General features: G+C 37.9%; 1 protein-coding gene across 1 annotated transcript; it reads left to right on the top strand.

The window, feature by feature from the left end:
- The first annotated feature begins 28,877 nt into the window (after nt 1-28,877).
- Nucleotides 28,878-59,826, top strand: ANKRD50 (ankyrin repeat domain containing 50). The gene is made up of 5 exons (XM_072755292.1): nt 28,878-29,114; nt 30,679-31,626; nt 48,727-48,956; nt 51,576-55,126; nt 56,732-59,826. The coding sequence occupies exons 2-4, from the start codon at nt 31,115-31,117 to the stop codon at nt 55,121-55,123; spliced, it is 4,290 nt and encodes a 1,429-aa protein (XP_072611393.1). The 5' UTR covers nt 28,878-29,114; nt 30,679-31,114; the 3' UTR covers nt 55,124-55,126; nt 56,732-59,826.
- The last annotated feature ends 12,263 nt before the right edge of the window (nt 59,827-72,089 follow it).

The following is a 72,089-nucleotide window of genomic DNA, read 5'->3' on the forward strand; positions in this document are numbered from 1 at the left end:
TGGCTTATGGGAATGGTGCCCTTGGAGTTACTCATTGGCTACCTTTCATAGCTGATGATGGCTCTTCAGGCTGAACTGAAAATAATTGACCATAGTACAAGGAGAGGTTGGAAAGACAGACAGGAGTTAACCTATGTTGAGTTTAGAAATCATTTTACATATTATTATTTGAGAACTTTAAATTGTGACAACACACGGATTTAGAAAGATCATTCTAAATGTGGTGTGGAGAACAGAATAGAGGTGGTACAGAGTGAAATCAGGGAGAGCAGGTAAGCAGTTAGGGCAGTTGTGCAGTTGAGAGGTTATGATGACAACGAAGGTAGAAATAGCCTTGTGAAATCATAAGGAGAGAATCACTCTTAAACTTTGTTCAGTTGCCCTTCCAATATAATGTTTAATCTCCTCCATAAATCACTACCGGTTGCTATGTACTTCTCCTCTTGAACACCTTCCAATGTTGATCTAAAATAAAGTTATATGTAGGTTATTATAATAGAGCAATAAAGTACACAGACTGGATTCAGACTATTTGGTTTCAAATCCACTGGCACCTTGCATAATTATGGGGAAGTTCCTTAACCCATCCATGCCTCCTTTTTCTCTTTGGTAAAAGAGTGAAAATAGTATCCACTTCAGAGAATTGTTGGGATGATTAACTAAAATTTTGTACTTTTAGGATCTAGTACAATTCCTAGCAATAAAAGCTCAGGAATTAAATTTTATATTCATAAGTGATGAAGTTTGATTTGTAAAAAACTAAAGCGAATAGCTGAATCATTTCAGCATCATATTATTTCATTATTTTTGGATAAAGTGAATATTTTACAGTGTACTCTATAAGATCCTTTAAGAGACTAAAACCAATATACTTTCTTTCATTAAAAACCATGTTGTGTGTGTATATATATATATATATATGTATATATAGTTTATATTTTTATTCTAGAGTCTCTGCCAAAAAAAGTTGACTCTAGGATATAATATATTTGGTTGCCAGAGAATCTGCCTTAACTTTGGATATTTAATAACCTTAATATATCCTTAAAAGTTAATTGTATTAATTGTATTTAAAATTCTGACTTATGACTCCAAAATAGAATGGGAAATAAATATAAATTTAACTATCATGGAAAAATAAAGTTTATCACTTGAGAATATTAAGATTTATAGAGGTATATGAATCATGTAAAATTACTTAAGACTATTTCTGGTATATAAGGTGGAATCCACAGATACAATGTTGTCTAATTTGACTTGTGGCATAAAATATATTTACCTTTAATTGAAGTATAATAATTTTTACTACTATGATGTCATTTTTGTTAAGTGCATTAAAATGTACTTATCATTCCAGGGGCACACACCCTTTCATCTTTCTCTTTAGTAGATATAAATTTTAAGGTTATTGGGATAATGAAAATTATGATAATCATCATTTAAAAAGCCAATTCAATTATCCTCATCATTGAAAATGGACAAAAACATCTTTTAAAGTGTCACATTTAGAAACTAGAGAGTGTGAAAAAAAGAAAGTACAAAATGTGTGGGTGTGTTTTTTTATTTTCACAAAACAATAAATTTAGGCTTAATCTAACATTCTGTATTTAGTGTTGATTACTAATTTGGTTTTTTCTTACTAAGGAAATAAAAAGTCTAGCTATATTATTATTAATTCATGTCATACTTTTTATTCATGACTATTCATTTGTAATGAACAAAGATACTATTTAGTGCTCTTTTTACACTTCAAGGGATGATTTAATAATTACCAACAATGGAGTATATGACTTAAAATTTAAGAAATCAGTGGTTTCCTGTCCTATGATGCAAATTAATTTATTCTTCATTTTTTTTCACAAGAATTTATCATGTGCCTATTGAATGACTTTGTGAAATATGTTCCACTAAGTTCTCTTTTTTTTTTTAAAGATTTTATTTATTTATTCATGAGCGACAAAGAGAGAGAGAGAGAGGCAGAGACACAAGCAGAGAGAGAAGCAGGCTCCATGCAGGGATCCCGAAGTGGGACTCGATCCTGGGACTCCAGGATCATGCCCTGGGCCGAAGGGGGCGCTAAACCACTGAGCCACCCAGGTATCCCTCCACTAGGTTCTAAAAGGACATATTTTTAAAAATCTATATCCCCAAAGAATCTAATGATAAAGTAGACAAACATAATGCACTGCTTTAAGGGAATATGCATAACACAGATAATGTGGAGACAGAAGAAGAAATAGCTAAAATAGTTGGAGGAAATCAAGAAAGGTTCCATGAAGAAAATTAAAGCTAAAGTTTATGTAGGAGTTTTTCTGGTGATCGGAAGTTGTGAGAAGGAAGTATTCTAAATAGAATGCTTCCAAAAGTATGGAAGTATAAAGAGCTCAAACAATTCAGTATGCACAAAGTGAATATGCAGGGAAAAATCAAGAGATAATTTAGATTGCTAGGTAGGTGCCATATCATCAAGGGCTATACAAAAGAGCTTAGCTCCTGCATAGATAGGTTCAGAGCAGCCGATGGGGGAAAATAAACAAAGGAGCATGATGATCAGGGGGGGTTTTGCATTCAAAATACCGCTTCTACAACAGTAAAGAAGATGAATTACAGCAGACAGCAGGCTGAGACTGGAGGTTGAAAAGGAGAAAGCAGATATAGGAAATATTTAGGAAAAAATAGAATGAAATATAGAGAGTGAAGCAAAGGAAGAAGTGTGAGGTGATTCCTAGGTTTTTGACTTGGGCAACCAACTGGATAATGTAGCCAAACAGTAAGAGGGAATCCAGGAGGAGGAACAGATTTGTGTGGGATTGGAAGATATGTTCATTCGAATTAAAATGAAAATATCATGTCGTGGGTATATTAACTGAAGTTGCTTTTTATAAAAGTGGCTCTGTGGCTCTGAATTAGTCATAGTACATTTATTTATTCAACATTCTTGTTGAAGAATAACAATGCCAAGGGAGGGTAATGGGTGAGGGTGGATGGTAATGACTAATAATGGATGTGCATCGTCCCTGACCTTCAGGAACTTATAATTGAGCAGCAGAGTGGCAGTAAATTACACAAATAGTTTGTATCAAAAAGTATTACCATGAGAACTCAGATAAGACAGCAATTCCATGTAGTAGCAAGTCTTAGTAAGTATACTTCTTTTTAAAAAACAAAATTTAAGTTATATATCTGAAAGAAAGAAAAGGATTTTGATGGAAAATGTGGGGAGGGCATTCCAAGAGGAGAGAAGAGTGGGCAGAGAGGGCAAACCATATAGAAACACCATGTGGTTACCTAGCTTGACCGGCTTGGCAATTTATTTAAAATAGTAAAGAGCAGTAATCTTGTAAAACTATCATCTGACCTCAAAAGCCAGAAAATCATGACTCGACTTAGTAGTAATGGGAATCTGCTGAGAGTTTCTGAGGAGGAAAACGAATGACCTACAACAGCTATTCTAAGATTAATTTTCAAGCTGGTCTAGTGGGGAAATCATTTAAAGGGTTAATCAGGGCTTACCTAGGAAAAGATCAGCTGGTATGGAGGGAAAGAAGACAATAGGAAAACCAATCCATGGGATTTATCGAATTTTTAGTATTGATAGAACTGAAATCAATAATGGCATTGAAGTTTTAAACCAATGTTAATGGATGTATCAGTGACATTAAAATTGGGAAGACAGATTCTTATTTTAGGAGAAAATAATGAAAGGCTGTGGATGAATGCCACGAGGCATTAAATGGTGTTGCCTGGCAGCCTTTTGCAAACAAAAAACTAAAAGTCAAAAAAGAGGTTAGGCCTGGATTTATAGATTTGCAGGCTGATAAAAATCAGTAATATAGGATCTTCATTGTAAAAATGAAGATTCAGCCGTTTTGATGTATTCTGAGTCATCTATTTATAATGCTTGTCCTACTTCTGGTGACTGAACTCTGTAGGTGCAGAGGTATCTCTGCATACCAAGCACCTAGAACATAATTTGGACTCATAGTTGAATGTTTGTTCAGGCTTTTTTGCAAGGAGCAAAGTCACTTAAATAAGCTCCAGTAATGGATGTTTAATATAAGACTCAGTAAGAGAGATGAGGCTTACATAGAAATATATGAAAAAGACCCAAAATAGAATCGGTACAGATAGGGGTTGGAACAAGGGTCAAGGCACCGATAGGGACCTCAGAAGTGAGAATTTATGGTTCTTCCCTTCAGAGACAGGCAAAGAATATAATCCCACTACTTTCCTATTCCTCCTATTTGTATCTGTTCTCTTGTTTTGACTACAAACTGATGTTATAATTCTTTTTTTCTCTACCTTATATTTCAAGATTATTGATAGTTTCTGGGTTTTTATATTTCTGCTTTAACATGACTCATCATGATTCTTATTGGAATTCATGGTCTCTCTGTCTCTCTGTATCCTTTCATGTATAGCTCCTGCTGTACCTGCCAATTTTCTCTGTAGATTTTTTTTTAAGATTTTATTTATTTATTCATGAGAGACACAGAGAAAGAGAGAGAGAGAGAGAGAGAGAGGCAGAGACATAGACAGAGGGAGAAGCAGGCTTCCCAGGGGGAGCCTAATGCGGGACTGGATCCCAGGACCCCAGGATCATGACAGAGCCAAAGGCAGATGCTCAACCACTGAGCTACCCAGGTGCCCTCTCCGTAGATTTTGATATCTGCTCCAGGATATACAGTACTCTTGGCCCAATTCACCCAGTTTTTGTGGAGCTTTTCAGTCTTGTATACCTTTAGGCTTTCTGGCCAATCTATAAATTTCCTTACTTGGGTTAGCTGCTCATTCCTGGTCCAGTCACCTGAAGTCTTATGGGTGGATGGTGGGGGGGGTACATGATAGAAGATACAGCCATCCAGTGCTACCTTTTTATAGTAAGCTCTGTGTGTCATTGAGGTGTTTAGTATAAACACAATTTTTCCCATTTGATGTGATTTGTTAATAGCACATAGGTTTAATTCAAAATGATTTATCTTATAAATATCATTACACTGAAAGCAATGTAGAAGGACTATAATTCTATTAAATGCCATGAAAAATAAGTGTATTTATTAAAGTAAAAAAGTCTTTCATTGTGTACATTTAAAATATTTCAGAGATTGATCTAATGTTTACTCTTAATAACCTGCTATGATCATATTAAATGTATAAGGTTAAATTGAATGCAACTGGTGGTAAGGCATTTTGTTTGATTTTAACCTGCAACTCATAGAACAGTCTTCAATACGAGGGTGACATTATTTCATGACATATTCTATCAATATTCTTTTATTATTTTATCAGTATGTGTTTTCTTTTTCCAGTTACAGGATAATCTGTTTTAAATTAAACAGTATGTTTTCAATTAATATTTTATTCTCCCACAAAATTTAATAGAATTAAGAGTAGACAAAGGAATGTTGTTGGATAACTGATTGATTTCAGGTTCTATAAATTCATAGTTTTGAATTTAAAGTTTAAGAAGTTTGAAATTTAAACTTTAAGAGATTTGTTATTTGTATATGTAGACAGGCATGTACATGTGCACATATTCGCTTCTACCCCTGTGCACGCCCACACACGCAAATACCCATTACTAAGTGCCTGTACATTATAACTTATGTCTTTTACTTCTCAGTCCACATAAAAGATAAGTAAAATGCTGTAGGGAAATTTCATAATTAAGTGCATATATGTAATCGCTCTTTCCTATCTCATACTATTTGGCATTTACTCTATTTTTGTACTCAAAAATGTTAAGATATATAAATAATGGAAATGAGAGCAAGGTGCTTTTCTGCTGACTCACTCATAATAGCATGAAAGGATCTAACTACACTTGTAATTATCTTTTTTCTTTTTCATTTATGGGGAGTCAATTTATGTTTCTGTTAATTAACTCTCAAAGGCTAATAGCCCACTTTAAAGATAGCCACTCATAAAGATAGCCAAAGTTTCACTGTCTACTCTCAATATGTATATGTGGATACTGAAGATTGTAATCCAATTTTTGTATTATTAAGATATAATTGCTTCCTTCTATTCTTTCACTTTCTCTTTCTTCATGGTAGCAGTACAATCAAAAAGGAAGAGAGAAATGAATAAATAAAGGAAATAAATATATTTTTATACTATTTTAATACTTTGATACTTGTATTTATGAAAGAATCAATGATTTTCTGATATTTCTACACACCTTGAAGAACCATTGTGGGCAGATAATGTGCAGGCACTGGTAATAGTAAAATGAACAAAAACGTTTTCCTTTCTTTCAAATGTTTACAATTCAGGTGAGAAGGACATATTTGCAAACAAATAAATGAACCAAAGTGTTATAAGTCCCATGTTAGTAGGGCATATATAGGGCATTTTCAGCATATAAAAAAATCTTACTCTTCAATACAATGTGCATGTGATTTTCCTTTTCCTATAATTGAACCTATTTCTACTGTGACCCCCATTCTGCTTGATAACAGAAATTTAATCTGAGAATCTGTCAATTTAGAATAGCCTCGCTAAAACTTTGGAATTCCCTTAGTCAATTCAGGGTTTCCTCAGTCTAGTCATAGTTCACTCTTCCTCTGATCCTTAGAATTATCTCAGTGTTCTAAGAGATCTCTCAGCACTCAGATACAGTGAAGGAAGAAGCAGGAGGGAGTAGAAAGTGGACAGTCTGATTAATGGTTATTCTCCTCCAGTCACACTGGTCTCTGCTACAATGCTCATATTCCCCTTGATCTCTAGTTATTAGTCCACACAAGCCTCTGCTTTTTCGTTTTTAATCATACTTAAACCATAATCTAGAAAACCAGTTCTCTAAGGTACTTATGAGCTCTTTGGAGGTATGTAAGAAACAATTGATTTTTGCTCACACCACACTGGGTACAAGAAAACTCTGGAGATCAAAACCACAATAAAATACCACTTTACACCAGTGAGAATGGCTAAAGTTAACAAGACGGGAAACAACAAGTGTTGGAGAGGATGTGGAGAAAGGGGAGCCCTCTTGCACTTTGATGGGGATGCAAGCTGATATAGGCACTCTGGAAAAGTGTGGAGGTTCCTCAAAGAGTTAAGAACAGAGCTACCCTACAACCCAGTAATTGCACTGCTGGGGATTCACCCAATGATACAGATGTAGTGAAATGACAGGACACCTGTCGCCCAATGTTCACAGCAGCCATGTCCGAATAGCAGGTCCAGTGAACGCTCAAATTATAGGTTTAATGAAGAAGGTGCAAAATGCCAAATCAAGATCCATTTAGGTCCCTGGATGTCTTCCTTCTCCCCTTTGAAAGCTACTCTCCACGAGTCACTAGACTTGTGCCCAGAGGCTAAACTGTGTGGATTCCACTCTGGCCCTCTGGTTTCACTTTGAGTTAGGCAGAAGGTGGGAGAAGGCAGGGGTGGGAGGTCAAGATGTTCTTCCCATTCTTCTCCTAAGGGTTCACCACAGGTTGGCCCTGCCCTCTAACTGAAGGCCAGCTTCAGGCAGCGCTCTTTCTGTGCCATTCCCCCCAGTTTCCAGTAATTCCTCTCCCCACTTGTCCCTTTAGGCCTTGGGTGCTAACACTTTCTGCTGTGGCTAACCTCAGGGCATGACACTGTCCTTTCTTTGTTTCTACAAACCTTGCTTACACATTTCTATTTAGCATATTTAAGATGATCTTCAGAACACTCAATGTGAGGATGCCATCCTTTTACCTGCCAGGACCTTCACTGAAAGAGGTGCCACTAAACAAGACAGAGAATATGGACAGAGAAGCCAGTTTAAAGAAAAACATAATAAATGTGATCTCTCTTCCTATTTTCTACTATAATCCGGTCTTTAGAGTGATGTAAATCAGCTCTTCTCAAATGTGATCTTTAGACCACTAAGGGTCCCTAAAGCCCTTTCAGGGGATCCTCGAGGTCAAAATTCCTTTCATAAAAATGCTAAAAATCTTTTACCTTTGGATACCAGGGTAGCTCAGCAGTTGAGGATTTGAGCCTTTGGCTCAGGGAGTGATCCTGGGAACCAGAATCAAGTCCCATATCGGGTTCCTTGCAGGGAGCCTGCCTCTCCCTCTGCCTATGTTTCTGACTCTGTCTGTGTCTCTCATGAATAAATAAAAATATATTTTTTTTAAATCTTTTACCTTTTTCACTGTGTTGACATTTGCATTGACAGGTACAAACGCAATAGTGAGTAAAACTGCTGGCACCTTGATATGATTCAAATGGGGAATGCTAGCAGTTGTTGCATTTTTGATGAAAAGCACTTGTGTGTGATGTGAATTCTGAGTTAAACTGGCCACGTTTTTTTCACAAAACATTATTTTTAATTGAAAGAACAACTGACATGGCAGCCCAGCTTTAGTGCAGGCTTCAGCCCAGGGCCTGATCCTGGAGACCCAGGATCGAGTCCTACATTGGGCTCCCTGCATGGAGCCTGCTTCTCCCTCTGCCTGTGTCTCTGCCTCTCCTTCTCTCTCTGTGTCTCTCATGACTAAATAAATAAAATCTTTACCAAGAAAATTAATAAAAAAATAAAATAAAATAAAATACCAGTGGTAGTTTTTATAGCCAACGACCAAATTTATGCTTTTGAACTGAAATTAAAATTGTGAAATATTAGCTTGCATCTCTGTGAACTTGATTAACTTTTTTCTGATTCAATTTGTGGTGATATGAACAAATGTGGAATTTTTTGACATTGTATAATGAAATGTATTTGCATTTGCATAACTCTGTGAACTAATATTTTTCAAATAACCAATGTATGGTGTTACAAATTCATGCATGGATAAAAGTAAATTGAAAGTTCAAGATAAAAAAGGAAAGTTCAAGATAGACTAGTTGTTATAAACTGAAAGTTTGTGTCCCTCTAAATTCATATGTTGGAACTTTAATGTGTTGGCAATTGGACTGGAGCCCTTGTAAGATGCTTAGGTCATCTCTATGGGACTTATATGCCACTTAGGCCATGTGAGGATACCGAAGAGATTGCTGTCTATGAACCAGAAACTGGGCTTTCACCAGACACCAAATCTGCCAGTATTTTGAAATTTGGACTTCCCAGACTTCAGAAATATAAGAAATAAATTTCTGTTGTTCTTCAAGGTATTTGCAGTGGGTTTTTTTTAAACCACTATTTAGATTTTATTTCATTTTATTAAAAATAAAAACCACAGAAACAAAAATTGAATGTACAATGAGAGGCTGGGGATGGCTAGCAGGAGAAAACAAAGGAACACAGCAATGGTGATGGCCAGTCCTGGCTAGGCACCATCATTACCAGGGGTAATCCTTGTTCCCCTACTTGCTACCACTGCAATTTCTGGCCCCGAGGGAAGCTGGGGTGCAGTAGGGGGGTTGGCATTCTGCCACACATTGTGCACTCTTCTCCCCACATTTTCTCTATTCAAATAGACCCAGAGAAACTTGTAGGACAGAGTTCAGAAACACTATAAATACCCTAAACTGCTGTTGAAGCAACTCAGACTATGGCATTCTATGCTATGGTTAAAGCAGCCCAGCAGACTAAGAGACCAATTAAATTTTTGTAATATAGTATGAAAAGTTCATTGGTATGGATTCAGATTCCATACTGAAGCTAAAGCTTTAAAGCTTTAAGACATCACCACTTGCCAAGTTTTGGTGTAATATAAAAGAGAATATTATACATTTTCTGAAAGGCTATTAAAATACTCTTTCCAATTATCTATTTGTGGGAGTCTAGATTTTTTTTTACATACTTCAATCAAAATTGCATATCAAAACAGAATACACACACAGGGAGACAGGAGATTCCAACTATCTTTTATGAAGCCAGACATTAAAGACATTTGCAAAATGTAGAACATTGATCTTTTCTCACATAATCCTTTTTGTTTTGGAGGATATAATTATTTTTTTATAAATTTATGTATATTAGCATGAAATAGGCTTATGGTTATTTAAATATATTTATAGTTTTGCTTTAATTTCAAATATAGTAAACATCAATAGATACAATCTACATAAACACAGTTCTGTAGCTTCTTCAAAAATTGTTAAAATGTGAAGGTATCTTGGGACAAAAAAAGTAAGAACTGACATAAATGTTTTAGAAGGAAAAAATATACAACTGATATAGCAACTGATATTAACAACTTATATTTTATTTACTTCAGAACATCTAAAGATGTTTCTGTGATCTGTCTGCATAATGCAGGTTTTTATAGTTTTAGTTCTGCCCTTGAAAACAAGAGCATACAAAAATCTAGAGGCCACCTTAACTGATAATCATTCAACCCTTCTGCTTTTCTTTCAGAAATACAGACTTGAAGCCTTGTTGTATTTTGCGTTAGCTTTCTTATCTCTAGCAAGTTTGCACTGGAAAAATATTTACTCCAACTCCAAGATTTACATTATCTCCCTTTTATTTTCTCAGTGCACAATTTCCTTTATTTTAAAATTATCATTGGCATTCAATTTTGAGCATAATGAGTTTAAAATCCCGTGTGAAATCCAAATGGAAATATGCAGTAGTGAGCACAGTACAGAGTAGCTGGACCAGGCAGGTCTATTTGGGAGATCCCCTCAAATACAGACAACAGCAGAAGTTGAAGTCCGGAATGAGAATTTGGAAAGAAAAAAGAGGACAGTGACTAGAACCATGTGGAATATCCTTATTTAAGGGAAACGGATGAAAAGAAATGCACAAAAGAAGACAGGAAGAGATAGTCAAAGGTTTATGAGAAAAACAACAGAACTGTGACTTGGAAACAATGGCATGCTCAACAGTGTGTTTTGACACAGTAAGATTGATTAAATGAGGAGGAGTGGCTCCCTAGAAGGTCATTGATGACATAACTGAAAACTATTTTGGCAGGGTTGTAAAGGTAAAAGTCAAATGATAAGAAGTTTCAGAGAAAACGGCAGTTAAGACACTGGAAATGTTAAACTTGGCCCAATGTTTCTGGAAGTTGGAAGTTAAGGATGGAAGCCAGCAATCAACCTTCATATTTCTAGTTATGCTTATAGGTGGATATTACTGTTAGTGTTCAGTTTGGGTTTTACTATTGGAAAAAAAGCAACAAAAACACCTTATGAGCTATGCATGAGGAACTACAAAGGCACTGCATCACCCCACCAGGGCAACTTTAACAGAACACCATAGCCTGGGAGGCTTAAACAACAGAATTTTATGTCCTCACAGTTCTGGAGACTGGAAATCCAAGGTCAGGGTGCTGGCAGGGTTGGTTTCAGGTGAGCTCACTTTCCTCGACTAGCAAATAACTACCTTTTCGTTGTTTCTTTACACAGCCTTTCTTCTGTTTGTATACATCCCTGGTGTCTCTTCCTCTCCTTGTAAGACACCGATTCTCTTGGATTAAGACCCCACCCTTCAGGCAGCCTGGGTGGCTTAGCGGTTTAGCACTGCCTTTAGTCCAGGGTGTGATCCTGGAGACCAGGGATCGAGTCCACGTCAGGCTCCCTGCATGGAGCCTGCTTCTCCCTCTGCCTGTGTCTCTGCCTTTCCCTCTCTCTGTGTCTCTCATGAATGAATAAATAAAATCTTAAAAAAAAAAAAAAAAAAAAACCTCACCCTTCTGACCTCATTTAATTTTAATTATTTCCTTGAAGGCCCTGCCTCCAGGTAGTGACATAGAGGATGAAGACTTCAATACATGAATTTTGGAGGGAACACCATTCTATCTGCAAAAGGCACATGGAAGAGGGGATCCCTGGGTGGCGCAGCGGTTTAGCGCCTGCCTTTGGCCCAGGGCGCGATCCTGGAGACCCGGGATCGAATCCCACATCGGGCTCCCGGTGCATGGAGCCTGCTTCTCCCTCTGCCTGTGTCTCTGCCTCTCTCTCTCTGTGTGTGACTATCATAAATAAATAAATAAAAAAAAAAAAAAAAAAGGCACATGGAAGAGCACCAAATATTAAGTGAAGTATTAAAGGTTTAGTGATCTGATTTCTAAAGGATGAAAAGTGCAGATGAAAAAAATGACAAAATTGCAAGTCAGTTTAGAGTATCAAGGTCAGGAGGCACAAAAGAACAAACAGTATGTCTGGGGAATTACACGTAGTGTATATTTGATATGTGTGGTAAAGGAATCATAAGACAGATGCAAGAGCCAGATCTCTCTTTCTGTAAAATAGGTGGAAACAACTATTTTATCAGAGACAACCACAGCAGTAGTAGCAGTGCCACAGAATGAATAATAATAATACATGGCTTTCCATTTGTTTAGTAATATTTTTAAAACTTTTATTATGAAAAAAAAATCCTATGGTGAAAAATGAACCCGATAACTTGATTTATGCACTGAAGAGTAGAATCAGAAACCTGATACCTGGGTTTCTAAGTTTACTGTTCGGATCGGCTTGCTTTCTCCGAGAATCCAATAGAGTTTTATCCCAATAAATGGCCCAGTTTTATCCCAAATAAATATGGCCAATGAAATAGAGTGCTACTTACTATTTGTCATTTTATTTCATCAATATTCTTCAGTTAACATTCAGTATTGGCAGCATGGAGAGGGTGTGGCTGTAGAAATGGACACTTAGAAAATCAAAGGGTGGTTCCCGCAGAGACACTGACCTGTGTTTCTGCCTTTAACCAAGGACACCCATTTTATGTGTGTTGCTGAGACACTGCGGGCTTCTTACTGCTTATAATTAAAATGGGTTCATACACTCAAATACCAGAACAAAGTTTGAAACTGAGAAGAGAAAGTCAGAGGTGTTCAAAGCAGAAGGAGGATTCAATGCACCTTTGCTGGCTTTGAAGAAAGTGGGGTGGGGGGGCGTACGCAAAGGTAGGTAGGTGGTCGTAGGAGATAAGCCTGGGCCCCAGCCAATAGCCAGCAAGGAAACTGGGGACTACAAGGAACCAACATAGTCAGCCAACAACCTGAATGAACTTAAAGACAGATTCTTCCTCTGAACCCCAACACAGGAGTCCAGCCTGGCTGACATATTGATCTTGTCCTTGTGAGATGCTGAGAAGCTGGATGAGCCATAGTAAACTCTGACCTGGAGAACTGGGGGACAGTCAATTTGTGTTGTTTTAAGTCACTCCGTTTGTGGGGATTTGTTACACCGCAATAGAAAATGAATACAGTTTTAAACAGTCTGGCTCCAAAGCAAGGAAAACGGAGTTAGTTCTAAATCCAGCTGGTAAGGCCCCATTAGGTTTCAAGGTTTAAGGATATTCTCTGCGGCTTTCACCTCTGCCTTCTGGGATCTCAGCTCTGAGTCATCCCTCCTTTCTCATGAAAGGGAGATCCTGTTTGTAGCTGACTAGGATTATCAGACCCTGCTATCTACCTGGAGAATTTGGGTATGCGGAGAGTCTCCTTTTATTTCATATTTTTTCTGCCCTTTCAGTCCCAGCTGGCAGGGCTCCTGCTAATAAAATATTCCCAAGTACCTTGTGGCTTTACGTGGGTTTCTGGGGGGTTCACTCCATCAGACAAAGGGCTCACTCATAGATTTTTTTCTGAGATAATTCCTTTTCTATTTTTGGCTTGAGCTGAGATGGCTAAGAGACATTGCCAATAAGCTTCTCAGAGAGGCCTTCAGGTCTGATTGAGATCTCTGGGGCACACCTTTAATCTCTGGTGATTGAACACTCTGACCTTTTGATCTTTCCAGAGTGACAGCAAAATGTTGTATAGACACACCCGCACCTTTTACTCTGTGCCACACCTTCAGGAGTAATCTCTTAATTTTAGCATCTTTTGCCATCTATATAGGCTGAGAATTTCCCAAGTCCGCATGTCCTTCTTCCTTTTTGGTTGACAGTCCTTCCTTCAGTTTCTTTCTTTCCTCTTCTGTTTTATTATAAGTGGAAAGAAGGAACGAGGCCTCACCTTAAACACTTTGCTTAGCGATCTCCTCAATTTAATATCCAAGTTTATTATTTACAAGTTCTGCTTTCTTTGTAACAGCAGGAAACCACTTTTCTGAATTTTCTGCTACTACACAGCAAGGATCTACCTTTCTCCAGGGTTCAGTAGCAAGTTCCTCACTTCCTGCTGAATCTGCAGCAGCATTTTATTTAAAGATTTCATTTATTTATTTTAGAGAGAGAGAGTGGGTGTGCACACACAAGCAGGGGGAAGGGCAGAGGGAGAGGGAGAAGCAGATCCTCCTCTGAGCAGGGAGCTCTACCCACCTCAGGGCTTGGGCTGGATCCCAGGACCCCAGGATCATGACCTGAGCAGAAGGCAGACGCTTAATCAACTGAGCCACCCAGGTGCCCCCAACAGCAGCATGGTTAGTGTCCATATTTCTACTAACGGTCTTCTCAAAGCAATCGAGGCTTTTCCTATCATGTTTCTCAATCTCAGCCGCCCCCCCGCCCCCAATTCCAAAACCACTTCTACATTTGTGGGCATTTGCTCTGGTAGCATCACGGACACCAAAATCAGCGTTAATTTTCTATTGCTAGAGAATAAATGATCACAAATTTGGGAACTTAAAACAACACACACTTAATATGTCACAGTTTCTGTACATCAGAAGTCCGGGCAGGCTTGCATGGGTTCCAAGTATTCAAGGCTTAACTAAAGGAGTCAACTAGCTGCATTTTCATCTGGAGTTCAACTTTTTCTTCCAGGCTTATTCTCACTATGGATAGAATTGTGTTCCTTGCAGCTGTAGACCTGAGATTGCCATTTCTTGGTTGGCAGTTAGTCAGGGTTACTCCGAGCTCCTTGCGGTACTATCCTGTCCTGCACACAGCCCCTCTTCCACCTTCAAAGTCACCAATGGTGTATCAAATCCTTCTCCAGCCTTGGATCTCTGTGTATATATAAAAAAAAAAAAAAAAAAAAATTCTAAAAATCATCACTTATAGTTGGGTTTAGTCCAATTGTGAGGTTTGAACTGTAGATTTTTCACTTAATGTATACTTTGTGGACTTTGGTTTTAATGTAAACTCCCCGCAATGAAGTCTTCAATAATTTTTTCTGCCTTGGTCTGAGAGCATATCTTTTTTTTTTTTTTATTTCTTTTTATTTTTTGGTCTGAGAGCATATCTTGATGAAGGTATTTTCCTCTTTCCAGCCTCTACCTCTTGTTATCAAATGGCAGTACCTTGTCCCCTCTCAAATTTCAGGAACCATGTAAGGGTTTCCTTTATGTAACCGGTGTACATATCTGAGAGTCTTGCTTTTATCTTATCAATTGAAGATTATAGACTGAAACGCCAGGCACTTACTTATGTGACATTTTTAAATTCTTCCGGGAGCAAATAATAAATGTATATAAATAAATAAAAGTACTAAAATAAAATAGTCTTTATTTTAATTGGGATTTAGTCAACTTAAACCATGTGTCGTAATATTTGTTTATATCACAAAGATTATGTTACATAAGAACTATGTCTTCAGAAGGCATTTCTAATGTCAGTTATTAAAAATGAAATTATTTTTGAAAAATGTTATGTTGATGTGTGTTCCAACATACACTTATATAATTTTTTCATTATTAATCAAAATTATGCAAAAACTCTACTTCACTTTCCTGTTTGAGAGATCTTTCAACCACCAGTAACTAAAGAAGATAAAAATAGGGTGCTTTTAACCTTCTTAAATTAAAAGAATTTAATCAGAGACAGAGTGACACGTTGATTAAAGTCAAAAGATTTTTAAAGAACTAGAAAGAAAAAATTTTCTTTTGTTATGTATTAATTTATATTAGTAATCATTTCATCCATAGTCAAGGAAATTATGAGTTTCTGTTCTGTGCCTTAACTCTTCAAAGTCCTGTTAAGTAAAAACATAAATTTTAATATAGAATATAGAACCTAACTCTGAGAAAAATGTCAGTGCAGATGGCCATATATTTTTTTAATCTTTTGCAAATCTTTTTAACTGTATTCCTGTTTATTCATGTTACGTTGCACATTGAAGTTAGGAAGAGCTGTTTAAATCGGGGATTCAACCTGGAGTCCCATGATGTGAAAGGCTATTTTTGCTTTAAAATTAACACAGGCTTTGTGCACATTTGCCTTTTTTTTTTTTTTTTCCTGGTGGAGGGTTTGAATTATTTGTCAAATTCTCAAACTTTCCTATTTGTAGTACCTAAAAATGCTAACACTAATATTCTGCATGTCTGTTTTTCCACCCCTTGAATCTGATCTGCCCTCCTAAATTGCTTTGACCTATAAAACATGGTGGAAGGGACATAGTGTGAGTTCCAGACCACAGCCTCAAGAGACTTCCCAGGTTCTGCCTTAGCTCACATGGAACTCTGAGACCACCTCACTGTGAAAAAGCCGTGGGAAGAAAGCCCAGCCACCTCATTCTTTGCAGCCGACCCAGCTGGTGACCCAAACATGGGAGTGAAACCAGCTGAACACAACTACATTAGAGATCCTGGGTAAGACCAGCAGAACCACCCAGGCAATCCACAAAGAATGTGAAATATTTAAAGCATTGTCCTAAGCCACCAAGCTTTAGGTTATAATATGTGATGTAGCAATAGATAACTGATCCACCAAAAATCTAATATGCCTCCAAAAGCTGGATTAGAGGCAAACAGCAAGTTTTCCTTCATATACTTTTTCCTTTACTACAGAGCCATCTTGACAAATGTGCCAAAAATGGAGAGTTTTTTTTTTTTTTTTTAAGATTTTATTTGTTTATTCATGAGAGACACAGAGAGAGACACAGAGGGAGAGCAGGCTCCTTGTGGGGAGCCCGATGTGGAACTCGATTCCAGGACCTCAGGATCACACCCTGAGCCAAAGGCAGACGTTCAACCACTGAGCCACCCAGGTGCCCCTGGAGCCTCTTTATCAGCATTTTGATGCTACTTTTCTTCCACTCTCTAAGTCAAAAGGAGACCATACTGATTTCAGAAAAATGTATTATTTTACAATGTTTTTGTAATTTTAGAAAATACTTTTGAAATAATTTTATTAAATATAAATGTTTAGGGCAGCCCCGGTGGCTCAGCAGTTTAGTGCCATCTTCAGTCCAGGGCGTGATCCTGGAGACAGGAGATCAAGTCCCACATTGGGCTCCCTGCATGGAGCCTGCTTCTCCCTCTGCCTGTGTATCTGCCTCTCTCTCCTCTCTCTCTCTCTCTCTCTCTCTCTCTCTCTGTGAGTGTGTGTGTCTCTCATGAGTGAATAAATAAAATCTTTTTAAAAAATAAAAAAAGAAGTAAAATAAATAAAAGTTTACTGTGAGGTAGTCAAAATTTCCAGATCTTTTTATCAGTAAAGAGCTCACAGGCCTAAATCCATATTCAGTTTCAACAGGCAGCCACTTTTGCAGGTTATATTTGCTCTGTTCTTTTACTGTCTGATTTTTCCTTTTTCTTGATTTTTCCTCCTTAGCTTAAAGAAGTGAGAAAGACTTTGGGGGAAAATTGACCTATGCCATTATAGGAAATAGAGCACAAGTCTGGGAAGTCTTGTGCTCTAGAAGGAGAAGTACAAGAATTGTGCGCCTCAGGAGATTGTCAACCAGGACACAGCTACTGCACATTGATCGTCAACTGCTTTCTTTAGCTGCCTCATAAGCTTATCGTCTTAGTTTCTTCATTCCCACTTCTTACAACAGTGTCAGTGGAATTTCTCGATCTCCTCTATGCAAATATATGGAATCTCCAATTGGAACTTTTAAAAGCTGTCATGGAGGAGGAGTCTGCCTCTAAGAAATTGATCGTTTTATGTTCACTGTGTCTTGCCTTAAAAGTAGTTACTTATCTCTATCACCTATTCTAAATCTTCTTTGCCCTATGTATTTCCCATCTGAATAAATGCATAGGATATGAATTTTAACGTGGTTAAATTTAAACAGAAAGTGATCTCAATTCAGTGGTTGTTTATGATTTAAAATAAATGGTGTTGCTTTTCTTTTTAAAAAAGATTTATTTATTTATTTATTTGAGAGAGAGAGAATGAGAGCACGAGCTGGGGAAGGGGTAGAAAGACCAGAAGAGAGAGTCTTTTTTTTTTTATTTAAATTCAATGAATTAACATATAGGGTATCATTAGTTTCAGATAGAGTTCAATGATTCATTGGTTGTATATTACACCCCTGTTCTTTATATCATGTGCCCTTCTTAATGTCCATCATCCAGTTACCCCTTCCCCAGTCTACCTCCCCTCCAGAGACCTTAATTTGTTACCTATAGTTAAAGAGTCTTCAGGCAACCCGGTGGCTTAGTGGTTTAGTGCCGCCTTCAGCCCAGGGCGTGATCCTGGAGATCCAGGATCGAGTCCCACTCAGGCTCCCTGCATAGAACCTGCCTCTCTCTCCCTCTCTCCATCTCTGTCTCTGTCTCTGTCTCTAATAAATAAATAAAATCTATTTTAAAAAGGGTCCTTTATGGTTTTTCTCACCTCTGACTTCTTCTTATTTTATTTTTTTCCTCCCTTCCCCTATGATCCTCTGTTTTTTTTTTATTAAATTCCACATATGAGGGAAATCATGATAATTATCTTTCTCTAGTTGACTTATTTTGCTTAGCATAATACACTCTAGTTCTACCCACGTCCTTGCAAATGGCAAGATTTCGTTTTTGATGACTGAGTAATATTCCATTGTGTGCAAGCACACACACGCATGTGTGTATGTATTTATATATATATATACACATATATTCACACATATATGTACATATATATCTTTTGGATAAATACCTTGTAGTGCAATCGCTGGGTCTATTTTTGACTTCTTGAGAAACCTCCATACTGTTTTCCAGAGTGGCTGCACCAGCTTGCATTCCTACCAACAGTGTAAGGGAGTTCCCCTTAGGGAACTTTTCCCTTAGGGAAAAGTTTTCCCTTAGGGAAAGAGAGTCTTAAGCAGACTGCACGGATCACAAAGGGAGCTCAGTCTACAACTCAGAGATCATGAGCCAAAATCAAGAGTTGGGTGCTCCACCAACTGCACCACCCAGACACCCCTGGTGTGCTCTTCAATCAATGATTTATTCAGTTGTTATGTGACATTAAAATACTTAACTTTGCACACACATTTTCATTAAAATATATATTTTTTAAATCCTTCGTTAACTCACTACCTATTTTTCTATTAGGTTTTCATTGTCAATGTGTTTATTGGTTTATTATCAATGTTAACAAAAATGTTAAAATTTTAAGACAAATCTAAATAAAATTTTCTCCCTAAAGTTTAGAGTGTTAAAATAAATAAAACAGAACTACTTGGTGAATATTAAGTTGAAGGTAAACAATCTAATACCAATAAAATGAAAGAAATAAATGACTTTCTCACACAAGGTATCTCCCCCAGGATTGAAAAGGAATCTTAATATTTAATTCTAAGTTTCTAATTCCTCTATCATTTTTCTCTGTGGGTGATACCCTTCCTAGTTTTATTGAACTTTTCCCTCAGTATGCATTGCATGATGAGCCATTTCAATAATGATATACGTACCCCCAAATAATGTGTTTTCTTATCCTTCTGAAATTCGTTCTTTGACAATCTCCAGCTCAGGTTTGCCCCCTTGTTTGCCTTCTCTATTCTTATCCTGAGATGCTATTTCTAGAGAAAGTGGCAAAATTATGCACATACTGCTAACTGTCTTCCTAGGTTTCTGTTTCTCCTTACAAATGGAAACCTGATTTTTTTCAGGGTAACAATGTGTCTAGCTAATATAATCCATTTCCCAGCTTATCTTGGTAGTTCTGGTAACTTAGATGTGTGCTGAGAATTATTAGAAAAGTTTTACTCTCCTGACATAGGTTCTATGCACCCCTCATTCTCTACTTATCCTCATCTTCTTGTCTCCAAGATATGAGAAGGATATGAGGAAAGAACATGAGAAACTAGAGGTAGAATGCCATGTTGGCACCATGTAAGGTGACTAGCTGTCCTGGTTTACTAGGACTAAGGAGGTTTCTTAGATATGTGACTTTCAGTTTTAAAGCTGGGATAAGTTGGTCATCCCAGCATGATGTGACAATGAAAATGAAAGATATATACTTAGGATGGTGGAGGAGAAAGAAGAGGCTAGAAGGGTGATTCCTGATGGCACTCTAGAGGTACTGTATGAGCCAAGCCATTCTGGCTTTTTATTACTAAAAGAATAAGTCCTATGTGTCAAACCATTGGATGTGGGTTTGTCATAGATGCTCAAATATGATCTCTAACTGCACTCACTATGTTCAAGCACTCTGATTTATGTGAAACATATGAGAGTCCATCTGAATGGTGTCATCTGCACTTGTACAGCACACGGCCTATGCAGACCAAAGCTATACTTTCTTAAAGCTACAAACCTCCTACGGTTCCAACAATGGTGATTTCCTGCAGGTAATGCTCATTGTTTCTTAGATATCTTCCCTCGTGAAATCTCCTCAAACTGTATCCCCTTTTTGTTCTTCATGTGGTTTTTTAGAAAAAAGAAATTAGTTCTCTTTTTCAAAGTGTATCTCTCCAAGTATGAAGTTGATTACTTCCTTTTCCATCTTACCTGGGGTCTTAATTTATCTGATTTGATTGAAAAATGTCTAGTTTTCTCTTTTTGAGATTGTAACAATAAATTTGATGGAATTTATATAATGATACGATCCTAGGGTAAACTAGTTTACCTCCATGTTAAATATTCTAGTAAAAAAATGAGATTTTGAATAAGTTATTAATGAGCTTGCTCACCTAAATCGTCCGAAATTTAGATTTATCTTTTATTTGTTAAGTTTCTTAATAGTATATTAAGAGCAAATATACAAAATCTTCTATGGAAAAAAATCAAAACCTCCTACTTAAGGTTAATGCTAAACTTTTTTTTTTTTTAATTTTGAAGTAGCTACAAACATTCAGAACTTAAATCAACATGGTTTAAATAATTTAATTCTGATTTATATATCCCCCTGCTTTCCCCAACATATCATCCTAGTTATATATAAAACTTCGGTAGTAAATTGAGTAAACCTACTTCAGGTTTTCATTTATTAGTAAGGAGTTTGCTAGAACCTGATGTTTTTGTATATCTGGAAATATCATGTGGGTATCCGGTAGGCTAAAGTCAGAAACATCTTTGTTGAATAACGGTTTCTAATGTAATAAGAAATATGCAGTGGCGAGAAAAAAACACTTGGAAATAAATATAAGTCCTCATTCAGTCTATATGATCTTAAAGAGTTCACTTCTGTCTCATTTTTCCTATTTATTTCCCAAATGGATTGTGCATATACTACAGAAAACTAGGATGGTATAAATAAAGGTATATTGTTTCAGATCCCCAGAGCTATTTAAATAGCCCAAGACACTGGGTGAAAAGAGGGACAGGAGAAATTATATGTAGTATTTGTGAAATACTAGATTTATTTCTATCATATAATGTTTTAGTTATTTATTACAGTATGACAAACCATTTTGCAACTTAGATGCTTAAATAGCAATCATGTTGACATCACTTATAGTTTGTAGTCCCACTGGGCTCAGCTAGACAAATCTTGCAATGGGCCTACTTGGGGTTCTTCATGAAGTTGTAGTAAATGGTGGCTGGGGGTGGAGTCATCAGAAGGCCCAACTGGGATGATGGGCTGAGTGGGTCTCTCCACTCCTCCAGGTTGTCTCAGGGCCTCTCCACGTGGCCTCCTGGTGTGGTCTCTCCACATCAGCAAAGTAGCCAGACTTCTTTAATGGTGGTTTCCAAAGGTGACCATTCCAAGACATGACACAGAAGCTGCCAGTTCTCTTCAAATCAAGGTTAGGAGACAGGATAGTGTCACTCTGCCTCATTCTATTGCTTAATGCAAGTAGAGGTCAGACTAGATACAATGTGAGGCAACGCTTAGGGGTGTAGACTCCAGTAAGCATGGTTCATTGAGGGTATCTTTGGAGTCTACCTAGGACAGGTATCCTTAATAGCTAAAAGAAAGGCATAAAAACAGTGCTTCCTTTTTCCAGTGTGGGAATCTATAGATGTGCCTTTTAAAAAATAACTTTTGGGTGGTATTTTCATTATGTTTCTAGTGTACCAATGATCTCTGATAGAATGCTGTGTTTCATAGTCAAGAGACTCAGCCTATGGTACTCCTCAACCAATTTGGTTCTAGACTTGGGATTTCAGTTACATTTTTCCATCAGAGGAATTTTCAAAAAAAAATAGAGGGGGCTTAATCAAAATGAAACGAAAATAAAAGGAATGCTCTAAACGAATGATCATGTATTAGGCTATCTGAAGAGCACAGGCACCTAGATAAAACTGATTAGGAAGGAGACTTCGAATTACTCCATGGAGGTCATTTAATATCTAGCCTAATGGAGAGAAAACAAAACAAACTTTCTGAGAAGTTAACCATTCTTCCATAGATCTCTTGGCACTGCTACATTATGACTGTTCCTGACTCCACCATCACCACAGTGAAATATAAATGAGTTCCCTGGCAAGATGTGTGGGATGGGAAGCGTGGGATTCACAGGAGCCTTTGTGACCTTAGGAAAATGTTTTCTAAGATGAACTACTCCCACACATTCTTTGGTCAGTTTATTTTTATGCTTTCTAGTATATTATATTAATCTTCCAAATTAACACAACCTACCTCTCAGAGGTTGCTGATGCCACAGTGTACCGGTGTAGCAAACAAGAGGCTTGGAGAAAAAAAAAAAAAAAAAAAAAGAATGGTGTCTAGAAAAGCAGAGAGACTGAGGACAATAAATAAATATCTGTCATTTACCTTGGGCCTATCAAGTTAACAAATTATGTGCTGCAAATCAAGAGGTTAATTCTGTCTCATATTTCACTGAAATTGTATCAAAGAATGCTTAGTACATAGACATAATAAAGTTAGAGAAATCCACCTTGACAAATGACATTTTGCATTATTTTAAATTACTATAATTATATATAATTATTGTTGTTTTTACATATGACCATATGACACAGGAATTAGGAATATAATTTATTACCAAGTCAGTTTCAGCTGTTCTAGATATTTAAAATGTGATTTAGAGAATACACAAATGACCTTTATCCAGATAAGAGATTTGATAAAAGGCTGTTAGTGACATCATAGTTGGAAACGGGCATTTAAAATATATATAAGTCTATATTAGAAAAGGTAGGGAAGGGCAGCCCGGGTGGTTCAGCGGTTTAGCACCGCCTTCAGCCCAGGGCCTGATCCTGGTGTCCTGGGATCGAGTCCCACATCGGTCTCCCTGCATGGAGCCTGCTTCTCCCTCTGCCTGTGTGTCTCTATCTGTGCGTCTCTCATAAATAAATAAAATCTTAAAAAAAAAAAAAAAAAGGTAGGGAAATGCAGTATGAGAATCCAATGGAAGGACATATGTTAGCAGATTCTAATTTGCTACTTTAAACGCCTTGCTGTCTTTGGTAGCTGGGCAAAGATATGAGTTTCAGATTCACCTGTACTATAGATGTAATTTTAGGGTCTACTGAGAGTTTTGCTCCATCTAGGAGCCTGTAGGATACAGAGAGCACTGTAGCAGCTACTCAGTAACCACAGCTAGGGAGTCTTTATTCCGGTTAGCTGGTAACTCTGCAAAATACATCTCATTTGGAGTTTGTTTAATCATTTGAAGGAAAGGGGACTACACCTTACAGATTTTATAAGCAAAAACTACTTTTAGGCTTGTTTTTAAGAACAGTAACAAATAAAGCTGGCAACAGTACTTTTAAAATGGAAAGCTTGGGATCCCTGGGTGGCGCAGCGGTTTAGCGCCTGTCTTTGGCCCAGGGCGCGATCCTGGAGACCAGGGATCGAATCCCACGTCAGGCTCCCGGTGCATGGAGCCTGCTTCTCCCTCTGCCTGTGTCTCTGCCTCTCTCTCTCTCTCTCTCTGTAACTATCATAAATAATAAATAAATAAAAATAAGTAAAACTTAAAAAAAAAATAAATAAAATGGAAAGCTTAAATAAGCTTTCTTTTAAAAGGAGCATATAAGCAGACAGCCACAGCCGGATGTTCCTATCATAATGCTTACTATGTCAAAGACTTCTGTAGTCTAGGGCCACATCAGGGCCAATTAACGAACATAACTTGTGTATGTTGGTGTAAACAAAGCATTGTTATGAGCAGTAGTCTTACAATAACCTGGAAGGGGTTTGGTAGACCTTCATAGTTATTTGCAGCTTCTGCTATGGTCTTGTTTAATATTAATAGCGTGTGAGATGCATTAGCAGTGAACAGAGTTCTTTAAATTTGTGGGGAAATTTGAAAGAGTGCCAGCAATAACTCTTTTCCGGACTCTTTCCAGATGCAAAGTAACTAACTCCTTCCTTTCAAGGGTAGTGTGAAGGATAGCAGCTGGGGAAAAAAATACAGTTTGACTATGGGAGGCTAGGTACAGCCAACTCCTGGTGTTTGTAATAGAGAAACTTTCAAGTTTGTTGATCCTACTGGGCATTTGGTATACCAGTCAGGTGTGCTGTGGCCTACTGCTGTTACTGTTGCTGCAGCCTTTGACATGCATGAACTCACCAGGCTGCCACTTCAGAGAATCAGGAGCAAATATGGAATGCTACAGGTAAGGTGTAGCTGAAATGGAGACTGAGGGACCCTGTAGGAGAACATAGAGCAAGTAGGCTGAATGCTTTGTGAAGTAAACAGAGTTCTTTAAACTTGTGGCATAATATGGAAGACTGCCTGCCATTGGTATTTATTTTAAAAATTACTGTGTAAACAAATCTGAGTGATGGACACTAGGTACACTAGAGGATTAAAAGGAATCTTTTGAATCTTCACTTAAAATCGTTAACCCTAAAATTAAAATAGTAGACTTTTGCAGTTTTTAGGTATTGTAATTATTGAAAGCAAAAGTTGCAAACAGGAAGATATTAAAGTATACCTCTCCCAATCAAGAAAGGAACTGAATGGGGGATGCCTGGGTGGCTCAGTGGTTTAGCGCCTGCCTTTGGCCCAGGGCACGATCCTGGAGTCCAGGGATCAAGTCCCATATTGGGCTCCCAGCATGGAGCCTGCTTCTTCCTCTGCCTGTGTCTCTGCCTCTCTCTCTCTCTCTCTCTCTCTCTGTCTATCATAACTAAATAAATAAATCTTAAAAAAAAAAAAAAGAAAGGAACTGAATGTACTTCACGATAGGGCACAGACATTATAAAAGACTTAGTTTTCAAATTTGTAACTGTAAAAAAAAAATTTGTAATTGTGCTTTGGTGCTTTGGAGCACTTAAACTTGTGAGGAGAATCTTTTCATAGAGCTTCTGTTTTTCAGTGAATAAAATTATATTTTGCATCTAACTGGATTAAAAATGAGAAGACCCATAATTTTGCAGAATCTAAATTTGGTTGCAACTATCAAAATAAACATAAAGAAAATATATATGATGAGCTTTGTCTTGTAAAAGTATTTGCTGAGGGCAGCCCGGGTGGCTCGGCGGTTTAGCACCTGCCTTCAGCCCAGGGCGTGATCCTGGAGACCCAGGATCGAGTCCCACGTTGGGCTCCCTGCATGGAGCCTGCTTCTCCCTCTGCCTGTGTCTCTGCCTCTCTCTCTCTCTCTCATGAATAAATAAATAAAATCTTAAAAAAAAAAAAAAAGTATTTGCTGAATGATGTTACTCTGAGTGAGGTTGAAAAAAGAACACTCCTATGGAAAGATTTGGGCTGAAAACTGTGCATTTCAATATAAAGACATTTAAATTGAGAATATATTTTATTTATTAGAGTTTGCTTTGAACTTACTAGGTACCTCAGCACTTACAGAGAAAATTTTCAATTGAAAACAACATGGTAGGGATGCCTGGGTGGCTCAGCAGTTGAGCCCCTGCCTGTGGCTCAGGATGTGGTCCCGGGATCGAGTCCCACATCAGGCTCCCTGCATGGAGCCTGCTTCTCCCTCTGTCTAGGTCTCTGCCTCTCTCTTTGTGTCTCTCATGAATAAATAAAACCTTTAAAAAATATATACCATGGTATACAGAGAAGCATTAATGGTGTCAATAATTTCAAATTTATTCAAATCTGAGGAAGATTTGAGGCAATTTTTATGAACAGATTAAAAATAAGGAAAACTACATTTTAAAAAAAGTGCATTCTCTGGAAAAATACCAGTATGTAGTGCTAGAAAAAAATACACTAAGAAATTGATTAATCTATGTGAATATGTACTGAGTTTGCTGCTTATGCCATTTTTAGCATTCATGTAATTGATAAAAAGGCCATAAAATTTAGTGTATAAATATATATTTATGTGTTTATATATGTAACTTATATTATTGGAAAATAATATTTCAATAGAACTATTCGATATCTCCATCAAATATAATCAAACTTCCATTCAATAAATAAATATATCTAAGAATTAAACAATTTTAATTAATTTTATTGTTTCTCTTTTTTGTTCTCAAATTATGTCCTGGTTAGATCGGTAAATAGGCCCACTAAGTGTAAACACATGAACACACACATACATATTAGATATATACATGTGCACATGTCTAATATATATGTGTATGTATGTATATATATATATATATATATTTTTTTTTCCTCCCCAACAATGGAGATCTCAGCTTTTGGTGAGAGAGATTTAAAGGCAGCAATATGGTTTAGAGGAGGTAGAAAAAACAAAAAACATCATTTTTGGATGGATATTTCAAAAGAAAAGTAGGCTAAAATAATCCTGTTTCCTTTGCCCTGCAATAGTTCCCCAGATTTTAAGAAACTATCTTCATCCAGCCACAGTCGTGTATAACCCATCACTAAGCTCAGCACAATGCCAGGTACGTTGGAAGCTTCAAGTAAGTAATTATGGAATGAAAGAACAGACGGGCTTTACAAGCAGGGAACCTTGCTAAGTGTTGGGAATGCAAAGCTGTGTAGGGCATAGCCCCTCCTCTTCAGAAATGTTTCTATTCGGGAAAGCAAAAAAGCCATAAAAGTGAAATGTGAAATAAACTTTAAAGCCAAAAAATTCCAAACAAGTCTGAAAGTTAATTACAGCTCAGTTATTGCTGATGCATTTCAAGTAGTGTTCTGAGATAGTTATCATAAATATATATATATATGGGAATCCCTGGGTGGCTCAGCAGTTTAGTGCCTGCCTTTATTTAGCCCAGGGTGTGATCCTAGAGTCCAAGGATGGAGTCCCACATTGGGCTCCCTGCATGATGGAGCCTGCTTTTCCCTCTGCCTGTGTCTCTGCCTCTCTCTCTCTCTATGTGTCTCATGAGTAAATAAATAAAATCTCAAAAAAGAAAAATAGGCCCACTAAACCAAGTTTCTGTAACTTCTCTCTGTACGGGGCAGAAATTATTTCAATTATTATATTAGCAAGTAGTTTGATGGAAATGCTAGTACGATGCACATATTTATAATTTTTTTCTCTGAACATATATTACAGCCATGAAATTAAAGGAGTCGAAGACTATATAAAGCTTCGTGGCGAACAAGCTAAGTGGTAATTAAAATGGCTTATTAAGCAAATGCAAATCAAAATTGTATTTTTTTTTTTAAAAAAAATCAAGTTTCAGCTCTCGTATTCTGGAGAATTTAGATCTTCTGCCTTTTTTTTGCTTGTGCTTTGGAATAGAACCTCAGGATTCTCTCTCACACACACACACACACACACAAAATGAATTAAATAGTAAGATCAGAAAAAAAATTTTAAAATAAATAAATAAATAAATAAATAGATAAATAAATAAATAAATAGTAAGATCAGGGGATCCCTGGGTGGCTCAGCAGTTTGGCGCCTGCCTTTGGCCCAGGGCGCGACCCTGGAGTCCCGGGATCGAGTCCTGCGTTAGGCTCAGCCTGCTTCTCCTTATGTTTCTGCCTCTCTCTCTCTATCATGAATAAATAAATCTTAAATAAGAATAAATAAATACTAAGATCAGCAAGCTGCAAATGGGTATCCCTAGCCAGGAATAAACAGAGCGCAAGGCTCTGAAGCCGAAGCGCAATCTATTTGGTCATAGGTTTCTCTAGTTAACTGCGATAGCTGTACTTTGAAATTGCAGGAAAAAAAGAAAAGAAAAAGAAAAAGAAACAGATGGCAGGCTGGTTTAGTACTTGGGAAATAAATATTCAAATTAATGGAGACTGGGAGCAGGAGAGCTCGCGGCTTCAGCGTCAGTGATAAAACAATGAACACGGCGCGTTTCCCAGCTCGGTGGCCGCAGGCACATCCACGTTCCCAGCAGAAACGCGGCATCTAAGGCGGCGGGGTCCCCGCGAGCGCAGCAACCGGCCCGAGCGGCCCCCGGGGACTGCCCGGCCGGGCTGACCTCGGCCGTGGCCTCTCCCCGCGGCGGCGCCGTCCCGGGGGGGGGGGGGGGGCTGACAGCGGACCCCGAGTCCTGCCCCTCCCCCTGGCGGAGGCCGCCCTGCACCCGCTGCGCGTCTCGGTCTTACAAGTCTTCCCGGCTCTTGCCCGCTCCCTCCGTCCCGGACTGACACAGTCAAAGGCGCCCGGGCATGTAGGGGATTGCGAGGGAGCCCGCGCGACCGGGGCGGGGACGTGGCCTTTCGGGACGGGGGCCGTGAGGAGCTGCCAGGGGCAAGCCCCCCAGCTCGGCTCCCACCCCCGGGGCGCGAGCCCCTCCGGCCGGGAGGACAAAGGAAGGCTCCGGGCCGAGCGGCGCGGGGCGGGTGGGAGCGGCGACTCGCGTGAGCTCGGGGACGCGAGGACGCAGCCCCCGCCCCTCGCCCCGCCCCCCGGAGGCGGGGCCCCAAGGCCACCCCCGGGAGAGGTTGTCCAGCGACGCCGGCAGCGGGATCCGGGCGCCCGCACACGCCCGGGCACAGGCGGCGGCGGCGGCGGCGGCGGCGGCGCGGTGGGGAGGGGCCGGCGGGCGAAGAAAGGCCGCGCGGGCGGCGGGGGCGGGGCCTGCGCGGGGGCGGGGCCGCGGGGCGGGGCCGGGGCGGGCGGGGGCGGGGCCTGGGCGGGGCCTGGGCGGGGCGGAGCCGGCGGCGTCCCGGGCTGCCTGAGACAGTCACTGCCCTGGCGGCGGCGGCGGCGGCGGCGGCGGTTGGCCGGTGGGGGCTGGGAGGAGCTCGACCGAGGCTGCCGGGGCAGCTGGAACTGGCCGTCGCCGGGGGCCAAGCGGGGGATCTGGAGCCGAGGGCGAGCCCCGGGCCGGGCGGAGGACGCGGCTGCAGCTGGAGCCCGGGCAGCGCTGGCGGCCGCGGATTCTCGGAGGAGCAAGTGTCTGGGGCTCGGCGGCGGCGGCGGCGGCGGAGGTAACCGAGGGGCGGCAGCGGCGGCACGAGCCAGGCCCCTGCTCGGCTCGGGGGCTCGGGGGCTCGGGGGCTCGGGGGCTCGGGCTGTGGCTGGGCTCGAACCTGACTCCCCCGCCCGCGCCTTTGCAGCCCTTCGGCCGCAGACCCCACGTCTCCCCCCGGATCTGCCCCGGGGGGTCGGGCGGGGGCGGGGGCGGGGGCGGCGCGGGGCCGGGGACCCTCGGGGGCGGCGACCGCTCCCCTGGGATCCGCGAGGACGTCGGGCACCCCTCCCCCCCCGAGACACACCCCAAGATCTCGGGGCGGGGCGGGGTGTTGGGGCGTTCCCAGCCTGGGGCAGGGAAGAGGTGCGTGGCCTCCCGAGGTGGCCCCCCTGCGGCTCCTGGCGGCCGCGCCGTCCCGAGGTGGTTCCCGTCCCTGGGAATCCCGGAGCTCCTTTTGTCTCTCAGCTGGAAGCCGAGGCCGGAGCTGTCGGCTCCCCCCCGCGCCCCAGCCCCGAAGCGCCCCGCTGCTCCCCGCAGCCTTTCCTCGGGCCGCTGCCGTAGTTGCATCCCTCGCCCCGGTCCGCGCCCTTCATCTTCAGCGCGGAGGACGGACGGACCGACTCCCACCGCCCTCGCAGTTAGATGTGTCATTCATGGAAGATCATCCCCAGCCTCCCCTCAAACAAAAAAAAAAAAAAAATTTTTTCCTCCCTCCCCTCCCCGTTCCCCTCCAGCCGCAGCCCGGGTAAGGACCCCCTAGATTTTGCGAACTATCAACAAAAGAAGTGTGACTTGGGCGAGTCAGCAGAGTCCTTGACTGGCTGGACCGTGCAGTGCAGTCGAGCTTCCTTTAACTGGCGCTGTTCTACCAAGCTAGTCCGAAGGACCTTTTGGGCCAAGAGTTGAGGATGTTACTGTGTGTGCATAAAGCCCTTTTTTTTTTTTTTTTGTTCTTCCTACAGTAAGTTTACAAACAACAACAGCAATCTAGGGTAACGATTGAAATGTAAGCTGTTTGGGAAGCATAACCGTAGAGGAAGGAAAATGTAATTATGATTCTGGAGGGGGCGGGGGGTGGTAATTGTCCAACTTTTTGAAAGTGCCAAAGATTAAGTCTATGGGTTTTTGTTTTTTTTTTTTTTTTTGGAAGTATATGGATCTTTGTAAGGATTATTTTAAGTGGCAGATTGTATCCTTTGTAAGCTTCTAAGTAAATAAGCTCTTAACGTTATAATATTTTGCCCTAAGATCTATTTTGGTTACTTGTGGAAATGTTGATTTTCCCAGGCATCTTGAACCTGGGAAACCTGTGAACAGGTTCGTTAAGAATCTACCCTCTTGAAAAGTGCATTTGAGGAATGCTTTGGATTATGAAGGCCTGTCATTTCTGCCACATGAAAGGCCATGATCTGAAACCGTTTCCTCGCTGGCAGTTGCCCAGAGGCCTGAAACTGGCAAGGTCTAATAGTTTGAGCCACTGTCCTTCCACAAGAAATATAGAGCTACCTGTCTGCTGTATACGCGTAATCTAGTTGATGGCATTTACTATAACGGACATATTTTCTGCATCTAATTTTCAGATACAGAGTTAACACTTCGAATCTGGAGAAGCATTTTGTGCAAATTGAAAGATTGGGCATTCTCTTTAGTTTTCCAGATGTATTGTCTCATCTGTACACTCGAAACATCCACAATCACATAAACTCCAGACATAACCATGGAGTTATGTGACCCATCAAGATTTAGGGAAAGTATTGCCATGCTTTGGAACCAGGCAATTTTCTACCAGTTCAACAGTTAAACTAATATATTCTCTCTGCTGATAATCAACAGTAAAGAGCCAAATAAAGTCATGCACATTCAGTTGGCAAGTGGCATCTGTGGCTATTGAGTTTTACTGTAACTCGTTATGTATCATTCAAAGTCAACTTAATATGCAAGTTATGTCCTAATGGATGTAAAGACCTGTGTTGATGTATCCAGGATCTAGCAGATGTTGAAGATAAGGAACCTATTATGACTAATCCTTGGGAAGAGAAAGTCTGCAAAATGGCTCAAACGAGTTTACTGCAGGGGAAGCAGTTTTACTGTAGGGAGTGGGTTTTCCACAAGCTTCAGCATTGCCTCCAGGAGAAAACTAACTGCTGCAATAGTGCTGTCAACACACCATCCCTTGTAATGAATTCTGGGAATAATGCTAGTGTTGTCTCTGGAAAAGGAGCTGCCTGGGGTGTGTTGTTGGTAGGAGGGCCTGGCAGTGGCAAGACAGCCCTATGCACTGAGCTGTTGTGGCCAAGTTCACCTACAAGCTTGCAGAGAGGTTTACATCGACAGGCTTTGGCCTTTCATTTCTGCAAAGCCCAAGACTCTGATACTTTGTGTGTTGGAGGGTTTATTAGAGGTCTAGTTGCCCAGATCTGCCGCAGTGGACTACTCCAAGGATATGAGGATAAACTAAGGGATCCAGCAGTCCAAAGCCTCTTACAGCCTGGAGAATGTGAAAGGAACCCAGCTGAAGCATTTAAAAGGTAACAGTAAGAATGCCCTGGTGTTGTGGTTTCTAAGCAAAAATTCACATGTTTTCTAGATTCTCTCTCTCTCTCTTTTTTTTTTTTAGTTTTTTTTTTTAATTTTGTGGGGTACCTGTACTCTCTCTGTGTATTTGGGGGTAATCTGTAGTTGAAATACACATGTCTACTTTGAGTATTGAAAGAAACAGAATTTAAGCTTTGTGTTGCATAGGATATGGATTAAAAGTATGTCTTTTATTTTACTTGTTTAATAACAGAATGTGAAGCACTGTTGAAATTTAATTTTTTTTAAACTTATGATAATTATTTATTTATTTTTCTACTGTTATCTATAACTGGTGAGGGATTTTTGTTCTTATGGTAGAGAAAACCATTTAGCTGCCTGAAAGTGGGCTACGTTTTCGGGGAGAGCGAACTGAATACGATGCTGAATTTAAAGGAGCTTTCAGCATAGAATCTATTATCTTTTTTGCTTACAGTATTATTATTTCTCTAAGACAAGTTCTCTTTGAAAGAGATCATTGACCATTGAGAATCTGCAGAAAATCTGTGTTTTGGGGACTTATTCCCCTATCAAGCAAACAAAAAGTTAAGTGGTACTTTTAAATATGTGATATTTATAAAATAATGAAAATCTGGCATAATTTTAGTATTTTCAGTGGTCAATATGAAAAACAACTTTTCCCTAACCTCAATTAAGCATTTTCCCATAGGTAAATCAATTGGTCTAAGAAGTGAGCAAGTTGCTTTTTAGAGTTGTTGTAGATCCAAAGTGTATTCAAGAAAATGTGATTCCTTGAGAATAATTCTTTGCATATCACCCGTCTCTGCTCATTGTAAAAGAAGCAGGCAAATTGTTATTTTTGTGCTTGCTATTGCCTCACTGTCACTTGCATTATCCATTTTCCATAGACTTTTATCCCTGCACGGTAAATAGTTCTTAGCAGGCGAAAGTTTGTTCCCTAAAGCGGCAGGTATACTGTGTGGTGGAGATTAGCATACCTGTGTGTGTGTGTGTGTGTGTGTGTGTGTGTGTGTGTGTGACACACCATATGTCCATCTGTTTCTCTGTGTGTCCCTTAGAGTCATTGAAACAGGATTTGAATCACTATGAAAGGAGTGATTTTTTTATGATGTCCTCAGATTTAATGGCATTAAATCTATTAATTTTTAAGTGATAATTGAAAATACTAATAATATAGCAAACACTATGTGTCAGTGTTCTAAATGATTTACAAATATTGTTACGTGATTTTCATAGCAATCCTGTGAGATAGGTGCTGTGATTACTCCCACTTCGTGGATGAGGAAGCCAAGGCACAGGAAGCTTAAGTAGCTTGTTTAAGGTTACAGGCCAGTCAGTGGCAGAGCTAGGATTTGAAGCATGTGTGTATGTGCAAAGAGTCATAGAAACTCTTGAAGGACTCGAGGGGGAGAGTAGATTGGAAGTTTGTGGAGGACAGGGGTGTGCGTCACAGTTGTGATTTGGAGTGTAGGTTTCAGATTACTCATATAAGTGATGTGTAGTAGTAATCTGGAATGATCTTTATGGATAGTGGTATATGAATTTAAACATGGGACAGGTATATTAAAGTCACCCAAAGGGAGGTATCTTTGAGAGGTGTGATATTACTGCAGTTTTTAATGTATAATTGTAGTTCAATAAAACTCAGGGCAAATCTGTTATCTTTTCCTGTTAGCCACCAACATCAGGGTTAAAACTATTAGATCAGGGATCCCTGGGTGGCGCAGCGGTTTGGCGCCTGCCTTTGGCCCAGGGCGCGATCCTGGAGACCCGGGATCGAATCCCACATCGGGCTCCCGGTGCATGGAGCCTGCTTCTCCCTCCGCCTGTGTCTCTGCCTCTCTCTCTCTCCCTCTATGACTATCATAAATAAATAAAAATTAAAAAAAAAAAACTATTAGATCATTTTTAAGTAACAAGTAAATCCGATAGGTGATACTGGTGCACAAATATGAAATACCAGGTTCAGTGGACAGTTTTAAAAATGGAATCACTGTGAATGGAACCAGTAGTGTAGTCCTTAATATATAAAACTCTGTAAGATACTTAAAATCTCTGTTTATCAACAGCTCTTTTCCTATGGACTTTCTACTTTCTCTGATGATCCTAACACTAGTTGAAGAGCTGAATTTTCATTTTTTATAATGAGATTTCTTGTAAGTTATGTGGATTTAACATATTAGTGTTTCAAAGAACTTAGCTAAGTTGAATTTATTAGTCCAACTAAATTAAGCAGTTATACAGTTTATTCTCTTAGAATTCATATGTAAATTTCTAATGTCTTTAAAACTTTTAAATCATGTCTGATAAGTCTGTATTTTTGCTTTATTTTGATTTTGAGCATATCATTCTGTATGGTAGCATAGATTTTTCTGAAAAAGGTCCTTCTACTCAGATGTTCCCCCTATTTTTTTCCCTGTGTGACTTTTAACTAATTGAAGGGAAATAAGCAATTAGAGCTATATGTAAAAACCACACCAGTCCTGATTTTCGGATTGACAGAAGGAACTAATCACTTTGTATTCCTAATCTGTATTTTGATAGAGGAAGCATAGCCTTTTTATTTGGACCACTTTGGTGCTCTTAATCTCTTCCTAGATTTTTCAAAAACCTGGGTCACTTTCTTTCTTCATCACTAGAGTAATTAATCAAATAAATTAGATGACTCTGGTATTGTAACAACTGTTTATGGTGATTTATGGAGTACATTTCCTTTAAGGCTGTGAAGCTCTAATATAACCGTAGTCAATTACAAATATGACAATACAGTTCATAGTTAAAGAGAAATATTTTTGCATTAGATGGTCTAAGCCTTTACTTTTTGGACAGAGAGTCAAGATTTTATTTTAAGTTTATTGGTGATTGGTTAAATAAGTCCTTTAGAGCATTTTAATAGGAATTGATTTTATTTAGGCAGGGAGAAATGTAATTTAACAGGTAAACAATCACTGTTTTCAAGAAGTTATAATATTTTAAGCCAGACAGAGATCAAAGCATATGCTTTTGAAAAAAATTAAGGGTAGCCCCGGTGGCTTAGCGCCGCCTTCAGCCCAGGGTGTGACCCTGGAGACCTGGGATCGAGTCCCATGTCAGGCTCCCTGCATGGAGCCTGCTTCTCCCTCTGCCTGTGTCTCTGACGCCCCCCCCCCCCCTCTCATTCTGTGTCTCTAATAAATAAATAAAATCTTTAAAAGAAAAAAATTAAAAACCAGTTTTGTATTACTTTTTAAACATCTAACACTTAATAGTATTGATAGTTTAATATATTCACGTATGAAACAATTTAATAGTAATAGAAAATTGATAAAAATCTTAGTTCTTCACAGATTCACAAAGTTGGGGGAATTGCAGAGAAGCGATTTATTATTGAATACATTTTTATACACTTTCTTCAATTTACTTCCTAAAATTTTCCCTAGTTTTTATCTTCAATAATACTAGATAGAATATGTAATACCACAAAAAAAACTTCTTACATGAAGTCATACACCTACATGGTAACTTGTTAATTACTGGTCTATTGAAATCCTTTTTCCTATGTGATAATAAAAATAAGATGGGGGATCCCTGAGTGCCGCAGCGGTCTGCGCCGGCCTTTGGCCCAGGGCATGGTCCTGGAGTCCTGGGATCGAGTCCCACATCGGGCTCCCTGCATGGAGCCTGCTTCTCCCTCTGCCTGTGTCTCTGCCTCTCTATTTGTGTCTCTCATGAGTAAATAAATAAAATCTTTAAAAAAAAAAAAAAAGAACGTTATTTTACTCTACTTAAATGCTGCTTTCTTTCTTTTCTGTCATAATATAGTATCTTGATTTTTAGATTTAGTTGTGACAAAATTTCTTCTGATATTCATTGATTTTTATAGCAAATATTTGAGTCTTGTGTTTTAAGCACAGTTCAGCTGGAGATACTTCTTGAGAACCTTCTGTGTGTTAGGTCGAATTCAGCTGTACATAAATCAGTGAATCGAACAGACAAAATGCCCTGCCTTCATGGAGCTTAAGTTCTTACAATAAAATTTATTTGTATAAAGGGAAATAATATTTGGGGTAAATACTTGTTCGAGTGTTCATGAAACACTTGAATGTTTTAACACTAGTTGCAAAGAGTTATATGATCTGCTAAAGGGAATGATGGATGAAGACCCCTTAATTTATTTTTTTCCCTTTTCCATTTTTCTCTTTTAATTGGTTAAGGTATTAACAATTAACAAAGCTATTGTTGCTATATTTAGATTTTTTTCTTCATTTCTGTTGATGAAACTAAGTTAATGACAATTACATTTTTATTAGAGAATTAGAGACAGATTTCTTTTTTTTTTTTTTTTTTTTTGCTTTTTTTCCCTTTACCAGTTTTGCCTTTTCAGGCTCTTTTTGGAAAACTTTGTATATTTTGTGTATTTTCTAGAGTTAGTGTTACCGTTCCCTGGCAGTCATAAAACTGTAAAACAAATCTCAGTTATTTTTGACAGAAGTATCAAGATATCTAAGTTAGGGAATGTGAGAAGGAGTGTGGTAGTTTCAGATGTTGTGACTGGTTTAGAGGCAGAAATGAATGAATGTGGTTATTTCATTCAACCAGAAACTCCTTTCTGAACCTTCCTGTCATGGTCCTTGAACCCAAGGGTGTTCTTGGCAATTTAGATGGATGTGGTGCTAGGAAATACAAATTTTTGTTCCTGGTAGATCTCATTCTGTAATTTTTATTTTTAATTAACAATCTACAGGACCAGGTATGAGTTTTCTATGTGTTATATCAATTTTCCTGAGTAAAAGAATTTTGTTCTGTGCGATGTGCAAATGGAATAAAATTGTGATGAAGAATTAGGATGACTGACTCTAAACTTTGAGAGTTTAGCAGAAAAAAATGTGTTAGTAGTGAAATGCTTGTTAGAAAGGAATTGAAGACCAAATGACATTTGTTTATGTCAGATGGGAATCCTCAAATGCTTAAATCTTCTAATCTTTTTATTTCCTTCTCCTTGAATATTTACAATTTTTCACTTGTATCTCTTTAGATTTTTAACTTCTTTATGCATGCATCTTCTGTTATCTCCTCTATTAGGCATATGCTTCTTCATGACATTATTCATGACTGATTAATTTTTTATGTTTACCATAGTGCTTTGAACAGCACTTTGCATACAGTAAGTGATAAATGATTATCATTTGAATGAGTGAATAATGCTGCTTATCTATCTAGAATATGTCTGAACCTAATTGAAGGACAGCTGAAGCTCTTGCAAAAGAAAAAATTGAAATGTTATATGATTTAGGTCAGTTTTCCATGCAGACCAGTCTGGTATAGTGATTATTAATTTATTAACCTGCTGTGTCTGCTCTTTAGCATGTATGAATATGGCATTAGTCCAGATAGTTTTAAGTGGTCAGATGTCTATCTTCTGTCTTAACTGGCTCCAACTATTTTTGGCATACTCAACAAAGGGACAAGAACAGAATGAGACTGGAATGTGTGCTTCCCTCTTACTTTTGGTTTTGGGGTATTTTCAAGGGAAAATATTCCCTTTCCATTATCTGTCTTGTATAACTAATACTATTTAAAATAATTGTCATTATCTATTCCTAGCGATTATCAGATTAAAAGATCTTATAAAGTATCTTTACTGTTCATATTTTAAATAAATGAATATCATTTTCATAATCAAAATTCTATATTTCTTTTTAGCCTAAGATAGTTATTTTTCATTTAATTGTCTGTTGTTTCCAACTTTTAACCATGTTATTTTTACTTTAAGATGGACTTCCATTTATTCAAACCCGCCCATGTTCCCTTCCTAAAACCTCTTCTTTCTACCCCTGATGGATTCTTTCTCTTTTATACTTCATAATTAAGAGCCTTCCATTGATTCCCGTTCCTGGTACACCTTATCATTTTTACGAACGATTCCTTAACCTTTAGTCACTTCTGCTATAATGACATAACCTAAAAAAAAAAAAAAAAAAGAAAAATGACATAACCTATTGGTCCATATTTATGCTGTTTAATTTCAGCCACGTTTTTAGTTCTGCTTGGTCATTCTTTCATTTACTTCTTAGCTCAGAATTTTTTTTTTTTTTTTAGACCAGAGAGAGTAAAAGTTATGCCCTACAAATAGAATATTTTTTACCCAATTCAGGAAATTCCACACACACACACACACACACACAGATTTTTATTTGTTCTTGGAAAGAAATGGAAATTTTGACATTATTAGGTTCTCATTCTTTTGAATCAGTAATCTGGTGGAACTGAGTTAGCTGCTGTCTTTAGATGGGGCCTACATGCCCTCATTTGATTGAGTTTCCCCAACTCTATTACTCTATTCCAAGACCACTTCATTTGTCTATAAATCCAGCCTGGCTCCTACTGGCATTTTCATACAGAAACATGTTTCCTATTCCTCTGAAAAAAATAGATTTTTTCAAATTTCCCACTAAATCTTCATATCTTGAATTTTTGTATGCAAATACTACTTTCACCTCATTTTTTAACTTATTGAAGTCAGACTTCTATGTATCCATAATCACAGAAAGATATTTATGCATAGTAGATTTTGAACTCATTGCTCACTCTATCTTAGCCTTAGAATTTGTTTCATTATTTGAATTTCTTCCTTTCCAAATCCCATGACTCTGTTCTTTGGTTACCCTCCCTAGTGAACCCTCTAGGTTCTAAGTATTTGTTCAACAAAACATACTTAGGTCTTCCTTCTCTCTTTAAACACACTCCTTCAATAATTTTATTTACTTTACATGGCTACCAGTGCTCATGTCTAATATGATAGCAATGAAATCTGTATCATCAGCTTTTATCCTCACTCTGATCAACATGTATCTTTTCACTTTCTGTGTTTTTCTTTTTTTCCTTTTTTTTTTAAGATTTTATTTGTTTATTCACGAGAGACACGGAGAGAGAGATAGAGGCAGAGACACAGGCAGAGGGAGAAGCAGGCCCCATGCAGGGAGCCTGACGTGGGACTCCATCCCGGGTCTCCAGGATCACACCCCGGGCTGAAGGCGGTGCTAAATCGCTGAGCCACCAGGGCTGCCCTTTCTGTGTTTTTCAAATCATCATCTCTCTTAACATTTCTATTCATTGGCTCATTCATTTATTTCTGAAATGAATATTCTGCACCTGCTGGGTGCCTGAAATACACTCAGTGTCAGGGCTAAAGTTGTGACCCAAACAGGACACTCACCGGGTTAAGTGTGTGTGGGGAAATACATGGAACAAATAATCACAAAAATAAATGTAAAAATGCAACTTTAACAGGTGCCAAGATGGAAGGATACATGGAAAGCATATAATATGAAACTTGATCATTATCAGAAATTCTGGGAAAACTGACTTTTTTATCTAAGTTGTTCCTTAATTCTTATTTCCTAGACTCTTTCTACTTAAAGTGTGATCTTAAGATCAACCTTATTGGCATCACTTGGAGGTTAGTAAAAATGCAGAATCTCAGGTCTGTTGAATCTGAATATGCCTTTAAACCCATCTCCTAAGTGAATCTTGTACACGTTGAAGTTTATTTATTTTTTTTTAATTTTATTTATTTATGATAGTCACACAGAGAGAGAGAGAGAGAGAGAGAGAGAGAGAGAGAGGCAGAGACATAGGCAGAGGGAGAAGCAGGCTCCATGCACCGGGAGCCCGACTTGGGATTTGATCCTGGGTCTCCAGGATTGCTCCCTGGGCCAAAGGCAGGCGCTAAACCGCTGCACCACCCAGGGATCCCCCACATTGAAGTTTAAGAAGCACTGCCTTGAGCTTGTTTCTAGAGGTGTTTTTTTTTTCCTATTAGTTTATTCTAAGGCATTTAATCTTTTTCTTAGAATGTTTCTTGAATCTTTTACCCTAATCTAGAGTATTTATTCATCTACTCCTAGTTGATCTACCTAATTTTAGCCTCTATATCCCAATTCATTTTGTTCATAGTTTGCCAATTAACCATAGTAAAACAGTGCTTTCTTTGGGTCATTCTTCTGAGACTGTGATAACCTATACAACAAATTCAAATTTCTCTGCATATCTTAATAGCTCTTGATAATTTCATTCTGTTCCATCTAAAGTAGTATCCTGTTTCAGAAGCCTCATCAGAGCACATAAGGTCATTTGTTGTTTCAATAAACATTTTAAGCATGTAGGAGTGTTAAAGCTAGTAGGAGATGTGAAAAGTAAGAATATTCTTACTTTTCTCAGTGTTGAGTGAGAACTTCATGTATGTATAATAAAGGTATGGATTTTTTATTATATATATATTGTAGATTATTTTCTTCTTAGGTGGTTTTGTTTTGTTTTTACTTTGTTTTTAGCATGTTTGCAGTTTTTAAAAAATGTTATGAAATAAAATGGTTTCCATATGGTAGAGGCTTGAATTTATGAAGTAGATGCTTTTCTGCCCTTAAAAATATCTCTAAGGGGTATCTGACTGGCTCGATCAGTAAAGCATTTGACTCTTGATTTCCAAGGTTGTGAGTTCAAGTCCCATGTTGGGCATAGAGCTTACATTTTAAAAAATACATTTTTAAGTATATTCTGATTGGTTGCCTATTTACCCTACCGTTGTTCTCATTATGTCTTTGACCATACTATATATAATTGTCTTACTTTTTTTCAGTTTTTTTGTCTTTCGTGCTATTCTAATCTGAGAAATATTCTACTGTTATTGTTTTTTTACTGTGTACATGCATAATTAAATATAGCCATTGGTAATAAAATAGAATTTTAAGTGCTCATATAATTGCTTAATAAATAAGTATTAATTAGGAGAACTAATTATATCTTGCGGTTATCTAGAAGAAAGATTTGGAGCTTTCCAGAAGTTACAGACCTTTTACAATTATGACTCATGATTTGAATACATAGAAACTGTGATAGATTGATTTGTTTTTGTTCTTCATCTCTCCATGTACTCTTGGTCTTTGCTATATGATATTGCAGGTCCTTCTACCAGAGGAGAAATATACTTCTCTGACTTTTTCCGTTTGGTTCAACCATGTGATTTGCTTTGGCCAGTGCGATGTCAGTAGACATGATTCAAACAGAGGCTTAAAATGTGCATGAGTAGTTGGGTTTATCCTCTTTGTTTGTACTATCACCATGAGAAGGACATGTTGTGGCTAGCTTCTTGGTTCAAGGAGAATGCTAGAGGTGTGGAACCAATACTATACCACTATTGTAAAAATAGCTAACAGTAAAAAAGCTAAGGAAATAATACTTCACGTACAAAATCCATAATTTTCATCAAAAATTTAGAAATCATTGATTCCTCAATTTGACTCATCCCCTACATTCAATCCATTAACTATTTTTTGTTTTATTTCAGTGATAAAACAAATGTCTTCACCTCTATGCAGCCCCATTTCTACTACTTCTGTTCTTTCTTGCATAGACTCCTGCACTAGCCTCCCAATATGGTCTTCCTGTTGCTGTTGTTGTCCCTCTTACCTTCACAAACCAGTTGGAGTATCAGATCGTATTAATTACCTGCTTAAAATCTGCCAATGGCTTCTCACTACCTTTAGAGTAAAATATAAACTTACATGATCCAGTCTTGCCTAGAGTTTGACCTCAGCTTGTACCACTTTCATCCTTATTCATTGCTCTTTATCCACATCATTACCCTTGTTATGTTCTGAAATAGGTCAAATTCCAGCCAGTAGTTGTATGTGACTACTTGCTCTGATATCACTTAGATGCCAGCTTTAATATTACCTCCTCAGAGAGCCTTTCCTTTACATCACATCTTTAAGAAGTCTCCTACCCAGTCAGTTTCTTAAATCAGATCATCACACTTTTGTTTTCTTCATTCCTTAGTTTTCAGTGTCTCTCGTGATCTGAAATTATTTTGTGCCATTTGTTTACTTTGACTTTATGCCTACCTACTGGAATGAGCAGACTATTTACCTGTCTTGTTCCCTTTATATCTCCAGGGCATAGAATATAGTAGAGACTCAGTAACTATTTCTTGACTGAGGAATAATATATTTTAATTTAAAACATTAGGAATTTGGGGGACAGCCCGGGTGGCTCAGCAGTTCAGCACTGCCTTCAGCCCAGGGCGTGATCCTGGAGACCTGGGATCGAGTCCCACATCGGGCTCCCTGCATGGAGCCTGCTTCTCCCTCTGCCTGTGTCTCTGCCTCTCTCTCTCTCTCTCTCTCTGTGCCTCTCATGAATAAATAAATAAAATCTTAAAAAAAAAAAAAAAAAAGGAGTCAAGTAGAGAAATAGGATCCATACAATGTGTGGACTTTGAGGCTGTTGTAAGTACAACATGTACATTTATTTTCACTATTAGTAGTTTGGAAGACATCAGGTCTTTTAAACAGCATAGTAACATCTAGCTTAAGATTTTAAAGTATCATGTCGGCTACTTAGTTGAGAACTAGTTTGGTGAAGGTGGAAGCAAGGCAATAAGTACCTGATTAGTGCAGTAATGGAAGTAAGAGGCAGTGGTGCTTGGACTTGGGTAGAGTGGTGGAGGTAGTGAGAATTATTGTGTTTTGATTATTTTTAAGATTGATCTGAAAGCACACTGGATGTGGAGTATGAAGAGAACAAAGAAAAAAAAAGAAAAAAAAAAAAAAAGAAGAGAACAAAGAGAAGTAAAATTATGGTTCTGAGAAACTGGAAGAATGGGATTGCCCTTTACTGAAATGGAAAAGACTAAGGGAAACACAAGATGAGGTTTAGAGGTCTGAAGTTTGGGTTTTAATATATATTCAACATTAGATATCTAAGCAGAGAAGTTGAGTAAGTAGTTAGATTCACAAGTCTAGATTCAGAAAAAAAAGTTCCTGGCTGTGTATATAAATTTGGTTTTCAGTGGCATATAGATGGTACTTAAGGGCATTAATAAACTTATGTAAAAAGTGAATATAAATAGGTAAAGAGAAGATCCAAGATCTGGATATTGATATATTTCAAAATTGAAAGGTTGAGAAGATATGAAAAAGAGTAGCTTAGTGTGGTAGGAGAAGAAAGCCAAATCCTAGAGGAGGGGATACGGAGGTGGAAAGAGCTTCACTTAGCCTTACAACTTACACAAATAATGCAATAAATTAATTTGAGAATATAACTGCTACAAAGAAGACAGTTGAGATGCAGTGTTTAGAGTAGCAGTAGTAAGTGATGACAAAGTCTTCTTAAGACATGGTGATTAGGGAAGGTGTCCTTCAGGAGTAAAAGACATGTTTGATGTTAGAACTGAAAGGAGAGCATTGTGGCTGGAGCAAGAGGGAGAACTCAGGAATGAAACCTATGATTTTTGACTTAAGAAACTAGGGGATGATTGGGCACCTGGGTAGCTCAGTCAGTTAAGCATCTGCCTTTGGCTTTGGTCATGATTCCAAGGTCCTGAGATGGAGCCCTGTGTTGGGCTCTCTGCCCAGCAGGGAGCCTGTTTCTCCCCCCCACCCCCATATTTGTCTGCACAAGCGCTCTCTCTCTCTCTCTCTCTCCCCCCCCTCCTTTTTCTGTTTCTCTCCGTCTCTTTCAAATAAATAAAATCTTAAAAAAAGAAATTAGGGGATGATAAGATACATTAAGTGACATGGAGAAGGCAGGTGGAGAAGAATGTATTTGGGAGGAAAAATTGAGAGGATACTTCTTTAAACATTTAAATTTGAGATGCATATGGGGTATCCACAGGGATAGATAGTTTGGGGGATTTTTACTTTTGAGATTTAGGTGAGGTCAAGACTAGAAAAAATAGCTTAACATTTTTAAAGCCATAAACTGGCTTCTGGTTGTAATATGATTGAGTAAGACATGGAAAATAGTACAAAAGCAAGGAAGTAAAATGATAAAAGAGCTATAAGCCCAAACCTCAATATAACATGGAAGTTAACATCAAATTGAGATGCAGACAAAACTAGCAGAACATTTATTCTTTAAAATAAGTCCATACCCTGAATATCATCAAGAGTATGAAAGCTCTTATTTGGAACCATGGAGACAGGTTAAAGACTTACGTACTAAAAGCTCCCCTGGACCCAGTTAGGCAGAAAGGAAGAACAAAGAGGGCAGAGAAGAGTGAGTCAGACATTTGGGGGTAGTTCAGGAGAGGTTTGTGGTGAGAAACCATGCCTCATGTGTGTATCCCCACAGCTTCTGGTCTTAATTGGCTGGGGAGAAGTAGAAGCTCAAAGGCCTTTTTCATGCCTGTAACTGAGTCATAAGGAGAATTCTTACAAGCCTGGACACTGGATACACTAACCTGCAATTGCTGGTCCAGAGGGAACTTATCCTACTGAAGAAGAGCTGTCACAGATATTTAAAAATATATCTCAGGAACAAAAGAGGAAGGAATCTGAGAAACCGAGCACAGAAAACTCTCACTGGAAAAATGTTGCCATGGAACAAAAGAAATGCGTGGCCAAACATCATATAGCCTTAAATGAAAATGTAATTAATAAGCAATTGCTGGAGTTAAACTATTACATGAAGCAGAAATCAAAGTGCTTGGAAAAGAGATGGTAAGACAACAGAATGAAATGAAATATATCCAAAATATATATTAGGACTTAACTCTGTGAAAAGGGAGATATTTCAAATCAATAGGAGAAAGATAATTTCATAAATAGTTTTGGAATATCTCTGCAGCCATATGGAAAAATAAATTGGAACCCTAGGTCACATCTTTATGTCAAAATTAATTTGATTAAAAAGTAAAAATAAAGTATTCAAAGCTTTTGAAGAAGACATGAGGAAATGTTTTTTAAGCATAAAGTTGGGAGTACCCTCAGAAAAGTGACATAAAACTCAGGAATCATAAAAAAAAAGCTCTGATTTATTATCTACATAAAAACAAAGAAAGAAACTGCATGTTAAAAAATACTTTGAAAAGCCAAAAAGAAAAATAACAAATAGTGGGGGAAAATTAGCAACAAATGTACTTCTTTAATACTAAGGCGTCCCTAAAAGAAAAATTGACAGTCTTTTGTAAAATGGGTAAAGGAATATGAAGACACAATTTAAAGAAAAAAAAACTATGACTCCTAGGCATATGTGAATGTGATTGGCCTCATGATAGGCAAATGTAAACTAAGACTATAATGATGCCATTTTCTATGCATCTGTGGAAAAATTAAACAGGCACTCTTACATAGCTTTGTGAATATAGATGTAATTTTTGAGGAGAATATTTTGTCAGTTACTACTGATATACTGAAGTATATCAGTAATCATATTAAATATAAATTGTAAATATCCTAACTAAAATGGCAGTTTGATTGCATAAAACATGTAAGATCTAATTATATGTTGCCTACAGTATGCTTTGTATAGAAAGAGACATATAGTCTACATGAAAAAGAATGAGGAAATATATACCCTGCCAACCCTACAAAAGGAAAAGCTTACATTAATTTCAAGGGACGTAAACTTTGAAGGAAAGAATATTACCAGGCATAAGAGGGGAGCATTTCATAATGATACAGTGATCAATTCCTAAAGGATGTAACAATCATAACTGTTTATTCCTAATAACATAACTTCAAAATATCAAAAATTAATACAATTTCGAGAAGAAATGGATAAATCTGCATTTACATTCTGATCTTTTAACCTCTCCTTTCAGTAATTGATAGAGCAAATAAACAGCAGATCAGTAAGAACAATTGAATAATACTATCACCAAATTGACCTAATTGACATTTGTGGAACAGTCTACCCAACAAGCAGAGTACACATTCTTTTCAGGTGCCCATACAACTTTTACTAAGATAGATATATTCTGGGCCACAAAACAGATCTTAATAAATTTAAGGGCATGCCTGTTATACAAAGTGTGTTATCTGATCACAGTTGAAATAAATGATGATAATAACAACATAAAAAACCCTGGGAAATCCCCAAATATTTGAAAACTATAGAGCTCACTTCTAAATAACCTATAATTGAAAGAAGGAATCAAAGGGAAATTATTTTGAGCTAGATGATATTGAAAATACTTAGAAAGGAATACACAGTATTAAAGGATCATATTAGAAGAAAAGTATGAAACAATTATTTCAGTTGCTATTATAAGAAACTAGGAAAAGAGCCAACAACCTAGAGTGAGCAAAAGCCATGAAATAATCATATCCCATCAATTTCACCTGCCAGATTTCCCTCAAATCCTTACAATATGTGCTATAATTATTAGAAGCCCCTAATGGTTAAGAGTATAGATTAGGGTGACTGACCACCTGGTTTGCCCAGGAGGTGGGGGCGTGGGAGGAGGAAGGGCAGCTAGTTTCTAGACTCAGTGCTTAAAACTTAGAAAGTCCCAGGCAAACCGGATGAATTGGCACCTTGTGTAGTTTCTGGAGTCAGTCCTTAGACTTGAATCCCTTCCTTTAACTTAGGTCAAATGATTTATCCTCATGTTGCTTTGATTTCCTCATCTGGAAATGGGTAATTATAATAGTACCATCTTAAAGAGTTAATGTGAGAATCTGATGAGTTAATGGATATGTAAACTACTGAAAGCATATAGAACAGTGAATGGAAGTTAGCAGTGGTGCCCTCCCCTTTTTTATAAGCAGTGGCCTTCCATGTCACTCTTCCCTTGTAGACTTAACCCTGCTTCAGGCTCTCCTTCAAGTATAGCCAGTTATCTTTATAAACACAAATATAAACATATCAATTTCCTGCTTAAAATACTTCAGTGGCTCATTAATACCCTAATACCCTTAGGTCGTACTCCAAATTTCATAATAAAGTTTATAAAGCCCAGTATTTATGCATTGTCCTAACTCTTCTCTTCCATACTTTGTTCAATGGTCTTTCTCTTTTCAGGACTTTGCAGGTGAGGTTGCCTCAACTAGACTTTTGGGGGAGGAAATGGGGGTTCTGTGTGTTATCCCTACCCTAGCTCTTTCTCCTTATGAAGCTCCTTTTTTTTTTTTTTTTTTTTTTTTTGTCTTCCCAAGCTCTCTCCCCTCCCTGTCCCTATCAAATGTAAGTTAGGTTGGCCTTCTGTGTACTCTCACAGCACTGTGTGTTATTTCTCAACTGGCAGTGATGATAGTACTTACTATATAATATGTTAAATACTATAATACATATATTAACTATAGTATTGGTTTTTCATCAACCTTCTTTGTTCTCCTAATACAGGAAATATATACATAAGATACAGGAAAGTAAATTTTCCCATATTTAGCATATTCCTTCTGTCAGGGTTGCCTGGCTTCCCCCTTCATTGTATTTTATTGTAAATTTATTGTAAGTTTATTACAATTCCTGGAAAGTTATAATTGGTTCTTCAAAACTTAATTCATCTTGAGCACCTAATATTTGGATATTTCTCTGACATCCTCTGCCTTTCCTCTCTACTTCCCTTGAGTTGGTCATTTCTTATTTACCACGTTAGTAATGTTACTGCTGTTTACCATAGCACTGGGAACACTGCTTTGAAGTTTCCTGTTTTCCATTCTAGACTACAACAATGTCAAGTCTTTATTTAGGATCTATTATGGGCACAGCACTATGCTAAGTCTCGGGGTACATTATCCTGGGCAAAACTGACATAGTCCCTGTTTTCTTGATGCTTACAGCGTAAAGGAAGAAACCAGGATTAATGACATTGAATTAGTAAGCCTAACATTGCAAATTGGATAGTGTTTTGAAAGGAATATTTAATACCGTGAAAGCATATTATAGGGATTCAGTCTTGGAAAAGTGACTCTCAGGTTTACAGTTGAAGATTAAGGATGAATTAATTACATAAAGAGAAAAAAGCACATTTCAGGTAGAGAAAACTGCAAATGAAAAGGTCCTCATGTGATTGTATATAATAAAAGTCATTGAAAGAGGGCTAGTGTGGCTGGAGTAGTATTGTAAAAAGTTTCTCTGGCTGCAGTAGGAACTCTGGGGAGTGGCTGGAGACAAGTAACATACAGAACATACAGGAGAGTTTGACAGTCCAGGTGAGAGAGAGACGATGGTGGTGTGGAGTAGGGGGTTAATGTTACAGACTGAGGTGGGTTTGAGAGATTTTTGTAAAGAAATATTGATAGGACATACTGATAAATTAGATTTAAAGTTTAAGAGAGTCGTAGGAAGGATTATCTATAAATATTTGGTATTCATAACTAAATGGATTATGTCCCTTTCAGTGCCTTATTCAGTACATGACATGCTTAAGTAAATATTTGTTGAAAATGAATGAGCATTGTTTCAGTTATGAAAATGTTACATTGATATGCAGTATAAATTATGAGTAGGAAATGCTTTGTTTGTTGAATTAAACCTAATAAGTTGTCCTTTACATTGAAATTTGAACATACACCAAATGGTCCCAAATGGGATCTAGATTATAGTAATTTATCTTTGTACTGTCTTTTCAAGTAAAATTTGTGTGTGATACGCCAGTATAACCTGCAGTCATTTTGTAAGAGAAATAATGATAAAACATTTCTAAATTCTGTAGGATACTTGATATTTTCTTTCTCTCTTTCTTTCTTTCTTTCTTTTTTTTTTTTAAGATTTTATTTATTTGTTCATGAGAGACACACACAGAGAGAGAGAGAGAGAGAGGCAGAGACACAGGCAGAGGGAGAAGCAGGTTCCATGCAGGGAGCCCAACGTGGGACTCGACCCCCGGTCTCCAGGATCATGCCCTGGGCTGAAGGCAGCACTCAACTGCTGAGCCACCTGGGCTGCCCGATATTTTCTTTTTATTAAAGCAGTCCCCAAAGTTGTTTTCTTTTTTTCTTTATCCTTTGCAACACATTTTAACTTGGTTATAAGCAATTCAAGCTTTTTACTGGTGACTGAAAAAAATCAGGAAGGGAACACTGAAATCTAGTTTCCTGACATTCCTACTGTCCTCCTTATTTTTATGCTGAATTACTGATACACGCACACTCTCACATACTTTAAGGTGGAAAGTGTTACTGAAAATGTGAACTATTTAGGATGAGTATTCATAAAGTGAGGAACTAAAGCTTGTACAATATTTGTATTCTAAAATTTAGTTTATTGTTAAAACATATTTATAACCAGTATTACTAATGTTTGAGTGATAAACTAAACATCATAGCCAACAATACTCAAAATGTTCATACGGGTGTGTTTTACAGATGTGTTCTTCTCCCTCTTTTGGGAATGAAGCCTCCTCAGCAAAGCCTATATCTACTTGTTGATTCTGTTGATGAAGGGTGTAACATTACTGAAGGTGAACAGACGTCTACCAGCTTATCTGGAACTGTTGCAGAACTTTTAGCTGGTCACCATGAGTTCTTTCCACCATGGCTATTGCTTCTGTGTTCTGCCCGAAAACAGAGTAAGGCTGTTACTAAAATGTTTACCGGTAAGTGTATGTTTGTTGATGTGTTACTGACATATTTCTAAATTATCTGTCTTATCTTCTGAACCATCTGTTGGCATTTTGGGGGAATCCCACATTGGTTTAATATTTAAATTTTTTTTTTTTGTACAGTTACTTCCCAGCCCTCTTTGTCACCAATATTTTATTCTAAATTATATAGTTTTACTTCTGTTCCTCCAGGTTGGCTTTAATAGCATACTTTTAAGAATTCTGTTAATGAAATAAAAAATATTAAATTTGGTTAAAACTTTGAATATAGGAGAAATTTGAAATCTACAAAGTGCTTTCTTTCCATCTACGAACATAGCATATTTCATTTATTTAACTTTTTTCCTAGATTTTTCTCAGTTCTCCTTGCCTATGTCCTACATATTTCTTTCTGCTTTTCACTGTTTTAAGTTGAAATTTATGGGTTTTGAAATGAGTGTATTCAGAATTAAAATTTGTAGATGTATCACCAGAGAGAAGGATCATTAAGATTTTTACTGGGTCTAAATAAGTTTCATCCAGTCGTATCTGAGAATTTAACATTTTTGGAATGAGATTTTCTCTTTCCTGATGTATTCACTGCACTAACCAGCAGCATTGTTATTAATGGCTTCAGGTGAGAGTTAATTTAATGAAAATTACTTTGGCCCTTAATCAGAATCGGCCTATGAGGGTATAACTGTGGGGTAACAGCATTGGACTTGTTATGGGACTGAAGGAAATAGCCTATTTGAAACTGTTTTGTGCACAAAGAAATTAATCCGCTAGTATTTTTGAAGATTTTCATATTTGTTTTATCTGGTTATTAAATAATACATGCTCCATATGGAAAATGTTTTAAATGACAACATAGTCAAATATTAACATCCTTCAGGGATATAGTAATAAGTAACCACTCCTTAACATTATGTGTTAAATTCTGTGTATGTTATCCTGCCTAATTGAGGTCCTCCTTATATCAATTTGATTTCCTGCTTTTTGACATTTGTAAGCCTTTTACTGTCACTATATTGTCTTTTTAATAACTATTTTAATGGCTACATAGTTTATTAATATATCAGTATGCCAGAATTTATTTGACTTTCTTATTGTTGTACTTTTAGGTTTTATTTTCCTAGACCCTCCCCTCCCAGATTCTTGAGGATAACAAATAATTTCAGTGAGCATCAGGTTATAAAGGTTGGAACACATCGTATCATTCTATCATTCTATTATCAGCAGCATTGAGAAGTTTCATACCCTGGGAAATATTTCCAGTAAGAATACAAAGTGGTTCAACAGGGAAATGGTCCAGCATTTCAGTAAATCAGTTTTTTATTCCTCTAAAAATTTTGAGCACTTTTCAGCCTTATAAAAATTTGTTAAAGTGCTTTGATGGCAATGTATTAAATTGTGGATATTCATAATAAAAGAGAATCGCATATATAATGATTAGGAGTTGCAACTTTTAAAAAGCAGTTATATTTTCAGTAGCTTTAACTCAAGATACTCAAATTATTAACAGGTATTCTCAGTTCTGTTTTACCGAATAGATAACTATCATTAATGATGAACATATGAATTATTAATATTACTAAGCATTTAGATTTGGAAGAGCTTTTTTTTTAAACTGTAAGCACTTTGTGTGTATTCTTTATGAAAGTGTATTTATAGTAGTAATATAAAGGTAGTGACAGGTGATACTCTGTTTGAATGTCCCATAATTAAGGCTGGCTAGTGTACATTCAGTTATGTGGATGGAAATACATAAATTTTTCATGTGAAAAAGATCAGCTTGCAAAAATAAGCAAGTGTTTTTATTTCTGGCAACTTTTTGTCCTTAGTCATTTGGGGGTACAGAAAATCTTACCAAGATGCTTTCATGAGTATGTATGTATGACTTTTAAGTGTTAAGATTACTATCTGGTCATTAGAGTTGAGAGGCGCCCTGAGTCACTAATAGGATAAGAAATATTTCCACTTGTACAGCAGAAAATGAAATAGTTTATCTGCCACTAATGCGTTTTTACAGAAGGAAAACTGATTTATATATTCATAGATATTGTGGTACCTGGGCAGCTCAGTCGGTTAAGTGGCTGACTCTTGGTTTCAGCTCTGGTCATGATTTCATGGGTCATGAGGTCAAAGCCCTGGGGTAGAATCTGTGCTCATCAGGAAGTCTGCTTGAATCAGGGATTCTCTCCTTCTGCCCCTGCCCCCACTCATGCATGAGGGCTCTCTCTCATTTTCTCTCTCTAAAATAAATCTTTAAAATAATCCTTAAAATCTATCTATCTATATATATATGGACGCCTGGGTGGCTCAGCGGTTGAGCATCTGCCTTTGGCTCAGTACATGATCCCGGAGTTCTGGGATCGAGTCCCACATCGGGCTCCCTGCAAGGAGCCTGCTTCTCCTTCTGCCTATGTCTCTGCCTTCTCTCTGTCTCTCATGAATAAATAAAATCTTTAAAATATATATATGTATATACATGCTCAGATGTTTCTTAATATTAATTGATTTGTTATTGATTTATTTGCTTATTAGTTTATTATATATTGAGGACATCCTCTTCAAATATATGGCAACTTCAGTAATCACTTTCAACTGATGACATCACTTTTTTGTCTCTAGGTTTTCGGAAAATAAGCTTGGATGACCTTCGGAAGGCATACATTGTTAAGGATGTTCAGCAGTACATCCTTCATCGTTTAGATCAAGAAGAAGCTTTGCGACAACACCTCACAAAAGAAACCGCAGAGATGTTAAATCAACTGCACATTAAAAGCAGCGGATGCTTTCTTTATCTAGAACGAGTTCTAGATGGAGTTGTAGAAAATTTTATTATGTTAAGAGAGATTCGTGACATCCCAGGAACTCTAAATGGTCTATATCTCTGGCTGTGTCAGCGACTTTTCGTAAGGAAACAGTTTGCAAAAGTTCAGCCCATTTTGAATGTGATTCTTGCAGCCTGCCGGCCATTGACCATCACGGAATTATATCATGCAGTATGGACTAAAAATATGTCATTAACCTTGGAAGACTTCCAACGTAAGTTAGATGTCCTCTCCAAACTTCTTGTTGATGGACTAGGAAATACTAAAATACTGTTTCACTATAGTTTTGCAGAGTGGCTTCTGGATGTGAAACACTGCACTCAGAAGTATTTATGTAATGCAGCAGAAGGACACAGAATGTTGGCCATGAGTTATACCTGTCAAGCCAAGAATTTAACACCATTGGAAGCACAAGAATTTGCATTGCATTTAATTAACTCAAACTTACAGTTGGAGACAGCTGAGTTAGCTCTCTGGATGATATGGAATGGTACACCTGTCAGAGATTCCCTGTCTACTCTAATTCCCAAGGAACAAGAAGTGCTACAGCTGTTGGTTAAAGCTGGTGCTCACGTCAACAGTGAAGACGATCGCACATCGTGCATAGTCCGACAAGCCTTAGAACGAGAGGATTCCATTCGGACATTATTAGATAATGGAGCTTCAGTAAATCAGTGTGATTCAAATGGAAGAACATTATTGGCTAATGCTGCATACAGTGGCAATCTTGATGTAGTGAATTTACTGGTCTCCAGGGGAGCAGATTTAGAGATAGAAGATGCGCATGGACATACACCACTTACCCTAGCTGCTAGACAAGGACATACCAAGGTGGTTAATTGTTTGATTGGGTGTGGTGCAAATATTAATCATACTGATCAAGATGGTTGGACAGCATTAAGATCTGCTGCGTGGGGTGGCCATACTGAGGTAGTTTCTGCACTACTTTATGCTGGCGTAAAAGTGGATTGTGCAGATGCTGATAGCCGAACAGCTTTGAGAGCAGCAGCCTGGGGAGGACATGAGGATATTGTACTGAATTTGCTACAACATGGTGCTGAAGTCAACAAAGCTGATAATGAAGGTAGAACTGCCTTGATAGCAGCAGCATACATGGGACATAGAGAAATTGTGGAACACCTGCTGGACCACGGAGCAGAAGTGAATCATGAGGATGTTGATGGCAGGACTGCACTCTCTGTAGCTGCGCTCTGTGTGCCTGCAAGTAAAGGACATGCATCGGTTGTTAGTCTTTTAATTGATCGAGGTGCTGAAGTAGATCATTGTGATAAAGATGGCATGACTCCACTGCTGGTAGCTGCCTATGAAGGACACGTTGATGTGGTTGACTTGCTTCTAGAAGGGGGAGCAGATGTGGACCACACAGATAACAATGGTCGTACACCCCTTTTAGCGGCAGCTTCTATGGGCCATGCCTCAGTTGTAAACACGCTTTTGTTTTGGGGTGCAGCCGTGGATAGCATCGATAGTGAAGGTAGGACAGTCCTCAGCATAGCTTCAGCCCAAGGAAATGTTGAGGTAGTGCGTACTCTATTGGATAGAGGGTTAGATGAAAATCACAGAGATGATGCCGGGTGGACACCTTTGCATATGGCAGCTTTTGAAGGTCACAGATTAATATGTGAAGCACTTATTGAACAAGGTGCTAGAACAAATGAGATTGATAATGATGGACGAATACCTTTCATATTAGCTGCACAAGAGGGTCATTATGATTGTGTTCAAATATTATTAGAAAATAAATCCAACATTGATCAAAGAGGTTACGATGGAAGAAATGCACTGCGGGTTGCTGCATTAGAAGGGCATAGGGACATTGTTGAATTACTTTTTAGCCATGGAGCCGACGTTAACTACAAGGATGCTGATGGGAGGCCTACGCTTTATATTTTGGCCCTAGAAAACCAACTTACGATGGCTGAGTACTTTCTAGAAAATGGTGCAAATGTAGAAGCAAGTGATGCCGAAGGAAGGACAGCACTTCATGTTTCCTGCTGGCAAGGCCATTTGGAAATGGTGCAGGTTCTGATAACCTACCATGCTGACATCAATGCTGCGGACAACGAAAAGAGATCTGCTTTGCAGTCTGCAGCTTGGCAGGGCCATGTAAAAGTGGTCCAGCTTCTGATCGAGCATGGTGCCATAGTTGACCACACTTGTAATCAGGGTGCGACTGCACTCTGTATTGCAGCCCAGGAAGGGCACATTGATGTTGTGCAGGTTTTATTAGAGCACGGTGCTGATCCAAACCATGCTGATCAATTCGGACGCACTGCTATGCGTGTTGCAGCCAAAAACGGACATTCTCAAATAATCAAATTATTAGAAAAATACGGTGCGTCTAGTTTGAATGGCTGTTCCCCCTCTCCCGTTCATACAATGGAGCAAAAACCTCTGCAATCAGTATCTTCAAAAATGCAGTCGTTAACCATCAAATCAAATAGCTCTGGCAGTACTGGTGGAGGGGATATGCAGCCTTCACTGCGTGGTTTACCTAATGGGCCAGCTCACGCATTCAGTTCTCCTTCAGAATCTCCAGATTCTACAGTCGATCGTCAGAAGTCATCATTGTCAAATAATTCCCTGAAAAGCTCAAAAAATTCATCTTTGAGAACCACTTCCTCTACAGCAACAGCTCAAACAGTACCCATTGATAGCTTTCATAGCCTGTCGTTTACAGAACAAATTCAGCAGCATTCATTGCCGCGCAGTAGAAGTCGACAGTCAATTGTTTCTCCGTCTTCCACAACACAATCCTTGGGACAGAGCCATAATTCACCGAGTAGTGAATTTGAGTGGAGTCAGGTAAAACCCAGTTTGAAGTCGACGAAAACAAATAAAGGAGGGAAATCAGAAAATTCCAGCAAATCTGGAGCACCTGGGAAAAAAGCTAAACAAAATAATTCTTCACAGCCAAAGGTTTTAGAATATGAAATGACTCAGTTCGATAAAAGAGGGCCTCCAGCCAAATCTGGGACTAGTGCACCACCTAAACAAATGCCAGCAGAATCTCAGTGCAAAATTATGGTACCTTCGACTCAGCAAGAAATTGGTCGATCTCAGCAGCAGTTTCTTATTCATCAACAAAGTGGGGAGCAGAAGAAGAGAAATGGAATAATGACAAATCCAAATTATCATCTTCAGAGCAACCAGGTTTTTCTTGGTAGAGTTTCAGTCCCGAGGACAATACAAGACAGAGGGCATCAGGAAGTGTTAGAAGGATATCCTTCCTCAGAGACGGAATTAAGCCTTAAGCAAGCCCTGAAGCTTCAGATTGAGGGTTCTGACCCTAGCTTCAACTATAAAAAGGAAACACCGTTATAAAAGGTAACTTTTCATCAACCTAAAGAATAAACTATCCAAAGTATGGTTCCCTTTACTGAGGATACTCTTTTTCCCTCCTAGTCACATGGCTAATTCCCTCACCTAATCTCTATTCAGATGCCATCCTCTTTCTCAGCAAAACCTGCCTTTAGCTTCCTTGTGAATTTGAATTGTCCCACCACCACCATTCTTTTCCTTTCCTGCTTTTTGTTATCCAAAGAACTTACTATTTAGCATACTTTATGTATTTTATTTATTATTATGTATTTTATGTTTATTATTTGTCTCTTCCCAACTAAAATGTAAACTCTGTGAAAGAAGGGATTTTTATCTGTTCTCTGCCATATTCCACGTACTTGGAATACTGTTTGACCTATAGTCTTTTCTCAGTGAAAATATATTGAGTCAGTGAATGGACGAGTGGATGAGTGAATGAATAAATGAATGAACGAATATACTATACTTACGGATCTCTGATTAAGAATTTCTTTCGAGACAGTCATTTCCCCTCTTTAAAGTTCTTTGATGGTAATGGAGGGGAGAGGACCATTTCTGTAATATTCACATTTTTATTTGAATAAAATAGTGTATGTAGTGCTTAGTAGACAGGTAGTCAATGTTAATTTCCTTCTTTCTCACCCTGGAAGAAGTCAAAGACTTAGCACAAAGTAGCTTTTATGATGACAGATCTCTTAAGAATCTTCCGAGTAAAATTTGCACACACCAAGAATAGGTGAGGGCAGATGATAAATTGGGTGTATTGGTAAGAGGGCATTTAGGGCCTAGTATACTTAGACATGAGAATTATATGTTTAAAGATCAAAATAAAGTCATATTTATTAAATAAAACCTTTTACTTCTTTCCACTACAATGGATGCTTCACTACTTACATAGGGGAAGTTAATGAGAAAGTATATATGTAATTTTATATAATAGATACTTTTTCAGAAGCACATTTCTCTCCATTGAGATAAATCCCAAGGTTTCATTAGGAATCTTTGCTAATTTATACTGCAAGTATATTTATCCCACTTTGCTTAATCATTTTTCATCCTCTAACAGAATTGTACGCTTTACTTTAGCAAACTGATATTTCCTCCTTTCCCTTCTTTGTCTTTGGAGCTATATTTTAGGGGTATTTTAGGTGAAGCATTATTATAAATTATAAACTTCCTGTGCTTTCTAATAGTAAATACCCTTCAATATGAATCGATGGATGACTGGTCAAATCTCATTCAAAAATAGTTTGTATAAAGTAGTTCATTCTGCAATGTGATTTATTTTAAGAATATTTAGTTCTGATGGTACAACTCTCTAACTCTAATGATATCTTTTGTAAAGGCAAAGTATAAATCTATATTAAACAATAAAACACATGAATTAGGGTAAACATTGTATGGAATCTTTAAAAGTGATTTCTAAATTGAATAATGAATCTCTAATTGATGTGTCTACTTTATGCTTCACATAGTATATATATATGTATATATATATATATACTATTATATAATTATATGTACTTATAATTATATATGGTCTTAAAACTACATGGAGTTATATAGTAAGTATAATGTAGAAATTAATTTCTTTTTTAACTTTTACATTAGTTTCCTATTCTGTGAAACAGAAGACATTGTGATTGGAGTGGTTCTTCAGCTACTGGATGAAAACATAAAATGCCTGTTGATTTGCTGAAAAAAAAAATGAAGAATGTGATATCTGCAGTACAGTTACCTTAATTACTGTAATGTGCCTAAATAGTAAGGCTGCCTTCTCAATGTAACCCTCTGTGCTTAAAAAATTTCATTTTGTGTGCTTTGTATTCACTACACAAGAATAAGCACTTTTGTTTCTAAATGCAGGTATGTACTGCAGTTCCCTGATAAAAGCTGAGAAAAAAAATTTAAGTTAAGATTTGATAAATGTGCATGTGCCATGATCAATTATATACGAAAAGGCAGTGTTCTTTGTATTTATTTTTTTTTCTTTTTAGTGGCAAACGAAACGTAAGCATATTGTTTCAGTCACATTTGCATTGTTGTAGTGTATGGCTTGTTTCTTGTATCTTAAAAAATGTTGCTCAATAAAATAAATCATGCAACTATTTTATGTTCAGTACACCTTCAGCATTGGTTGAACATGTGTTTCTATTTAATGCCACATTGAGGTGAAAAATGGTTTGTTGACAGTTTTAAAAAATAATTCTAGTGTTTTAGGGAGCTGCTCTAAGTAGTTTAAATTTGAATTTCCCAGTAGAATCCTCCTCATCTCTGGCTAAGGATGAAAAAAAGAAAGAGAGAGAAAGAAAGAAAGAAAAAAAGAAAGAAAGAAAGAAAGAACAAAACAGACTATAGGCAGAACAAAGTTCTGTTTCATTCACTGGGATGCAATTTCACCTTCCACTCACTAGTCAGTCCACCTCCAAGAAGACAGACTATCATTTCTGAGGCATGGAGATTCTCAGGGACAAGGCTGTGCCTCAGGGCGAGTGTACGTAGAAGGAGATGCACCTGAGGGTAGATTTTTGATCCCTGAACAATTCATCGACCACACTTATCTCCTGTCCAGTTAAATAGAATTGACCAGTGTAAATTTCATGCTGGCTTCTCTCTCAGTTGTTTCTATCTTGTAAATCATTGAATGACCAAAATAACCCCCACTCAAAATCAATGGAAGCAGTTTTAGTGGTAGCTGGGTGAATATTTCTAATGAACGTAATATGTGGGTCCTTCACAGGTGACACCACTAACCTGCCAGTCACAGCACATGTGTATTTTTTTTTTAATTCAGTTTTGGTAAATGATAGTGATAGATTTGCACTTTTCTGTCCACATACTCTTTCCTGTTTTCTTCTTTGGCCAGTTGCTCACAGGATAACTGGATGGTAGGGTTAAAGGTGAAATCTATGACCAAGGAAAACCAAGGTGACTGGCCCAAATGAGCAGGGGACCCATAGCCTGGGCCTCCTGGATGGACTCTAAACCAGCAGAGCTGACTTAAGTGGGTTGTGTAATGCCTGGAAAGGTTAGAATTTATTGTTGAGAAGCCATTGTTGTGGGTTTGATTTTTGGATAAGCCCCGTGAATTTTAGAAAGCCCAGAAATTCTATTTTCCCATGTGCATTTGTTGATAAGAAAGAGGAATGAGGAAAGAGAATTTGGAGATTCAGCATAAAAACACTGCTACTAGAGCAAAATCTTGAGTAACAAAGGTCTTCGTAACAGAGATCAGTAATGTCATCCTCATCTATGAAGGACACATGTGATGCATTGTTCACAGAAATAGAAACGTGTAATTGGTTGTGAAAAGTGTTTCACTTGAATCTTCGTGTAAGGTTTTTATTTTCTAATTTACTTTTTAAAGTCAGCAAAACACATTTTGTTTGTGTCATCGGTAAGTCATAATCAGGAATAGGAGAGAAGTTCAATCGATAATAAGGTGACATGGCAATATTGATAACTCGAATGTGAATGTTTCAAGTATTGAATTTTTGTCCCCATGGGACATTTATTAAATACACTTAATAGGACTCTTGCAAAGTAGCCTTAAAAGTGTTAATGATTCTATTGATAAATATGAATACATACTATTATTAGAACCAATCTTACTCGTATCTCAAATACAGTACATTTACATTACTGTAGAAGATGAAGCTCTAATTTCTTATTAGGTGTATTTTTCTTTAGAAAGAGAACCCTGAAAGCTGCCAGTTTTTCTATAACTTTGAATTATTGGAATTGTATTTATTTAATTTTATTGTTTTTTACAAAAATGCACCTTGTGGCCAAAGGGCAAAGATATGACTCATTACATAAGGGATTTATGTTTTTCAAAGAGCTGAATGTTTTCATATCCATATTATGTACACTTGAAACAGTTGGTAGGAAGAGAATATGTTGGAAAAATATGATTTTCACAAGTAAGTACTCCTCTGGATTTTTTTGTATTGTGTTTTGGAATAGGAAAGAAATGGCTTTTAGTTAGGATAAGGATGATAAGGGTGCTGAAGATGCCCTGCTTTGCCTATTTGTTTTTGTGGGGGATTGAATAACATGAATGAATGTGGCTTTTGCTTCATTAAGAGTAAAAAAAAAATAGCCCCCTCAATTTAAAATGTCTAAATAGCTATTTTAAAAATCAAAATGTTTAAATTTTGTAAATCACCTGATGTCAGTACACACCTATAATGCCATGTGCTTATAACTTTTTTTAACATTCCATCTGTGCCCATTCCCTAAAAGTCATGAGCTGGTAATAAGGGAAGTGATAAAAAAAAAATACAGTAAAGAAAAACTAAGATCTGAATATATGTTGGAAAGGCTTTGGAAGGAAAATTGACTGGAACCCCCATGTACTGCAGAGTACAGCCAGTATCTTGTGTCTCTCTTCCTCATTCCGCACCCCTACTGGAATCCTTACCAAAAAAAATTCACTACTTTAAAAACAGGAGTAAATAATTTGCTCAATATTGTTTGGCTATGCAAATGTTTGTTTTGCTTAATGTTCTCCATTTACACTTCTCAGCAAATGTAGTTGCAGACAAATGCTTTCTTTTTTTATTTTTTCCTTGGTTTGGGGTATGTAAATAGCCTAAAATGTACATTGAATTTCACATTGTAAAAGTTTTATTTTATTCCTTGTATTATATTAAGCAAAAATCCCTATGTATATGAAAGTGCATAATAAATATATTTGCTCTACAGAGGATATCTTGTTTTAATTTTAATCCTTGACCCAACAGAACATGCATGACATTTGCAGCAAAAAAAAAAATATATATATATATATATATATATATATATATATATACACATCAGTTTTAAGTTTTGACATTTTAAATAAATACTGAGAAGACGAATTTGGAAACATTTTACCAAAAAAAAAAAAAAAATGAGATATAAAAACTTCACAAAGGAAGGTGGAAAAACAAAAAGATCTTGATTTTATGTCTTCCAAAAGTTACTATAAGGACTTAGTGGGGTTTTTTTTCCCCTAATAACTGTTATTACTGTTGTCACCATGTGAGATTTCATGACTCTGAAATTGCAGTAATCCAATCAGTTGTGTACATGCATGCTCCTTGGTCATTAGAATATTATGGCCATCTCACATTTGATATTTTGGAGTTAATTGCAAATATGGTCCTTTTCTAAATAAATTTCTATGTATTCTTCGTAAAGTTGGGTCACTTCATGATCTGCCTCTCCCACCAGAACACAACATCATATGCATGTATCTACATTTGTGTGAATATATACAATATATTACTCTAAAGAGGTTTCTGCAAAAGCCAGCAAGGAATTCTGTGTTAGGTGATTTTATAATTATAGAGTTCTACAGTAATTACAGTAATTCTTTATAAATGGATTAATAAAAATCTGACTCAAACTTTTTTTTTATTTTTAAAGATTTTATTTATTTATACATGAGAGACACAGAAAGAGAGGTAGAGACATAGGCAGAGGGAGAAGCAGGCTCCCTGCAGGGAGCCTGATGTGGGACTCTATCCCAGGACCCGGGATCACACCCTGAGCCCAAGGCAGATACTCAACTGCTGAGCCACCCAAGCATCCCTCAAACTTTTTAATAACAATGCTTAAACACAAATGGTGAGGTACTTGGGAGAATTTTGAAGAAGGCTGGTTAGCAAACTTCTATGGAATTTTCTAGCTGGCAATCCAAAGAAATACACTGAGAACTTGGCAATGACTAAGGTTTTAACTCTTTTGCCTTAGTAGTTGGGAGGATTCCAACTAATAGTAGTGTTAGATATTATGAAGGCTTAGATTCCTGGATTTTGGGGGAAATTTCCATTAAGCAAATATATGCACTAATCTTACTTTCAAGATAGGGTTTCTGCTGACCTATCTTACTAGTACAGTAAAATTAAAACTATCCAATATTAAAATGGAGTCATTTGAAATTTACTGCATGTTTGGAGTACTACTCAAATGTACAGTCATTCTCACATTGACAAAACTTAAATTATGAAACATATTCGTAGAAGGATATATTTGCAATGTTTAGAAAAAGCTTTTACTGGGGATCCCTGGGTGGCTCAGCGGTTTTGCGTCTGCCTTTGGCCCAGGGCTCGATCCTGGAGTCCCGGGATCGAGTCCCACGTCTGGCTCCCGGCATGGGCCTGCTTGTCCCTCCTCCTGTGTCTCTGCCTCTCTCTATCTCTCTGTGTCTAATGAATAAATAAATCTTAAAAAAAAAAAAAAAAAAAAAAGAAGAAGAAGAAGAAGCTTTTACTTAACAGCTTTTGCATGTTTTCAGTCTTCATGGTGAAAAGTGATGTAATGATAGGTCCCAAAAGAATTGATTTACATTTTTGAAGAGTGTTATTCCCATTTTGTTTGTAAAGTTATGCTGAACTATAACGTATCGGAAATACACAAATCTTAAGGCACTGTCCTATCATTTTTTACAAATTGAGCATACCTATTTAACCATCATCCTGACCAAGATATTGGCCAAAACATATATTTATAAACCTCCTGCATCTGAGAATAATGATTATTGTGAAGGTAGAGGTTAAAAGAAAACGTGATCTTATGAGATCCGATGGTGATTTAACTCCATTAGTAGCTTTCAGTAGGTAAAGATAGAACAAACATAAACACTTGTATACATGCAAAAAAAAAAAAAAAAGATGCTATAATTGTGATTAATTCTCATAGGGAAAGGCAAGCTATGCATTCCCAAATAACCTGCTAAAAAAAACCTGCAAACACATTTAAAAACACCATAAATTCAGTATATCCAAACCTAAAGCCATCAACTTTCTCACCTAAACACCAGTCCTCTTAACTCCTTTGTGAATAGTTTTTCATTCTACTTTCAAGAAACTGAAATCGGATATTGTAGATGATGCTCTATATGTGGGGCTTATGCATGGGAGAGGACAGGGAAATCCCATCAGGGAGCCCTTCTTCGTAGACAAGGCTCTGGTCCTTCCTCAAGAAATTAACCAAGGGATGATGCACTGCTATATATTTTTAGCTGAAATACAATGTGTTGTGATTAAAATTTTAAATAGTTAATGGTTTGATTAGAAAACCAAATATCCTGTTGGCAAATTGAACTCCAATTAAAAAAAAAAAAAAAGAAAACCGGGATCCCTGGGTGGCGGGGATCCCTGGGTGGCGCAGCGGTTTGGCGCCTGCCTTTGGCCCGGGGTTTGATCCTGGAGACCCGGGATCGAATCCCATGTCGGGCTCCCTGCATGGAGCCTGCTTCTCCCTCTACCTGAGTCTCTGCCTCTCTGTCTCTCTATAGATGTGACTATCATGAATGAATAAATAAAATCTTTAAAAAAAAAAAACAAAAAAACAAATATCCATCCTAGCTGAATTCCTAAGAGGGTTTCTACTTTCCACATCACTCTCCTAGGCAGGTAGGTTTAAAACTCCAAAGTAACATTACTGTACTTTGTTTCCAAAAGGTGTTGCTAGGTCTAAAATAGATGTTTATGTTATACTAGGTTTTCTAAGTGCTGCATGCTATTCTTCTCTCTTGGCCAATCATAATGCACATCATCATATCAAAATCTCTGAGGGCAGGACACCTGAGTGGCTCACTCAGCGCGTGATCCCTGGATTCCAGGATGGGATCCAGTCCCCCATCGGGCTCCCCAAGGGGACCCTGCTTCTCCCTCTGCCTATGTCTCTGCCTCTGTCTCTGTGTGTCTCTCATGAATAAATCAATAAAGTCTTTAAAATAAAATAAAATCTCTGAGAGGTCCTTCAGGAAAAGATAAGTTAATTTAACTTTGTATATACTAGTGGTTTTTTTTTTTTTTGAAAAAAAAAAAAATTGATGATCGCACTCCCTGCTCCATAGTCTTAAATAACGCCTGTTAAATAAAACATGGGCTAAAAATGCATCACAGAGTTGCCTTGCCTCTCTTCCCTGTTCACAAGGTTAGTTGTCACCCGTGAGTTCTCACTCCCACCATTCGTGTTGGGGCCTCATCTGCTCCCCCAGAACCCGCTCTTCACCAGGACTCCTCTCCCCTGTGCTGGGCCTCCTCCGCCCCTACAGACTGAACACATCTATCTCTGAAAGCGTGGCCCTCTTCTTGTCACAGGCTCCAGCCAGCCTCTACTCTGTCTCCCGTGAAGTCTGTCCTTCAGGTAGCCACCAGTTATCTTTCTAGAACCTCACTCTGATTACGGTTTACTCCTGCCCAGAAACCTTCACCATCTGCCAGCACAGTTCATGCCTGTCACCAAGAGCCCCCCACAGATTAGCTCTTGCCCCTCCTGCCCGCCGCCCCTGCTTCCCTGGCCTCTACCACTCCACCCCACTGGCCACACACCAAACCCTCTGCTCCCCAACCCCCACAGACATATTTGCTATTGCTAGAACACTCCATGCTCCTTCTGACCTATATTTCTCTGCCCACGTTCATCTTTCTCCCCATCTCCCAACCAGAGGGAAGGGCTTTTTAATTACTCTTGTATTTTTACACTTGCCTTTTGTGGTCCTTCTTATGCATTATGCTAAACATTGTCCCCTTTTCTCCCACTGTAATCTTCTTTCTTGACAGGCATTGAGTCTTAACTCATCTTTGTATCTTTTGGATTGTCTCGAACATAGTAAGTGTTCATTTACTATTCTTCTCATGGCACTTTCTTCTCATTCAGAGACAGCTGTGGGAGAAATATTTAAATTCTGCTATTTTTGGTCCACTGGACAAAACATACTGAGCTTACCCAACCTCCAAGAGTGATCAAACTCGGTAAAAAATAGTATATATTTTCCCATCACTGCTTTTCCATCTGTTCTACTCACTTGGCTTGGATTGAATATCGCAGAAAAACAAGCCAATTATTTATCATTTATTAGAACATGTGACAGACTCTGATTGCTTTCAGCTGATAACCTGACCTGACCTCTTTGTAACTGGAAACAATTAAGTTGAATTCAGTTTATTCTTTTAAGGAGAACTTAGTAACCGTCACTAAAATTGAGAAAATGCATCCGTTTGTCCCTTAATTATGCAGCAAACAGGGAAAGCCAGAGGGTTTCAGGGACACAACAAGGTTAATTGTAAGCTGACGGCTCTGCTCCATGTCACAGATGCATCACTCCCCGACCTTTTCCCTAAGAAACCATCGTAAGTTCTTCCGGTATAATAGTAATAGGCATTTGATTTGAGATCCATAATAATTCATTTGATGTAGATTTTAATAGAAGCTGCAATGGGAACAGTTGGGCATGTGGGAAAAAAATAGCCTATTAAAAATGAAATAAAACTGGTGAAATAAAGTTTTAAAAAATATGTGCCAGGATGGAAAACAAAAGAAAATATGATCTTAAAAGAAACACAGAGGCTCTGAAAGGGAAAGGAAGATGAGATTGTATGAACTAATGAACGAAGACAATGGTTTTGCCTTAAAGTTCTGAATTATATTTCATTTGATTTGTGCAAAAAAATACTTTGATTAACTGTAAATTAAATTTTATTTACATTTATTTTATTATTTGCATTTCTTACATTTATTACTTGTTCTCTTTAAAGGTAATCATACTTTCCAGTTAAATTCTTATTAAATGACTTCTAGTGTCCTTTGGACATCGAGACTTTGTCATACTATTACTAACTTAAGACTTAAATACAAAGATAACTTTATTTATCCTCTCATCCCTTTGGGTTCTGCTGCTTTTAATCTTCTGTTTTGGACTATTGTTTGTGACCAATAATGCAGACATTTCAGTGCCAGCAACTTCCCTTTAGAAGTGAGACTTATTTTTTTAGTCAGTAAATATTTATTAAATACTTAATAAGCAGTCACCAATAAAAATGATAAAGAAGAAAAACAAGGTTTTTGCCCACAAAGCATTTATATTTTATCTGTCTCTCTCTCTGGCTCTTTTTAAAAAGATTTTATTTATTTATTAATGAGAAACACATACACACACACACAGAGGGGAGAGACACAGGCAGAGGGAGAAGCAGGCCCCTGGGTCAAAGGCAGACATTCAACCACTGAGCCACCCAGGCATCCCTTAACAGTCTCTTTTTAAAGAAAGAGTAAAACTAGGATGTATAACAGAATGAGATTAGAAGCTGTATGAAAAAATAGACATTTGCCCTTTTGTTCATAGTCCTAGCAGTTCTTAATATAAAGAAGGTGATCAGTAAATACTGGTTAAATTAATGAATGAATGCTTTGAAATAGCTTTGCAGGCAGAGAAAAGATCTACAGAATCTAGAAATTTAGGTTTGTTTTTTTTTTAATTTATGTGTCTAAAACTGTCTTGTTTCTAACCCAAAAACTCTACATAGTGAAGGATAATCATGTTATGTGAAAACACAATCCACAACACACATGAAACACATTATGACTTGCAAAGTGCTAGACTGAGGTGATTATTTAGAAGTCTTTGGTTGAAGGAAACAAAAACCAACTCAAGCCAAAGGAAACTCATTTGGGGAATATTAGGAACTCACAAAATTCATGGGAAACATGAAGAAACTGGGCTGGACACAGGCAGAGTTCAGATTATCTATAGATTCTAAAAAAAGGATGTTCAGAAATAGCAGGAAGTACTTGTTTAGGTTGCTGGGGTAAATGAATACCAATTGTTTTTCATTGTGTCTGTCATTCTGTTTAAGTTTCAGTGAGGTCAAAAAAAAAAAAAAAGTTTCAGTGAGGTCAACTTGGGTCATGCTCCCATCTCTTAGCTAGGAGAGGACAGAACATGAAATCATTTTCCCGAGATACTGTCCAATAGGGAATACAGAACTCTCAAGAGGGCATTGGGGTGCTATTAGGAAAGGAAAATAAATGCTAGGGAATCCCAGCTAGAAAATGCTAGCCCTAGTGCTTATGTCAACTGAGTGCTTATGTCAACACCAAGAACTGTGATTACCCCACTTATAAAGTCACAAGTCAGTGTGCCACAGTTTCAGAGATATACCAGCAGAAGACACAAGACTTTTAGATCAGACACAGAACTTTATTATTCATACCAACAGCAGGCCTCATGGGTTTCATGTTTGAGTTGGTTCTCCTTATCCCTGAGCTCAATGGGAATGATGCAGAAGCAGGCCCAGAAGGACATCACATGCACAACCAAGAAACTGTGAGCCTAGGACTCTCAATCTTCTAAAAGGGCTGCTAGCAGACTTGCCCATACTCGTCCCAGAGAGAGCCATAGTTTTCATCTCGGACAGCAAAGAAATCTTCCCTCTGCACTGAAAGGAAATGCTGTATATTCCAAGGCTATTTGCAACACAGACATCCTTGAAAAGACATTCCAGACAAATGATGTCACAAGATGGGCAGAAACATGAGGGATTCATGGAGAATTGTCTACTAACAAGATGAGAGAATGAGCTGAGAGGAACAAGGAGACACTGATAGATGAAAGTCTGATTCAAACCAAAGAAGAAGAAAAACCCAACGTCCAAATCATTAAAACTGGAGTTCAAAGGGACTAGAGAATAATACATGGTTAGGGACATACAGCTGAGGGATTTGGGTTGTGTAGGTTCAGAGGGAACAGGGCAGCAGTGCTGGGGCTGGTGTTGGGTAGTATCCTCAAACCCTGTCGTTTGCTTCTGGTATGTGTCAGGCAGCCCTACGACACCAAGAACAGGATGGATCTTTTGCCAGTTTGCGCCTCCATCTGCTTGGTGGAACTTGGAGAATTATATAAATGTATTTATGAAGAAGATGCAGGAACACGAGGAAATCAGGCAAAGCTGTTTGGGATTCAATCAAGAGATCAGCTTTATGCCGTTGCCTTCATGTCAGAGTACCTGTGCTTCCCTCCAGAAGCTGTTCTTTGGTATTCCCAGAGGAGTGTCTGGGCCTCCATAGGGTCTTAAGGGAGAAGAAGGCTGTGGCCACCTTGCTTTGAAATATTTTCCCCATCAAACATTCCTCTCTATCATAAAGGCACCTTCCCTATCCAAACACATAGACTTCCTGAAGAAAAGAACCCCAGGACAGTCACTGTGGACTCCCACCCTTCTCCCAGGGCAGTGATGCAATGTAAGCGTGGGACCTGAGCCAAGAGCGACACCCTTAACCTTGACAGGACAAGAGGGTCAAGAGGGGGCCATGACCTTAGTTATCCTACATGTGATAGTTTCTCCTGCAATGGGCCTCACAGGAATGTTCACAGGAATATCTTTGCCTTAAAAACATATCAGTGACTTAGGGTAAAAATCAAGAGTTACAAGGAAAAAAAAACAACAACAGTCTTTAACTTGCATTAAAGAAAAAAAAAAACTTTTTTTTTTTCTTTTTAACCAAAGTATATGCTAATACAGACCAAAACAAGAGTAAGAACTTCAAGTGATTACCCCATGGAGGTGATAAACAATCAAATATATATATATATATATATATTTTTTAAGAGAAAGAAAAACTGGTCAGTCATTTTTGAAAATTAAGTAATGAAAAGCTAGAGAGAATATAAAATAGAACATACATTAAAGAAATGTTTTATCAGTTATAAAGTCAAACAGAGGCTTTATCTGAAGTATTTCCTCCCTTTTTTTTTGTAGTGATCCTATTCAAACCTCAAATAATGAATTCCTTTATGATAATGAAGTACTTCAGAATAACTCAAAGAAAATTTTGACTTCATGGCACTAAAACTGCTATTTACAATATATTTCAGTCAAATATGCTCATAAGGGAATGCATAAGAATAAAGATTGTAGGTGATCTAGAATTTCCAAGGGATAAGATGCTCTTATAAATAAGAATATTTCTCTAAGGTCTGAAAATGCATATGTAGACTAGTTTAAGAACACTCACTTTTTCAATCAATTGGTTGTTAGATAGGAATATCACTTCTTTCTGCAATGGATATTGTTATAGTCCTACTTAAAGCAGTAAATTTTTTGTAAGATTTTATTTATTTATCATGAGAGACACAGAGAGAAGCAGAGACACAGGCAGAGGGAGAAACAGGCTCCATGCAGGGAGGGGAGCCCCATGCAGGACTCGATCCCAGGACCCTGGGATCACGACCTGAGCCAAAGGCAGATGCTCAACCACTGAGCCACCCAGGTGCCCCAAAGCAGTAATTTTTGATGTGAAATTTATCTTGGATCTGTGGATTTCCAAATCCAGCTGGCCACTTTAACAGCTTCTCAGTTTCTTCTGGACACCAGCTGTGCTCGTGAAGCACTGCCCTGGGTCTTCTGGTTCAACCTCCTCCTTTAACGGAATGACTCAGAAAACTTAATCTCAATCATGTGCCAGACCTTCTTCATCCAAGCTGAGTGATTTCCCATTCCCAGGTTTCCCACATCAACCTCTAAGATTTTACCTTTCACCTTTTGTCTCGATTATTCTGACATTCTTCCTCCCCCATTGAAGGGAATCCATGGTGAGGTTTTATTATTTCTTTTATTTTTAACCATTTTTTAAAAAATATTTTTTTATTTATTAATGAGAGACACAGGGAGAGAGAAAGAGACACAGACAAAGGGAGAAGCTGGCTCCTCGCAAGGAGCCTGATGTGGGACTCGATCCCAGATCTGGGATCACACCCTGAGCCAAAGACAGATGCTACTGCTGAGCCACCCAGGCATCCCAAGTTTGATTATTTTGAAGAACAGAGGATCATATTTCTTTATTTAACCTCACACTACTGAACAAAGATGCCTGTTTTCCCATCAAAGATCAGTACAGGAAACAGTAGCATATATTCCAATTTTGAGAAAATTTTTATCCAAGTTTTCAAGTGAAGATAACCATGCTATATGGAAATACAACCATGACATAATGAAACACATATGAACCCTGAATGAGCATAGACTAAACAATATTACTGAGTTTCTTACTACATCTAAGCATACCTAAATATCTAAAAGGTCTGAGTTTCTATAAAAATAAAAATAGGGGCACCTGGGTGGCTCAGTCAGTTAAGCATCTGCCTTTGGCTCAGGTCATGACCTCAGGGTCCTGGATCAAGCCCCACATTGGGCTCCCTGCTCAGCAGGGAGTCTGCTTCTCTCTCTCTGCTTCCTCCCCCTCACTTGTGCTCTCTTTCTCTCAAATAAATAAATAAATAATCTAAAAAAAAAAGAAATTGATCTAAGAATTAGAATAAAAATTTGCCCAAATGTAAGTACATTTTTTATTTTTCTTGCAAAAATGATTTAGGATTCTTGTGTATTCTTCACCTGGATTCTTCCAGTGATAATATTATATAACCATAGTACACTTACTAAAACCAGGAAGTTGATACTGAAAAAATACTGCTAAAAAACACCCATAAACCTTATTTGTGGGGTTCCTAGGTGGCTCAGTCAGTTAAGCCTCTGTCTCTTGGTTTAAGCTTAGGTCATGATCCCAGGGTTGGGAACTTGAGCCCTGCATCAGGCTCTGAGATCAGCGAGGAGTCTGCTTCAGATTCTCTCTCTTCCTCTCCCTTTGCCCCTCCCCGGATTGTACTCTCTCTCTCCAAAATAAATAAATAAATAAAATCCTTTAAAAAAAAAAAAACACTTTATTTGTACTCCCCATGTTTTTGTTTTTCATTTTTTAAATAGTTATATGAAATTGGATCACACACATGAATTTATATGATCTCTGCTACAATCAGGATACAGAATTGTTCCATTATCCCCCCAAAACTCCCTCAAACTCTCCCTTTATAATCACGCTTTTCCCACAAACCAAGCCCCTGGCAGCTACAGTGACAAAGGTATTCACAGGTCATTTAGTTATGAAAGTCCTACTTTTTTGCGATACATGTATATGTTAAATAAAAAAAAATTGTTTAACTTTGTGTTGGAAAGCCAGTGATTACTTCTAGTAAAACATGAAATGTAAGACATCAATTTCCCTTTTGTCTTTCTGTATTTTATACAAAAGTAGCAAGGTGAACATTAACAAAACCTGTATATTCATTTTCAGTGAAATCAGAAGACAACCATCATTCACAGATGCAAATAAAAGGATAGGGTCTGCTGTGCGTAGTAAGAGCATCTCCTAAGCTTCTCGGGATGAAGATCAGCAAATATAGTTTCAGGGAAAGGGGACAGCAAGATGGCCCAGTGGCAGCAGAACTCAAAAAACAAAAGAATGCAGCAAAAATATACTTTCTTAAGGTAAAAGACCAACCTGAAATAACCAACCTATATTTGATGCATACATTGAGATCTATTTAATGTTAGATACATTTGAAAATCTGAAATGGATAATTTTCCTACAAAATCTAACTTAGGGACACCTGGGTGGCTCAGCAGTTGAGCATCTGCCTTTGACTCAGGGCATGATCCCGGGTCCGGGGATCGAGTCCCACATCAAGCTCACTGCATGGAGCCTGCTGCTCTCTCTGCCTGTGTCTCTCTGCCTCTCTCTCTCTCTCTCTCTCTCTGTCTCTCTCATGAATAAATAAATAAATCTTAAAAAAAAATCTAACTTACCACTACTGACCCCAGACAAGATTTTTTAAAATCTAAATATTTTATTTCTATAAAATAAATATAGCTATCTTAAGAGTAGAAAAAAAAGAAAAGAAGCAAGAATAGATCACCTCACAGAATTCTATGTGACAAAGAGCTGAAAATTTTCGTGTCTTTAAAACTGTTCTAAAACATTGTGAAAAAAAAACTCAAATACTTTGTAGGCAGTCTTCATAATGCATGAACTTATTATAGTTTAGTTTAATAACACTAGTTCCTCAACAACGGGGTTCAAATTTCAGTAACCATGATGTATTAACCAACAGTAAGTGCATAAAGCAAACACTTCACTGCTAGCTTTCAGTCCACAAATCACTATGTACATAACAGATATGCATTATGACCAGTGTCCATCATGTTACCTCTTTCAAAGTCTATTGTGATGGGTCACTGAGGATCCATCACTCACTCTATGCACAGACAGCAAAACATGAAATTGTGTTGTTTCTTTGTCTCCCAATGACAAACCCTTGTATCATTTTACAAGGATGGATCATTGAAAGAGGAAATTGGCCAACAAAGACTTAAGCACAGCAAAGACATGAAAATGGATGATGCCAGAGTACAACTGGATGTGAGAAGAAGATTTAACACCAAAGATGGGGTGAGATCGGGTCTCCACGAAGTTATAGTACAAACCATGTTAGCCAAGTTTGATAAACATAAAAAACAAACCGAACTTGTTTTAACATCTTTTCGTTTAAAATGTGCTAAAGACAGGAAACCACTGTGGTTGAAACCGTATACAGCTGTTATGAGAAGACTGACGTTTATTTCACTGCCAATAAATGTTGGTTTCGTTGTCTCAGGAGTTGGTGCGAATTGGTTAATGTCATCTGGTGAAACTGTCAGCACAACCCTGGATGCTGCTGAGAAATGTGCACTCAATTTCAAAGGTTATTAAGATCTCTTTGCATGATTTCAGTGTGCAGAGTCAATTTTACCTTTTCACACTGCAGTGCAAAATGAGTTGGTAATTGGTACCAACTTACATGAAAAAGAAAATAATGGACCCATAGACTGACCTTACGTATGATTTTCTTTTTCTTTTTTAATTTTAAAAAAAGATTAAAAAAAAAAGATTTTATTTATTTATTTATTTATTTATTTATTTATTTATTTGAGAGAGGAAGTGTGTGAGAGGGATCACAGCACAAACTGGGGGAGGGTCTAAGGGAGAAGGAAGAGTGGACTTCCCACTGAGCAGGGAGCCTGATGTGGGGCTCCATCCCAGGACCATTCAGGACTTAACTGACTGAGCCACTCAGGCACCCTACTTATGATTTTTGATTAAAAAAAAACTTGAGTGGGAGCATTTGTATAACTCAGTCATTGAGTGTCTGTCTTTGGCTCAAGTCATGATCCTGGGTCCTGGGATTGAGTCCCGCATCAAACCTGCTTCTCCCTCTGCCTACATCTCTGCCTCTCTCTATGTGTCTCATGAATAAATAAATAAAATCTTTAGTTAAAAAAAAAGACCTAAATAAATATTGGCAACCAGAAACTCAAGCATGGTT

This window comes from Vulpes vulpes, chromosome 4 (genome assembly GCF_048418805.1).
Source record: "Vulpes vulpes isolate BD-2025 chromosome 4, VulVul3, whole genome shotgun sequence".
Classification (NCBI taxonomy): Eukaryota; Metazoa; Chordata; class Mammalia; order Carnivora; family Canidae; genus Vulpes; species Vulpes vulpes.

Bases quoted from the DNA above. Each gene is read 5' to 3' on its own strand.
- ANKRD50 (XM_072755292.1), top strand. From the start codon at position 31,115: ATGACTAATCCTTGGGAAGAGAAAGTCTGCAAAATGGCTCAAACGAGT. The intron at 31,627-48,726 runs GTAACAGTAAGA...TGTGTTTTACAG, and splicing joins CCAGCTGAAGCATTTAAAAG to ATGTGTTCTTCTCCCTCTTT. The intron at 48,957-51,575 runs GTAAGTGTATGT...TTTTGTCTCTAG, and splicing joins TGTTACTAAAATGTTTACCG to GTTTTCGGAAAATAAGCTTG.